The sequence below is a fragment of the Miniopterus natalensis genome, chromosome 5, assembly GCF_054644295.1.
Source record: "Miniopterus natalensis isolate mMinNat1 chromosome 5, mMinNat1.hap1, whole genome shotgun sequence".
In the NCBI taxonomy this organism is placed as follows: domain Eukaryota; kingdom Metazoa; phylum Chordata; class Mammalia; order Chiroptera; family Miniopteridae; genus Miniopterus; species Miniopterus natalensis.
Window position 1 is genome coordinate 21,276,246 of NC_142085.1, and position 72,089 is coordinate 21,348,334.

General features: G+C 41.6%; 1 protein-coding gene across 2 annotated transcripts; it reads left to right on the forward strand.

Annotated features, from left to right (window-relative positions):
* The first annotated feature begins 4,209 nt into the window (after positions 1 to 4,209).
* TFAP2D (transcription factor AP-2 delta) lies at positions 4,210 to 58,543 on the forward strand. Of its 2 annotated transcripts, XM_016212707.2 has the most exons (8): positions 4,210 to 4,248; positions 5,241 to 5,738; positions 9,367 to 9,427; positions 19,775 to 19,940; positions 20,119 to 20,237; positions 34,545 to 34,686; positions 40,265 to 40,378; positions 58,324 to 58,543. In XM_016212707.2, exons 1-8 carry the CDS (start codon positions 4,210 to 4,212, stop codon positions 58,541 to 58,543), a joined length of 1,359 nt encoding a protein of 452 aa, XP_016068193.1. The 2 variants fall into 2 exon arrangements, with proteins under 2 accessions (XP_016068193.1, XP_087673260.1); XM_087817134.1 differs by lacking the exon at positions 4,210 to 4,248 and having other exon boundaries at positions 5,190 to 5,738.
* The last annotated feature ends 13,546 nt before the right edge of the window (positions 58,544 to 72,089 follow it).

Consider the following 72,089-nt stretch of genomic DNA (forward strand, 5'->3'; position numbering starts at 1 on the left):
GCTCACTCTTAGACAATGTGCACATTCGCTCTCTTAAAGCATAAGCTTAAAGGAGCCAATCTCATTTCTATCTTCCTGTAAAGGGGAAGGAGGGAAGGAAGGAAGGAAGGAAGGAAGGAAGGAAGGAAGGAAGGAAGGAAGGAAGGAAGGGAGGGAGGGAGGGAGGGAGGGAGGGAGGGAGGGAGGGAGGGAGGGAGGGAGGGAGGGAGGGAGGGAGGGAGGAAGGAAGGAAGGAAGGAAGGAAGGAAGGAAGGAAGGAAGGAAGGAAGGAAGGAAGGAAGGAAGACACTCTGGTTGATTAGTGTATATGAATATGTCTTAAGGAAATATTTTTGGTTGAAAATGCCCAAATAAATACAATTCTTAACTACTCCACTTTACTTAGCATTATTTGACAATTTTGTGGAAAACAACTCTTCAGGATACATAAAAACAAATGAGGCCATTTGGAGAAGAAAACGAAGTTACAAGTCGAAATAAGGAGGAGGAGAGGAAATCTATGTTTAATAAAACTAGTGATCGGTACTTGTTTGCTGGTAATTGCCCACCAACCCGAAACCCTCAACGGGTAACAGAACCTTTCAATGGAGACGTTTAATTTAAGATTGGGTAAGAACTGGGGTTTGTATGGTATCAGCCTAGAAGCTCAAGAAGGGACCTGAGCTTCCCACAGCTGTGTTTGAACTGTAGGAAACAATTCAGAAACTGTCTTCTCTAGCTCTGGATTGTAATCAAAACAATAATGATAGCAACAAAGATCCCTCTGCAGATTCCTGAACCAACTGCAGTAGAGCAATCCCTCCTGGAGTGTGGAGCATAGAATCAGAAGGCAAAATAGAAGCTCTCAGCGCTAAGGGAGACCTTCTCCAGCTTTTAGGGCGCAGGGCTGGCTGGGTTGTTCCCTTACTTTTACGAGCTATCTCGAGTGGGCGGGAGCCGGCCTTGGCCTGGGGCTTAGGCTGGGATGCTCACTACAGGTTTCTCCAGGGAGGGAGCCCCAGGCGATTGTCACCAGTCTCCAACTCGCCAAGGCCAGTTAATTCAATTACTCCACCCGCTGGAGAATGTCTGGCCAATCGCTCTCCGAAAGGGGCAAAGCAGAGAAAGAGGAATTAGCCTTTGGGTCAAGCAGGATGGCACTTATTAATTGCTCTGGACTATTAATTGGACGGGAAGGGGAGACGGTGGGGGGGACTGTCTGTCAGAAATAAATCCCGTGTGCGCGCACAACACACACACACACAGACACCAAGCACGCCGCACACCTGCCTCGATGAGTTTCTTTAGAGAAGGGGCGCGCTGAGCAACCCTAGAGCAGATGGAAGGGAGCGCTGACCAGTATGTGCATATGGCACGGATGCTTTCCCCAACTTTCCTTTCAGGGACAAATAGCTTTTTTTTTTTTTTTTTTTGCTTGGGATGAGGTGACAGGGAGCAGTTGGCCAAACGGAGTTTCCTTACGGTTCAGCCTCTGGTGTGGGAAGCCAGGACACCAGAGTAGGGGGCAGAAGAGTTTTCCAAAAGGAGATGTGGTACCCTGGCAAAGTAGGTCCCTAAATTAAAAAACAAAAAAACCACAAAAAACAATGCACTTTACCCTCCCTGCTTCATCTCCTCTAAACAGGACTTTTCCTCATTCTGCATTTTGTTTCCTCTGATTCCCCAAGGGTTTAAGAAGTACAGGAAATGAACCCCCTTTTATCTTGGTACTTAGAAGTCTCTGCGGGAAATGGGGTGGGGCAAGGGAGTGGAATGGAGAGGTGCGATGGCCAGTTCTTTGGCCATGTCCTGAAGTATTCAGATGAGGCAACCAGAGGTCACTCTGTGGCTGTACTCAGCTCTGGGCCAGAACTCATCATGGAGAGTATCAGAAGCTCCGGGACGGCACGTGCATCTTCTCCTGGACACGGACAAACACATGGGCCAAACGCGCTGGGACAGCAGGCAGAGCAGGCGGCCACGACGTCCTGAGCCTCCTGGCTGTTCCCAGGGGAGAGGATTTTGCGTCTGCCTCCTGGCCCTAAGCCGAGGAAAGAAGGTCCCTTTGCCTTCAATGAAGATGTATCTGACAGTAAGGGAGTGGGGGGAGGGGGTTGCAGCTAGTCTGAGAAGGGGCCATCCTTTAACCTTTGAGTTGGACTAACTGGGAAACCAACATCATCCAAAAAAAAAAAAAAGCGCGCCTGACAATTCCCAAGATAACCTGTGGGCCCTACGCATCCTTCTGTGGGGAGGCTTGTTTCTTCTCAGGGGCAGGGGTTTCTGGGGTAAAGTCATGGGGGGGATCCCCAGATCCCATGGGGGATTATTTATTTTATCACTGGATAGAATATAGAGGCCTCACCCAGACCTGGCAAACAAAAGATTTCACTGCAAGCATTTTGGGATTCAGCCCCTCAGTGCCCACCGCACTCATCTTCCCCTCCCACTTAAAGATCAAGTTGGGCATTCTTCCTTTTCATCTTCCCTGGGCTCTCAGTCTCCTGACTATATTAGACCAAAACATGAAATTTCAAGAAGTTGGGGGCGGGGGCACCTGCGCACCTTGAAAAGGGGAGCAAGCGTTGGCTGACCCTTGCGCAGGGCTGAAGCATCACGGATCTCCATTCCAGACAGTGCATTTCAATTCTTGTCGTGTGCCTTTGTCCATTTATATAAAGCAAAGAGTGCTGAGTGACAGCTCCAGTTAGCCTGCATGAGCAGATCCTAATAAACCCTCCCAAACCCCGACCTAAAAAAAAAAAAAAAAAAAAAAAGCCACATGCCTGTTTGCCTGCGGCTTATTATTAAGACACCTTCTCAGCTTAAATACTTAAAAGCTAACCAAATGAAATGGCAATTAAGACTAAATTACCCCTTCTATCTTCGAGAGGACTCTGCAGGGCCAGCCAGTTCTTATGAGGCAGACAGGTTTGGAGAGAGGATCTTCCACGGCCTCAGTATTGCAGGCATGTAGCCACCGACACCCCCGCTCCAGGAGCTAGACCCCTTGGAGCTGGAAGCCAAATTCTGAACGCAGTAAAACTCAGATACTCCTTGAAAGTTGAGAAACCCACAGAAGAGCTAGAGGTAGTTGTGCGCTCCCTCCTTCCCGCCCTCTCTTTGTAAAATATAACTTTCAAACATTTAAGGGTTATCTGCGGGTAATGGAGTTCAAATACCTGGTGCCACTGCTAAAAGGTCCACCCCCACTCCCCACCCAGCCCTGTTTCCGAAAGGGAAGAGAAACACAAAAGAGGGGGAAAGCGGGTTGAACTGGGGATCGAAAGACATCGTTTCCCCTAACTGTGGAATTTCATCACACACGTCTTTATTCTCTTGTATTTTTCTTAAACGTAATGCCAGTTGCACCGTTTTCTTAGGAAGGAAACCTGGGACTGTCCGTCACGGTTATTTATCTTAAAAGCTGCCGAAAGTGTAAGCCGCCTCCGGGCGTTGCCTTCCGAAAGAGGGGAAAGAACCCAAATTCGATGTAAATGTGGAAAGAGCAGTATTGTTTCTACTTGGGTAAAGGCAGGCACCCCAATCAGGCTGAAATTGATTTGGGTGCTTGTTGCAAAAAGCAGCTTCCAGCATCCAGGGAGTGGGGCCAATAGGAATGACCACTTACTCGTGTAAAAGAAAGGTTTAATTAATATATATTTCTATCTCTAATGTCCCCGCGTGGGGGGCTAGATCTTTATCTTCACAATAAAACGTGTGCGAATCCTCTCGGCAGAGAGGAGTCCCCACCTCAGCCGGTATAGAAAAGCACCATAAAGGTTAGAAAAAATGGGTAAAAATGTTGAAAGAACCTCCAGTTCCTTATTAGGCGAAGATACAATATTTATTCCCTGTCTCCTGGGATAAATCTCTTCTGCCTATTGTCCTCCCAGTTCTCAGTGCTGATGCTTAATTTTCAAAACTTCTATATTACCAAGGGACCTACGACATCAGCCAAAGAAATACTCAGCAAGTACAAAATCTGTTCCAGGGAGCTGCTTTTGTGCAGAGGGAAAATTTTGTTCCTACAGGTTTTTAAGTGGGTAAGAGGCAAGGAGCTATCTGATCCGGGCAAAGCCATTACAATTTAGATCTCTATCTATAGAACATTTTTTTTTTCCTTAAAAAAAAAAAATTGGAAAATACAAGAAGTTTGGATTTTTTTTTTTTTCCCGATTCTTTTTTTGGAGGGGGAAATTGCATCGTAAGCTTTCGGAGAAACCCAACATGTCAACTACCTTTCCGGGACTAGTCCACGATGCCGAGGTATTATTACTTTTTTTTTTTTTTTTCCTGAGCGCGCGTGTGTGTGGCGGCGGCGGCGGTGGCGCGGTGGCAGCTTCCCCCGTCCCTAATCTATATTGGACCGCTACGTTTAATTATAATCTGGCTTTCGGGAGAAGTTAAGGAAGGAGAGGGGAGAAAGTTCGCGATGACATCTGTCGCCGGGAAGGGCAACTGTGCCACGTTAAGAAACATTTGCCGTCAGGAGGGGGAAAACATAATCCTAATAATAAAGAAAGGGAGGAGGTGCCGAGGAGAAAGAGAGAGGTACGGAGGGAAGGTGCTCGGAAGGCGCAGCAGAGAGGCGGCTGGGGGGAGCCGGTCGGTGGACGGGGCGGGGCGGGGTGGGGGCCGCGCTCCCCTTTCCGATGGGCTTACTCTCGGGAAGGAAGGCGGAAAGGGGGCTCGGGCTACGGCCCCAAACGGTGAAGGGAATGAGCGAGTCGAACGGTTGGCACGGACTGGATGTTTGTGAATAGATGGGCCATGATTTTGCACAGCTCTGGTGAAACGTTCCGGCCTGGACGGCGGCGGGGTCTCGGGGCCGCGGCCGGCGCTCGGTGCGCGCGGACCCGGGGCCGGCGGGCGAAGCTGGGGGCTCCGAGCGCCCGGCTCCCCGCGCCAGCCGGGCAGGGGCTGTGCGCGTGTGTGCGTGTGTGTGTGTGCGTGCGCGCGCGCGCGCGTGTGTGCGGGGTGTGGGGTGCGTGTGTGCTGTCACCGCACCTATATAGGGTGGGGGATTTTTTTCCCCCCCGCTCTCCACTGTGAGGACGGGGCCGGCGCCCCCAGCCCGCCCGCTCCACGGGCTCCCTGGCACAGGCGCCGAACCCGGGCTGCGGCGCGGCCGGAGCCCCGCGCGCTCGCTCTCCTTGGAGAGCCCGGGAGCGCTCCTGGCTCCGCCAGAGCCGCGCCTCGGTTGCAAAATGACAAACCTCAAGTTTTTCTGCTCTCCCTTTTCCCCCTCTTCCTTCCAGATACGTCACGACGGATCAAACAGCTACCGTTTGATGCAGCTGGGCTGTCTGGAGTCCGTAGCCAATTCCACCGTCGCCTATTCTTCCTCCTCTCCTTTAACTTACTCCACCACCGGCACCGAGTTCGCGTCCCCCTACTTCTCCACTAACCACCAGTACACCCCGCTCCACCACCAGTCCTTCCACTACGAGTTTCAGCACAGCCACCCGGCCGTCACCCCCGACGCCTACTCTCTGAACTCGCTGCACCACTCGCAGCAGTACTACCAGCAGATCCACCACGGGGAGCCCACCGACTTTATTAACCTGCACAATGCGCGGGCGCTCAAGTCGTCCTGCCTGGACGAGCAGAGGCGGGAGCTGGGCTGCCTCGATGCCTACCGCCGCCACGACCTGTCCCTCATGAGTCATGGCTCCCAGTACGGAGTGCACCCAGATCAAAGACTCCTGCCAGGGCCCAGCCTGGGGCTGGCCGCCGCGGGAGCCGACGACTTGCAGGTAAATAAGCGCGCGGAGAATTCCTCCGGCCCTCCCCTCCGCGCCCTCCCCCGCCCGCGCGGCGCGGCGCTGCGCTGCGCTGCCTGCGAGCCGGCGCTCCAGCTCTCTCCCTCTCTCCCTCTCCCTCTCCCTCTCTCTCCCTCTCTCTCTCTCTCTCTCTCTCTCTCTCTCTCTCTCTCACACACACACACACACGCACACGCACACACACCCCACTTATGGAAAGTTATCAAAACAATTAGAGGAGGCGCGTGCCATTCGGTCCCTCTCATTGGATCAAGGCATTTCCCCTGGACGCTCGGGAGTCGGGCTAGCTGGGGGCCCCCACTTTCCGTGGATCTGCACGGAAGCCTTTTGTGAATCCACGTTTCTGTCCCCCTAGGAGATGGGGAGGGGGAGCTCTAGGAGGCTGGAGTTGAGACCACTGGACTTAGAGTTAAGACTGGAGAAGTGGGTGACCAATCGCACCCTCAGACCCGGCGTTCTGCTGGGTCTACCCTCGTGTCTCAGGCGTTTGTCCCAGACTAAGCTGTGGGGGGGGGGGCTTACAATTGGGGGGAGCTGCCTCGTTCTGGGGACATTGTTGAGACCCTGAGCTCCAGCAGAAGTTTCATCAAAGATACTAGATGGATGTGGAGAGCAAAGAATCCCAAGTGAAAACCTCAGAAATGTACCCAATGAAAGAATCTGCAGAAGGCACAGGGTGGGAGGACCGCCCAGTCCCGCCACCCAGTTGACTCACAACTTTATTTTTCCTCTAATCCGTTAACTTTTATGTAAGATTCAACTCCTTAAGAAAAAGGAGATGCAGAAAGTAAGAGAGAGAGAGAGGGAAAACAAAAAGGAGAGAGAAAGAAAGGGGAGGGAAGGAAGGAAGGAAGGAAGGAAGGAAGGAAGGAAGGAAGGAAGGAAGGAAGGAAGGAAGGAAGGAAGGGAGGGAGGGAGGGAGGGAGGGAGGGAGGGAGGGAGGGAGGGAGGGAGGGAGGGAGGGAGGGAGGGAGGGAAGGAAGGGAGGGAGGGAGGGAGGGAGGGAGGGAGGGAGGGAGGGAGGGAGGGAGGAATTTAGATACTGTGGAGGCCACCACTCAATTAGACATCTCTCTCCTACTTTATTTCTTAATGCATTTTTGCATATTCTTTGCAACAATAGAATTTATAATTATGCAAGCATATTGTCACAGCCTCATTTCAAACAAATAAGCCCACAAATGTTCAAAAAAGAACCCAGAAGACATGAGTTTGCAGGGTATTTTGCCTGAAAGTGCAGCTAGTTCCACCTGGGAGCCCCTACTTTTCCAGTCAGCACGGAGCTGGCCACCTTCTCCACAGTCGCCACAATGAAAGGCGAGATACTTGAGGAGCACAAGTTGGAGACGCCAGAGAACCCTTGTTGCGCACAGAAAATCTTTCCCCCTCATTTACCTCCAAGCGAGGGATCATTTTAAAATTAAAGTGAAAGCCCTTACAGTCCCAACAAAGGGCCGTAGCAGCAAGATCGGCACACGAGAAAAAAGGTTTGGCCCCATAAACCTTGACTTTCTACATTTATATTCACGAAATAATTTTATACGCTCAGGGCATTTTTACATTTTTCACAAGGACCCCCTTATGTCTCAAGAGGGGAAAAATCTGCCATTCAATGCTTTGCTCAACTAAAACCTATTTACTCTTTTTAATAGCCACGTCTGCTGCTGATTTTTTTGTATCTGTACAAATTTTTTTCCTTTGCTAGGCACAAAGCCGGGCATTTTTCAAAAGAGGGGATTAGAACATTTGCAAGCACCAGACAAAGAGCGAATCCCGGTGCAAAAGAACACCGTAGTTTATCCAATTTTCGACTTAGTGCCATTCAACTGGTCATTTATGCAATGTCATCCGACCAAACAACGTTTTACTTATGAGGGGAAAAAGTTTGTTAAGTGAAGCGTCCAAGATTCGTTTCTTCTAAGAAAATAAACATCTTAACGGTGCGCCAGAGAACAGAGGGAAAGGGTTCACTCTCTCGGGGAGCTTCACGGCCTTTTATCTTCTTCATTTCAGATATTTTGAACCCGTGTTTTTTGCAGCCTATGTGGGTTGTTTTTCTTTTTTTAATTTTAACCTTATTTTCCCCATTAATTACTCATACTGAGGGAATATTCACACTGAGAAAAACACTCCAAGGTCCTAGAAGAAATTGAAGAGTATGGCATATGATCTATTTATGTGTCTGTGTCTATAGACATACATATATATCATTTTATTTCTGTGTACGTAAGGAACAAGTTGTAAATCTGACAAATTATTTTCTCCCACTCCTCCTGGGCTTAGCAGAATGAAAAAGAAAGAAAAAAGTCATGGCTACTTTTAAAATGAGAAATGGGGAGGGGATGTGTGGGAGAAACCCGTCTCTCTCTTTTTATTTCTTTCTTTTTAAAACATTCATCAGCATATGCCTCATTTTAAATGCAACAAATGTAAATATACTTTTCCCTGCACAGAATTTTAAGTGAAAGTCCAATGGTTTGGAGGGCAGTCTAAGTCTGCCTGACAGATGCAAACAGTCTTGTGGCTTCAGTTCCATCTTTGAGTCCCCTAAAAAGATTTGCTATGGCCAACAAAGGAAACTGTCACACCTTTTCCCATCACCGCTTTAATTTATGCTCAGTTTCCAAGTTGTTTTTTTTTCATATTGATTTGATAATCACTTTAAGGCAGAACGGTTCAAGTAAGAAAGAGCTCGTGAGCGGGTTGAAAAGGGGTCTCTTACAGGCCAGCCTCAATATGGTGAAAATGGGGAAGCGAGAGGGAGCCAGGGCTGTAAAGGTTGTTTTGTAAAATGGGTTTTTATTATGCACCGACTCTCTCCGCATTTACTTAACTCTTCACGGGCTGTTGGGTAGGTTAACACCCTTCAAGGCCTCTTTCATGTCCAATACCTCGTTTGTTTGTAAAGGAAAATGAGCCTTTAACACATTTGGACTCAGAGGGGGGGAAAAGACACAGAGAGAGAAATTTTTATTTTTCTTAATCAAAAATCAGCAAACCCTTACCTCCTTCCCAGTCCAAATGATCCTTCAATCCATTAGGCTCCTGAGGATCTACAGTGAGTGAACCTGAAGGTGTTTCCTCTATAAGGCCCATTGTGGGTAGCATTATAGCATGCTCCTCCAACTGGGCTAAAGCAGAATCTTCATGAGATAACTTGAATCTTCCACCTGAAATGGCTCTTCTGAGCTCCCAAGAAACCCACAGTGCCAAAGTTGGCACCTTTGGTGTAATTTGCCTTGTGCAGAATCTGCCATGGAGACTATATATGCTATGTTCCTTGATGGGGACTCAAAGAGTTTCTCATTCTCTTATGTCAAGATGAAAAGCACTTGGGCTCTTTGAAGTGTATATTTCATGGTACTGTAAAGTGCACCTTAAGATTTATATAACTTTTAGATTGTGGTTTTCTGGCAATGTTTTCCCCCTTAAAATCAAGCATGCTACCAAACTTGCTCTAGCTCAATGGTTGCGTTAAATGTCTACTATGGGGTTATGTGCATACGAGGTTCAGGGATGGGATAGATTGAAAGACTTAACCCATGTGGTCATGCCTATTCTTATCTATTTGAGTGATTTCCTTTATTTTCCTTTTATTAAGGGCTCCGTGGAAGCCCAGTGTGGGCTTGTGCTCAATGGCCAAGGTGGAGTGATAAGACGAGGTAAGCAATGACATGTTAAAACTAAACATTCTTTTTTCATCTATGACTTTGTTTTGAAGATCTGGTGGTGCTTTTAAACATCAGATCCCTTGTCTGATGATTGAGAAAACAATTACTCTTGTCCCACACAGGATTACCCACATTAAAAAGGCTCCTTTCCCCCACCAAGGCCTGAACTTAGCCTGTGCCCGAAAGACCTGTGATTGAAGAGATTGGCTGTTTCTCACAGAACAGTGACAGAATCAAAGTTCAAGACAAAAAAAAAAAAAAAAAATCCTCACACCTCCTTCCCCCATCACCACATCCTGGAGCAGAATTTCTGGTCTTTTTTCGTCTTAAATGTGCCAGCCACAGCCTGGGTATTTGAGCTGATGGTGTTAGCTTGAGGCTTTGAAGGATTCTGTGAAAGGCTAGATTCGTGGAGGCTGGAGGGAAGGCTAATGAAGCACCAATATTGTAGCTGCCCTTATTTTTCTAAGTGTCCCGAACATTTCTTTCTTTAAGGGAGGGTGGGAGGAGGAGGTGGTGTTAACTGCACAGGATAAAGCTTTCTTGTTCCCATCTGTTGAAGAAAACATCTGAATCCAGAGTTACCCATGGAATTGGAAGGTGGGGGGTGGGGGCAAGAGTAGAAAGCTGTTGATTTGGGCTCAGACACTGAATGGGGCTGCACCTCAGATGTTCCATTTTGACAAAAAGTTTTGAACTATGACATTTTAAGGGCCTCAAGGCAGTGCAGATTTTGCTGGCTTCCCACTTAACTGTATCCAGAGCCTCTGAAGCTTATTTTCCTAGCAAGCTGAGTAACCCGAGGAGCACACAAGGCAAGGGGGACCAGCTGTTATCCCAACTTCATATGAATTAATAAGATGTGGCCTATTCACCAGGACTAATTCCAGCTCCAGGGCTGCAGTTGTCTTTAGTAACTGAACCACTAAAGACTGAGTCACTTTTGATGGCACCAAATAAATGTCCTTCAGTCCCTCTCCATCTCTTTTAAAGCTCATTTAGAGATTCCAAAAAAAAAGAAACGCATAAATAGACAGCAGTGGGTTCTTTCATGTTTAAATGGCAGGTTTTGCAGCCCCATGTCCAGTGTAAAATTCCATTTAAATTGAGGGTGAAATAAAACAAAGAGTCTTTCCTTTTGGAACTTGACTATTGTCATAGTGGATACTTGAAACTTCCGTTAAATGCAAAATAGCTATTTAATTATATTGTTTCACCCCATGGGTATTTGAGAACTATTTTTTTTTTAAATTACTAGTGTTGCTCCACAAATATTTTTATTTTTTAATGAGCAATATTAAGCTTGTCAGCCAGGCCAATACTCAATCATATTGACATGACAGGAAATAGGCTAGGCCTAAGACTAGTGAAAATGGAAATAAAATATACATTCTGTTGGGGGGAGGGATTAAAAATACGGAGTGAAAGAGGGGCCCGATGAGAGGTGCTGGTTGGGGTCTGTAGGGGCGGTCACACTAAAGGTGAGGCCGAGCACTCGGGACGCACGGAGACGTCGGTGGTGCTGAAGGACAGCGCCACTAATTACGCCGGAGCCGGCTCCGCCCAGAGCACAGCTTGCGCTTCTGCGGGTTTTGAGTTCACCTCCGCGCTCGGTCACCCTCTCAGTTGCTTGGAAATTGCGTCAGATCGTACAATACCTGACAGAGGGTGAGAGTTATTCGAGGGCGAAGGTGGGAGCTGGATGAGAGGTGGCTGTGCAATCAGTTGAATTTTCGGAGAGAGCCTTAGGGGACCCCCCCCAGACCATCCACCCCAAAAAGGCGAGCGCTCTTGGGTAACTACAAGCTCAGACGGAGCCGCAGTCCTGTCCTATCAGAGCCGCAGAAATAGTCTTCCTTAGGTGATGTTTTATTGTTCTAGGATTCGGTGCCAACTCGCTTTATCTAAAATATCAGCACCGAATCTGCTATTTTAAACCAAATGTTGATGTTTTTAGAACAGCGTGGCTCCAAAGAGAAAGGGAAGGTAACTTGGGGTTTTTGTCTGTATGGCTTGAGTAAATCCCCGACTTCCCCCACCCTGCGAAGGAATTCAGAATTTAACTGCCGAGTTTATTCCTGTTCTTTGTGTCTTAGAGATAGGCCATTCACTTGGTAGAGCCCAGGAGGCCAGGGTGCGCTGTTTACCCTGAACCGATCAATGTTCAAGACAATTTACAAATGGGTAGCAAGGAAATCAAGGAAGTCTTGTATTGAAAGGTGGTGTACATCCTGCCAGAGCATGCCCAGCCCCTCATCTCAGGACTGCAGATTTTTGAAAAAAAGCTAAGGAAGCCTCTTATCTCTATTGTCATGATAGTGCGCAGGATTCCTAATATCAATAGCTCCAGTCATCTTTGTTCTTCAAAAATCGGGAGGACATGTACTCAGGCTCTCTGCCATATCGCCATATTGTGCCATAGCTTAAATGGGAATGTCTGTTTCTCTTCTGACTCATGCTTTACAGGTCACCCTCCACATGAAACATAATTTCTTGAAAAGCACAACTTTTCACTCTTTTCCTTCTCCTGCTAAGCCCTCGGATAAACTTACATTTCTAATAATTTCTAGAATTTATTGTGGGAGCCCCCCCAAAATGGATTTCACTTCCAAAGACCCCTAAAAAAAGAAAGATCCCTAAATGCCCAACATGAGTTCCCCAGGGAGAGGCTGTCCTGGTTTGCAGTGGTGTGTGTGTGTGTGTGTGTGTGCGTGTGTGTGCTCGCGCGCGCGCGGGGCATGGAGAGGGCGGGGGGAGTTCTAGTTTTTAAAATTTGGCCACTTCTCTATGTAAAGATCAAAATACCATTTCCCTGACTCACTTTGGTAAGCGGCAGTTACGTTGTCTTCGCCTATAATGAGGGCCCCATGGCCAAAGGAAGCGGCGAAGAGGGGGCAGCAGCGAGGTAATTACCACCCAGATAAAATATTTGCCACCGCCTCTGAGGTGCAGCTCCCCGCGCTCACTCCCGGTTAATGGTGTGCGCGATTTTGCCCGCAGCTCCGCCACTCGAACCATCAGAACCAATAATCTTTACTCTACCCAGTGCTCGGGTATCGATAGCTTCTCTCGCCTCCGGCGTCGGCTTTGATATGTTAATATTTCTGAGTAGCAAATTCTGCAGAGATCATATTAATGTTGTACGTACAGAGTGGAGCTTTGCCTTCGTTGAATATTCAGATACTGGATTTCAAAAGGCATCTCTTGAAGAGAGGAGGCTTCTATTTACAGGAGTCGTCTGTGTTTTTAATCATTAAAAAAAAAAAGAAGAAGGAAAACCCACTCTCCTTTTTCCCTAGGACTCTTCTGAGACTCCCGCGTGGCCCCCTCCCCTTTGTCAGGCGCTGGCCCCTTTCATTTCTCGCTCTGAGAATTTAATAGCAGGAGAACAGTGAGTGGCGGCGACGATGAGGATGATGGAGCTAGTAATGAGTAGGTCCAGGTTGGAGTCGCAGGGGTAGGGGCCCCGTTGGGCAGGGAGCTGCGGCCTCCAGAAGAGGATGGAGGTGAAATGAGAAAACCCAGTTTTTCCATATTTGGGTGGAAAGTGACATTTTGGCCCTGGTCTTTTTTTTTTTTTCTTTTTTTTTTTGGTGAAATCCGGGTGGCAAACTCAAAAAAGAAAAAAAAATAAAAGGAAGAAAGAAAGAAAAAAAATGAAAAAAGTGCAGAGGGGCAGCGCCCTTGTTTCGCTTTGTGATCACTCCGCCTTGCAGCCCCAGGCTAATTTCAGAAGCTTAAATACCGCGGTAGCCTCTGGGCCGCGCGGAGAGGGAGCGGGAGCGGAGCGCGCCCGGCCTGCGCGGGCTGGAGCGCTTTCCGGATTGCCCGTGGCTACACAAAATACAAACTACTTTGAATCAAAACATTTTTGGGGGAATTAATATGATCTGAACCCTGCACGTTTTAAGAGAGCTGGAGTTTGTCAGATCGCTTAGAGGTGACTGGCACGCCGGGCGGAGCCATCTACGCTGCGGTATGAGCATTGTCAGATCCGATTTAATTTAAAAAAAAAAAAAAAAAGCTTCGGCGAAACGGAGCTTAGCATCCACCGTCCAGTCTGCCAATACCGGGGTGGATGGATCTGACCGCGATTCCCCTCTGCAGCCCTCACCGCCGCCCACGGGCTTCTTGCGCAGGAGGAGGCGCTTTCCTCCGCGTCTTCGGGTTTCTCCAGGCCCCTGAGCTTTGGAGAGAGTTAGTTAGAGCCTTTGGGTCGTTCAGCAGTTCCTGGAGCGAGTAAGATTGGAAGACAGTAGGGAGACTTGTGCCTCTAGAATCTCTCTTTACTTGAATACCCCAAACTCATCTCTGTGGCTTATTTATTGTGAAAATAAAGCCAGAAATACACCTGGAGCCTCGCCTACCTTGTTAGGCCCCAAATACAGGTTCAGGATTTAATCACTTTTATCTGAAGTCTAATGTTCATATACCAACTGACCTAGAAGCATGGTTTGTTCGAAATCCATTTTGCGGGGTTGGTGGGGGGGGGGGGGGGCTGCCTTCTCTCCAATTTCCTTATTGCTTTGAAAATCACCCGAAGCCAAAAGCACTCTTTGCATTGGGAAACGGGTTAATCCCCCCCTTCCACACACACACACACACACACACACACACACACGCTATCACACATGCACCGCCACATGTAACTAGTAGGTGTCCACTCGCAGACCTCCCTTTCTTTTGTTCTGCCCGGAATGTGCACCTGGAGGAGTGCTTTCAGACCTGGAAATCCAGTTACACCTGCCATAACCGCCCCCAACAGCGCAAGTCGCTGCTAAATATCATCTGCGGCCTATTTGGTTACAATTGAGCCCCTACCCCTTTGTTACTTGGTGACAATTAGTATCTGCGGCCTTGGCGCAGGGGAGGAGATTACCGGGGGGAATTGGGCCTGGGAAGGGCAAGAGGCTACAGGGCAAGCGGTGCGGAAGGATCCTGCCCCACCCAGTTTAAACGCGTACCTCGAAGAAACGCACCCGCGGAACAAACCGGGGCAGGAAACTCTCGTAATCGCTTACACATTTTTAATGTGTCAGGGGGAAAAAAAAAAAGAGCGATCACTGGAGATGAAGAAGGGGAGGAAAAAAATCCCTGCCGTTTGTATTTCTTTCATTTGAATTGTAAACATCTGTTTGGCTGTAAGGCGAACAGAACATTTATTTTGCTCTCAAGATTTGGTCTAATTATGTCAACACCGAGGCGGCGGCGAGCGGGCGGCGCCGCGGCTTTGGAGAGGCTGCGCGCACCGCCCGCGCCCGGAAGCCCGCCGGGAGCATTGATCGCACCTGGAGAGCGCGCCGGGCCCTCCCGGGATCACCCGCCCCGATCTTCGACCGGGGAGGCACCCAGAGGGGACGCGAGGCTTGCAGGCAGCTTTGGGGGCGCCAGGGGAGCGGCGGTTCCTTGGAGACGGCCGTGGCTGTTTCCTCCGCCCTAATTGCCTGGGAAGAGAAGAGTAAAAGCGCGTCCAGGCGTCAGCGCTTGGCTTTCTACCCTGTAGCAGCGCAAAAAGTGGGTGGGGATCTTGTCATGCTCCACAGCTCGCACCGGTGACGTGGGAGTTGTTCAACACAGTGGTGGGGCTGGGTGGCTTTTCTCGGGGTGCTGAGCGCGCGTGCATCCATTTCCCGTGGCGCCTGCTCACAAGCTGGGAAGATAAGTAGAGCAGCGGTGAGCATCCCCATTTTTCAGATGGCCCGACTGAGTTCCAGAGCTACTCGCCTAAACTCCAACGGATGGACAGCTAGCTGGCCGGCCTTTTCCTTGCAGCCCAGGCCTCTTTCCCCTCCCCCACACCGGGCCTGCAGACACAGGGCCAGACGTTTCCAGCCGGGCCATGTAGGGCGCAGCCTCAGCCCCCTGCTTCTTCTGGAGGCCTGGGATCTAACAGGGTCTGGCACCTGGAGGATCTGCATCTATAGATTTTGTGCATGGTTTTGCCATACTCACACAGTAAGCCCTTGGCTGACATTTTCCTATAAGGATGGAGAAGTTAATCCCTTTTATAATAACCATGTCCTAGACAAGTGACCTTGAGCAGATAGTCCCTGATTTCTTAGGCTATTACTGTAGCTACACATCTAAGTTCACAGCAGCACTGGAAATAGGAAGCCCTATCTCCAGGTTTCAATTTTAAAAATAACGATCTTCATCACATAGTGCTTCTGGGCACTATGAATGGAAAAGAGATGTACTCTAGAGAAGTTCTGTGTGTGGACCCTGGCTGTGGCACCAGAGACACCCCTAACAGGCGTGCTGGATCTAGAATGAATATTACATAATTTTAGTAAGAGCTGACACGTAACCCAGGCACCGTGAGGAATTTCAACTAGCAACATTGGAGATGGATGCTGTAAATGGCTTGGCATGGCCCACTCTTTCATGACTTTCCTTCTTTGAAGTCTCACCATGGCCGTCAGGTGTCTGGGCCCCCTTAAAGAATTCCCACCTCCCTGGAACCTGCATTCCAAATGAAAAACTCTGGTTACGCTGACCTATTACTTTTTAATTCTTCTCTAAAAAAAAACAAAACTAAACCAAAGAAACAAAAAAACACTGGGAAGAAAAATATCCGGTTCCCCATGCCGCTGCAAACTTTACAAGTTGCCAAATCTTTAGCCAGGACAAGAGAGTTCCCCAAGGCTGCAGCAATGCCAAGTATCAAAGCAACAGAAATTCCCTTTAAAGATGCTATGACATAAAAAATAAAAGACTCTAGAGTTGATGGCTAATCTGAATACAAAATAAATCCCCCAGGCACTTTGTGTGCGCATCAAGCATACTTTTAATATGCAGCTGGTGTAACGTACCTAATAAATGCTTATTTGAGCATAAGCCAGAAGCCCAACCTGGATGCAGGAGAGAAAGACCCAGGGCCCAGAGAGTTAGCACTCAGCTAGGTAGCTGACCAGTGACTTCCCTGGGAACAGCTGGTTTTCAGAACACGGGGTTGTTCCTTTCCCAAAGGGCGCTGCTTCCAAAGGGAGAAAGCCTGATTTAACTCCTTTTACAAAAATTATAATATTTGCATCTCTCTAAATTAGGTTTTAACCCACTGTAGATTAGTAAAGATAGGAAAGGTCTCATCTTGTGTCATTTCTTTTAGCAATCAGGTAAACAATGCATGCACAGACCCTCTTCTTTCATGTATAATTGAACTGGAGACCCACTGGGTGAGCGTCCTTGTGTACTGGCTAGTGTGCAAGAGAAGGAGCTTTATGTAAGAATATACTTTTGCTTATGATTCATAGTGACCGTGGGTGGAGGCCCATTTTCAGTAGAGGGCTGTGTGAATTTTGATTACAGACAATATTATTTCTTTTGCTAATATTTTTGCTTCAGATGACCTCACAGTGACCTAAATTCTAAAGTTCTCAGGTTCGCGATTCTCACAATATGACATAAAACCCAGCTTCACTGATATCTAGCTTGCTTTCCTGTTCATCTCAACTTTTGAGAAGTCACTTTTGAGTTTATTTTTTTAAATGCATTTTGCATCTGCAGGGACCAAGTGAGAGCATAAACAAAAGTATAGTGTTTTTGAGCTCAGAAATCTGGGAAAACGTCATTTTCATCATCACCATCTTCTTCATGATTATTATAGTCCCTTCTTATCCTTGATTTTACTTTCCATGGTTTCAGTTACCAGAGGTCTACTGCAGTCTGAAAACATTAAATGAAAAATTTCATAAATAAACAGTTCATAAATTTTAATTGCACACCATTCTGAGTAGTGTGATGAAATCCTGGGCCGTCCCACTCAGTCCTGCCCTGGACATGAATCGCCCCTTCACCCAGTGTATCCGCACAACATAGGCTATCTGCCCATTAGTCACTTAGTAGCCGTCTAGGTTATCAGATCAACTGTCACAGTACCCAGTGCTTGTGTTCAAGTAAGCCTTCTTGTCCCGAATAATGGCTCCAAAGTGCAAGAGTGGTTAGTGATGCTGGCAATTTGGATATGTCAAAAAACAGCAGCAAATTGTGTGTATGCATAGGGAAAAACAGTAAATACTGAGTTCAGTGCTATCTGTGGTTTCAGACTTCCACTGAGGGTCTCAGAACATATCCACTGTGCATAAGGGGGTACTATTGTATTATTATTTATTTTTAAATTGTCTCTTAGAATGCCATGTGGGGAAGCACAGGTAATTTGTGTTTCCAGCTCTGGAGGAAGACAGTTGCATGGCTTTCCACGGTGTTGGCCACAAGTTTAATATAAAAAAAAAAGAAAAAAAGATTTCAGTTTGACAATTGAGATTATGCTCCCTCAGATTTTATCTGAGGGCAGGTTTCAAGGCACTTGCACTGGCAATTTAACCTAACGTACAGGATCCGTCTCCCAGCTTGGAGGGGCTGGTTTGACTGATGTTCTCAATATATTCTTTTGTGTCTCTGGGGGACATACAGAGTGATCACCAGCTGCAGAACGCCCAGGGAGAAAGACATTGGCACCTTTCGGGGGAAACTGTAAGCCGGCCAGGAGGAATTCCAGAAAGTACCGGGATAGAAACACTTTAAGAATAGGGCAAGGTTAGCCTGTTCTCTCCACCCAGACCCAGGACCCTTTGGCCTTTTTAAACATCCTTTCACGTACCTTTGCCACTGTGCCCAGAATCTGAATACCAGAGACTCTACCTATATAACATTCCATCTGAGCTGCTTAGCAAAGGAGGGCAGGAGCTATGTGGGAGGCCAGTGGTGAGTCCTAGGCCAGTGCTTCTCAAATTTAATGCACACGTGAACCACCTGAGGGTCCTTTAAAATGAAAATTCAGGCTCAGAAGGTCAGGGATTGGGCCTGAGATTCTGCATTTCTGACAAGCTCCTGAAGGCGCCAGTTGAGGACCACCTTTTGAGTAAAAAGATTTCAGACAGCACTCTCCTGACCATTTTTCTTCCTCCACCTACTCTTTTTTCCCTTGTAGAACTTTATCTAAGATAGCCCATAACTGAAGAAATCAAGTGTATGCTCAGAAAAGCAAACTTTGAATTTGACCTCACCACCTAGTCTCCAAAGCTTTCCTCAGTTTACTCAATGGATTGGGGAGGGGAGTGCTTGGGGCAGCTTTGGATCCCTGGGCCACATAGCCACCATGTAGCAGTGTGCTCATTGGCTCAGGAATTTTGCAGTAAGGTTGGGCTGAGCAGCAGGAGACTGTCCCCAACAATGATTATCTTGGTCCTCAGGTCTACTTCAGCTGCCTGAGGTTAGGGCATGTACTCTGTTGTTCTTGGAGGAGAGCAGAGCTCCAAGGGCTTTCTGGACCTTGGAGATGGAAGGTTTTTGCACTAGGAGCAAAATTGCTTTGGTGATTTTGCTATTAGCAGCTATCTTTTTCTTGTTCCCTAATAGTAATAATGATAACAACTGCAACAATAATATTATTGGCCACTGACATTTAATGTGTTACTATATTCTAAGTGATGTGCTGTGTTTACTGTGTGTGCTGATCCTGAGGGCGGACAGAAGGTAGAGGGATTGGACCTATCATCCACCCATATTGGTTGAAAGTTTCTGGAAGTGGGCAAATGATTTGTTTATTTTTTTAATCCTGGCCTGAGGATATTTTTTCCATTGCTTTTCAGAGAGAGTGGAAGGGAGAGAGAGACAGAGAGAAACATTGATGTGACAGAGACACATCGATTGGTTGCTTCCTGCACGCCCCCGGACTAGGGCCAGGGATCGAGCCTGCAACCGAGGTACTTGCTCATGGCTGGAATCTAACCCAGGACCCTTTAGTCCATGGGCTGATGGCCTAACCACTGAGCAAAATCGGCTAAGGCTGGGCAAATGATTTTTGGTGGTGACTGGGGACCGAGTGACTGTAGATGTACGCAGGAAATGAGTGGTGGCTCTCAAATGTTTTGGAGAAGAGTTTTCAAAATTTTTGCCTGTACATTAAGTCATGAAATTAAAAAATCCATCTATGTGTGTGAGTGCATGCACATGCACACACACACACACACAGCCATGGATAAATAATGCCTACCCTTTGCATGGTTAACTGGTGGAGTTTGGAGGTTTTAACTAATTGAAGAGTTTCTTGGTGTGGGTGATGTCAAAATTAACACTGATGGCTCAGCCAGCATGCCACAGGATGCGAATTTTCACTGAAGTTAAGATAGTCTATCATAAACATTTCCTGTAGATATCTGAGACAAAACCTTGAGTGTCATCTTCAGAGCAGCTTTCTGAGCTGATTCGGCTGCTGTGTGCATGAGGAAGGTGTCCCATGTACCCCCAAATTCTGAGGAGTGCCTCGGTGTGAACTGTCCTGCACGCAGTTACCTTCTCTCACTGCCACTAATACACAATATGCTTTTTCCTCCAAAGGTGGCACCTGTGTGGTCAATCCCACAGACTTGTTTTGCTCTGTCCCTGGCCGTTTGTCCCTTCTCAGCTCTACTTCCAAATACAAGGTGACCATTGCGGAGGTGAAGAGGCGTCTCTCGCCACCCGAATGCCTCAATGCTTCACTCCTGGGAGGCATTCTGAGAAGGTAAGCTGAAGCTGTTTTCCGACACGGTGCTCCTCCTAACTGTACCGACACCAGCCTTCTCAACCCTGAGCCCTTACATCTCCTGTCTGATGTTGAATTCCCCAAGTGGTCAAGGCTTCTCATCTTTTTCCTCAGAATGTGAACTGTCAAAACCTAGTTTTCATTTGTTGTTGGACAGAGCAAAATCCAAGAATGGGGGCCGCTGCCTGAGAGAGAAGCTGGACAGGCTTGGCCTGAACTTGCCCGCAGGAAGACGGAAAGCAGCCAATGTCACCCTCCTCACCTCCTTAGTTGAAGGTATGGCTTCTCAGCTCTGCAAGGTAACGATGAAAGCTTAGCAGCTCTGAAACTCAGGATTGTTAGAGGCTGCTGCTTCATTTTTGTCTATACCAGTGATTCTCAACCTCTTTCATCTCATGGCACACAGAAACTAATTATTAAAATTCTGTGGAACACCAAAAAAATATATTTTTGCCTATCTGACAAAAAAAATAGGTGTAATTTTTATTCATTCACATTGGACCGCAATTGTGTTGGCTGTTGGCATTCTTTTATTTGACAGCCTAAGGGAAAAGAGGTCAGTGCCCTTGACTAAATACTCAGGTATTGCATGTTTTAAAAATTCTTGAGGCACACTGGTTGAAAACTGCTGATCTATACTATTAAGTAGTTAACAGTTACAGGTGAAGTTTCCAATTAATCTTAACAATTACTAAAGTATACATAAAGATCAGATAATTCATGACATTATTTAACTTACTGATCTCAGCGATAACAGGGAAGAATGCAGCAATGGAAGGTTGAGGTACTTTAACAAGCATACCCTAAAAACCAGCATCGAACATCAGATGTACTATTGTCATTTTTATTATTGTTTATTTTAGAGTTCAGATCAATTTGACTTAAATCATTGTGATTCAGTGCAACATGATTTACAGGATAAATAATAATTCTTTATAAAGAGGTCGTGGGCGTCTCGGCATGATTCCGAGCCTGAGAACACATTGCTTTAATCCTGGCAGACATCTCCTAAAGCACCGCGCAGTCCCATGGCTTATGGGCAGAGAAGGTTAAGGTTAACCAGTGGGGTAGAGACAGAGGTGGCGCTATTTCTCAGAAGTTATTTTTCCCCCATTTACTTTCTCTCTTTTGTTTCTTCTATGAGGACTAAAGTTGGCACATTCTCATTCGATCTTCTTTTAAGAAGAGGCATTATTGCAGATTTATTTTTAACTTTGTTGGGGAGCTTATGAATGTCAAAGGAGAGTTCTTCCATAACGCAGAATGCTGTTGTTCTAAATATGAACGAAGAAGCTTATTGCCAAGACCCACTTAACCACTCCCATGACACCTTTCTTGCATTGGTTGCTCGCTTGTCTGTAAGGTGCTGTAGGAGGTGAAAAGGGACACACAGGAACAAACATCTGGCATTTTTCCAGATTATCAATACACACCACTCGCCACTTGGTGAAGTAGTGTGTTCTTGACATTTGTCTTGTCAAAATTGCTTTGGTGATTTCGCTGTTAACAATGATCTTTGCTTTGTTCTCTAATTGTAAATAATAACAACCACAACAATAATATTATTGGCCACTAACATTTCATAAGTATTACTGTTACTGTCTTCTGTGGCTGTGCTGTGTTTGCTTGTGTGTGCTGACACTGAAAGCTGACTTAGAGGGAGGTGACCAGTCATCCATCCACATGGGGAGGGTCTAGGGGGGGAAAGGCAAAGTAGAAAAAATGATTAATGGGTTGATTCTAAAAGGAGACAGATTGACGCTCAATTTAAGTAAGAACATCATTAAAATTATAGCTATTTAGCAATAGAACACAACAGTATAGAACACAACACTTGTTCAGGATATAACAAGAATTGTATGGGTGATTCAAGAATCACGTGGATGGTGGGACTTGATTGGTTCTTACACCCAAGTCCACAGTAGAAACAACTGAGAGGTTTATTTAAAATGCCTGACCCCATCCCGTAATCAACTGAAACCATTCTCTGAAGGTATGGCCCAGCCATTTGTATTTTTTTAAAACAACCCCAGTGATTCTGATATATAATGAGGTTTAATGATCACTGATCTAAATGTTCCCTGAGATCCCTTCTACTAAGTAGGATGGATGGATTATGAATTCTCATGAAATTTGTACCGATGTGCAAAGTAAAGGCCCTAAGAAGGACTTTTTTCCTCGGTGCCTGTGAATGCACTGGCCAGTACAAGCTGATGAGCCATAAAAGGGCATATTCACAATTCTTATGGATTGTTATGGTAGTTAAAAGCACTGGACTGTCCTGTGTGGGACTCATTGATTGATGCTAACAGAGAGGATGCAGTTTAAATAGGTGGAATCCTAGGACGACCTCGTGATCTTGCCATTTACCCTTTCAGCTGCCTCTCCTACCTCAAGAGTGCCTAACTTCTGTTCTATTCATTTGGCCTCTGCTTACACAGGAGTCACATCAGCCTTCACTTATGAAACTTAAGATTTTATTCTTCCCAGATGCGACTTAATTTAATTAGATGCTGTTGAAGTCCCCCAAATATTCATGATGTAGAGAAGATATATCTTTTATTGTTGAATTCCAGACACTTTGGTTGAACTGAAGAAAAGAGATTTAGGGGCAAAGGGACCTTTCCCATCCCTCGACTGCCCACATATTCCATTATGATCCTCAAACCCATGCTGTCTTAAACACACACACACGTTTTAAGTTTCATCACTATGTGCCATGTTTTCTTATCTTTTTATTCTATTCCATATTTTTGCATTTTTAAAAAATCCTGATTGTAAACCCCAGGATGCCAAGAAGAGCAGTTGCATTGTTTAGGACTCTTCTATTTATTTATATTCCCACATTGCAGTTGGGCTAGTAGTGACAACTGATGGTTCTTTTCCAGCCAGCAAGGTGCCATGTACTCTGTTAGGCTCTGAGTCCTTGGAATCCTGTAGGTGATGACAGGTGTACACAGAACAATGGTGACCCAACTCTGATTTACCAGCCTCCTGGGATACTGAAACAGTTGGTGCTTCTCTTCGGTATTTCTGTGACCCTGATCCTCTCTGTGCTAACATGGATCTGATTCCATTGTCTCAGGTTTGTTTTGCTTGTGCAGTTTTAGGTGGTGAATTAAAACTTCAGCATGTTGACCAGTTGGTGTGATTATAAGACTTTGAATTAACCATGCCTTTTCCTTTTCAATCAAACATTTTTGCAAAAGCTAGCAACATTTTAGATTAATTTTTGTCAGAAATTCTAAACTAGATTTCTAGTCTTCAAAAATGGTCCACCACCTTTCTTATAAATCTATGGTTTTGTGGGAAAGAACACTTATTTTTTCTACCATTTAAAAAATTGATATTTCTCCCTTTCCCCCCGGATTTTCCTACATTAACTCATCTGTGCATTTTAATCACCAATACTTATATTAGCTTCTCTTAAATGTCTCTTAAAACTGTTGATTGAAACTCATAAAAAGTAGACCGGTTCTTTCTCAAACATCGTGATGGCCCAGTACCTTGCTGGGATTCAAAAACACTTCCTTCCTCATTTTGGTACACTATTGAGCATAAGAATAGATAATATCTGATTTTCTTTTCCCTCATAGACCAGACTTAGAAATAAATCTCATGAAGGTCAACCTTCTATGACTTTATAGTACTTGTCTCTGCCCCTTTCTGGAGAAGATTTAAATACCTTTTTGTCATTTTTGCAATTTTTATAGGAATCCCATAGAAAGAGTAGTGCATGGGGATTATGCCTGCTCTCCATGCACAGAGAATTTAACCTTTGTAAAGATCCAGTCATTGAACAGTCAGATATCTTATGATGGTAATAAAGCTAGCAAATGAACATATATTTTTCAAAAACTACCCTTGTCACTAACATAACAATAGTTTCATCATAATATCCCTAGATTTCCATGCCTGCCTAGGGTTTTAATCATTTTTATTTTTATTACTTTATAATCTTTCCCCCTGTGTTTCTTTTAAATTGAGTCACTCGACTAATAGCTCCCCCCTAGCATTGTCCTCAAATCAACATATTAGAGTCATTATTTTAGGGATTTATAAGAGAGGGCAACTTAGTGTCAATTTATAATATATCTAAATAATTTCCAACATTTGTTACAAATACCATTGCACCTAGTAACCAATGGTATGAAGAACTCAAGATTGGCTGCTTTTTTTCAACCTGACAAATTAAGGCCCATATTTAGAGTGGGGAATATTTTTGTTCACATAACATAGGTATATTTGACCTAGAATTAGATATGAGTATTTGAACCTAGAGTCTCCTGAATGTAATATCAGATCATATCCCTTTTGTACACACATGTCTTCATTTAATGGGGTTTAAATATATGACTAATGATTAGTACTATTTTTTGTACCCCACCTTATCATAAGCTTGCAGTTCTTTTCATTTCCCTTTGTTGTTCACATGACTATGAGTTTTTCTTTGCCCATCCTTGTATTTATAACATCCGAGAGATGTCCCTCTCTGGAAATTCAGTGGATTAGAGTTGTTCAACCCAAAGCATTGATCTTCCTGAGATCTTGGGATAACCCCGGACTCCTCTAAAGTGGAAAAATATATCTCTTTGGAAAACGTTGAAAGAATTTGACCAATATTATTGTTCTAGTTCTAATACTCTTGCTATATATTTGTTATTTATGAATTGGCAATTTCTATAGCTTCCACCCTGTATTTGACTCCAGAAAAATCTTTGCAAAGTGGAAGGAATCAATTCTGTAGTCATTCCTGCCCACCTCACTTGAAAGGAGTGTTGCTGGAGGGAAGTTTTGTTTATTTGAGAGTGGGGTACTTTCCTGGACAGTTCTGGTGAATTAGCAAAAGTTCATAGAGCGTTCTCAGGCAACACCAGGAGTTTTGAAAGCACAGTTTAAGTCTTTAAACACATGGCTTGCAGTTTGTCATGACAAGTGGTCAAATTCTGTTCATATATTTTTTTAAAAAAACAGTGTGGGGCAGTGAGGGGTGAAATATATATCAGCAAAAAAAAAAAAAAAAAAGAGGAGGGGGAGACCAATTACAAATATCATGTATCATCTCCATTCACTCTCTTCAAGTTTAAATGCTTTGTCACTGTTCCTTCCTTCCTTAGTTTCAAAAAGTGTAAGCTCCCAGGTCCTGCCTTGCACTTCTTACCTCTTGTGAGCTAGTTGTACCACTTGCAAAATTTATTATCCCTTGTTTTAGTAACACTCCCCACCCCCAATAATATCACTTTTGAAATTTTGTCTGACTTTGAGCTAGTTACTTATCCCGAGCGAGTTTCAGTTTCTTAATTTCTAAATAAGGACTACAATATCTGTTATGGTTAGGATAATGCAAGCTGTTATAATAGTTGATTCTCATATTTTTAGTCACTTAACACAATAGACCCTTATTTCTCGCTCATCACAGTCTGACTGGATGTCCCTTGTCGGGGGCCTTCCTTCTCCTGGGTCTCTTTCAGGAACCCAGAGTCCTTCCAGCTCACGTGAGGAAAAGCATGGTGGTGAAAGTACACACCTTCTTCTCCACCTGGCCAGGAAGTGACCCATGTTACTCCTGTTCACATTCCTTAAGAACTAGTCACATGGCCCTGCCTAATTCCAGAGGTGGGTGTGGGGCATACTGGAAAATGTGGCCTCTAGCTGGGCAGTCTTCTCAGCAACAACTCTCTGAATAGTATGTAAGGAATGGACAGTTACCTTTGCCCTGGCTGGTGTGGCTCAGTTAGTTGGGAATCATCCCGTGCACGGAAAGGTTGCCGGTTTGATTCCTAGTCAGGGCACATGCCCAGGCTGTGGGCCCGATCCTGGGTAGGGGACGTGCAGGAGGCAGCCAATCGATGTTTCGCTCCCACTTTGATGTTTCTCTCTCTCCCTCTCCCTTCCTGTCTCTCTAAAAATCAATAACAAATCTTGAAAATTAAAAGGACAAATCTTGGACAGTCCAGCACCCATCTCTGCCTTTAACATCTGCATTATGTGTCTTTTGTAGGAATAAACACATTCATGTAGATTAAACACTCAGTACCATGAGGCACAGAAGCACTTAATAAAGATTAATACCTGTCTTCTACCTTCTTCCTTTCTGAACAACATTATTTAATAACCAGATTTACACAGAATCATAAAGCTTTAGTTCTGGAGGAAAATAGCAGATTGAGTAGCATAAAGTCACCAGGTCGTAGCCACTAAGAATGTGCTTCTTGAGTCAAATAATCTTGTTTCAACTCAATTCCACCATGGTTAGCTACATGCTATAGGGAAACATACATAACGTCTCTGAGATCAGTACCCGCTTCATAAGGTAGATGTGAGAGTTAAAAGAAGAACGTTTGTAAAGCACTTAACATGGTGCCCAGCACAAATTTGGTGCTTGGTAAATTTAATTATCATTATTTTCGGATGAGAAGACCAAGGTCCAGTGAGATTAACTGCTCTGCACAGGCTCACAAAATTGGGAGCACCAAGGATGAGAACCCAGATCTTCTGGTTTTGTAACCCCACCATGTGTGTTCCCCTTGAGTTTGCGTTTGTGGCGTGGATCAGGGACAGTCGCACTGCTGAACTACTCTGAATTTAACTAAAGTATAACTGAGGCTTAGAAAGAAGGTATACATTTGTGACCTTGTTTGTCACTGTGGATTGGCCCTCCAGGCTGCTAGGAGTCCTGGACAGGCTTCTTGAGCTTACTTGCATCCTCTAGTATATGTTTTTATTTACAGTCCTGATGAACCCTCTGCCACTACTTAACTGTTCAAAGTTAGAATGACATTCCATCTTGGCTCGTCCCTCTTTTCTGGAATAATTATCGACTGTGTCTCTTGTAATTTCGATAAGGTGTCCATTTAGTCATTCATTCAGTTATAAGATTATTCTATAAACTCTTTTCTTTCCAGTCCAGACAAACCAACCAAAGGTATGAGAACAAAATGCTATCACTTGGTGCTATTTCCCCTTTTTCAACACTGAGCCTATGCAATTGCATTTCCAGGGAACAGCGGGAAAGAGCAACAGGCTTGGTAATGAATTCTTTCCGACAGAAGACGTAATAGCAGGTGGAGGTATATCGAGTTTGCCTGGTGTGTGACTAGTCCATGGCTTGTTACTTTAGGAAGAGCTACTGTTCACTGCTCGAGGCTTGTTAGGATTCAAACGTCAGCGCCCTTTTGCGAAGTCTTCGTGACAATACACACACAGGACATGCTCATCCTTAGTTGCTCTTCCCATGGGATCGAGGGCAAAGCTAATAAATAGTCTCATTGCCTTTACATGGGCCCCGCAATGAGCATTTGTGGATTGTGGAGTTTAAGGCTAGCTTCCAGGGACTCACGGCGATTGTAGGTCTGGAAGGACTATCATCCCAAAATAATTCCTCCATTAGCCATTCCAGGCATCACATTCCCAAGTTATCCTTCCTTTGGAATAAAGGATTTCAGCTTTCTTCTAAAACTGTATGTGATATCAAAAAATAATAAATTGACTTTTTGTCGTAATAACTCTAATTGGTGCTTATTTAGTCTGGCAATCACCGGGAGCAGCCTGATCATTAGGGGACCCTGGTGTCCCCTTTTGCACACAAATGCTCTAGCACTGAGTTGTGCATATAAGAGCTGCCCAGTAAAGTAAATGCTAGTAGAGCCTTTGTTAGCCATTCATTTCAAGGTCTCGGGAAATGGCTTTTTTTTTTTTTTTTTTTTCCCCCAGACCAATAAGTATTGTCTCATCTGTAAATTTCTTATTCTAAATCATGGAACAGTTTCTATCTGAGAGACTCTGCTTTAATAATTGGTAATTAGACAACAATTGGATATTTTTATCTAATATGTAAGAACTAGTTAGTATTTATCAGAATTTTCAATAATTGGTCTCAGTGAAACAGAGATCGTATCATACAATATTATGGACAAATAAATACCTTAGAAAATGACATCTTAAATCATTTGCTTACTTTCAAATATTACCTGCATCTATGATTTCATTCATTTTTAGGGGGAAAGGCTGAGGCAGAGGAAATAGGCTCCTACACATATGACTTTGTGTTTGACTATGTTCTTGGAGTGTCTTTAAATCCCTGCTTCTACTCATGATGACTGTGGCAAAAAAAAGGTGAATGTGTTCAAGCCCATTTGGCTGAGCCCTGCCCTAGCCCCCTTTGGCCCAGCTCATTACACATTGTTGTAAAGCATAGTGTTCGCTTAAAGGCAGGTCTCTGCATTATTTTCCTTGGGATTTCATTTTCTTTTCTCTGTTACTCTCTTTCAGACTTTATGCCCCATTAATACGCTTTTCAAACACTCAGTTCTGCTTTTTCCCCAATATTTACATGTATCAACATTCAAGGATATTCTAATAAATTGTAGACTGTAATTGATCCACTGTCTGAATGGCAGTGAATGTTTTAGAATTGCTCATGTTTTAATGTATAGCAATTATTCAGATATTTGAGTTTAGAATTAAATCTAAGAACAGGGTCAGAGAGTAAGTCTGCGTTTGAGTTCATTTAATTTTAAATTTACAAATGGTAAAAAATTCAAAAGTTACAAAAGAATACATAGTGAAATACTTCTTTTTCTCTTTGTTCCTCAATTATTCGGTTCCCATCCTGGAAGAAAACAAATGTCATTAGTTTCTCTGTTCCCTTCCAATGATATATGTATGTATGCATGGGTGTTTTTACTGTCCACACCTTCAGCTCGTTGAATTTTTTCCTCATATTTTATTAGTGTGTTTTGTTTTTTTTCAGTGATTACAAGTTGTCCATTCTTTAAGACACTCATAGTATACCAATGTTTGAGTGCATTAAAATTTATTTAACCAGTCCCCTACTGAATATCATATAGGTGTTTTCAATCTTCAGCTATTACAAATAGTGCTGTACAATGGGTAACCTCACACCTTTTACTGATAATACACCTCTTCCCTACTAGTATGAAAAGCAAACTTCAACTTACATGAAATTTCCCTATACAAATATATTTTTTCAAGAGACGGGTAGCTTTGTTTCCCTAATATTGCTGCCTCCACTTCTAGCACCACATTTCCTATTTTGTTTCTAGAGTTTATACTGTGTCAGTCAAATAAGGCAGAGCTTCTCCTGCAAGAGCCCAGACACAGGCCCGGACAGTTCCACATGAACTCTATAATGACTGCCTTCCCTTGGTATAAGCCACAGATTCCTTGTGCGTGGGGAAGATATATAGCTCATCCCTACGTAATGCTTTGGCCCACCTTAGGGCAGTGGTTCTCAACACTGCCTTGCAGTGACTGCAGGAGCTTTCAAAAAAGCGCAGGTGCCCTGACTGCAGAGATGAACTGATACGAGGCTGAAACCAGACATTTGTTCTTTAAAAACAAACTCTCAGGTTATGAAAATAGCAAGAGCTGAAAAACACTGCCTTCAACTATAGCCTAGGAAGTGGCTCCAGTGATAACAGTGCATTGTATTGTTCTGGGTTTGCTATATATTTTGCTCTAGCTTTTCACCATAGGCTTTGGGAAGGCTGCCTCACACGGCTGTTATAATTAACCAAGAAAATATTGGGCAGCTTTTTCACTGGACAAATGTCCACTGAGTGCCTAGTGGGAATCAAGTGCTGTGCTAAGCTCAGAGAATGGCAGGCGGGACAAACTATCACTGTGACACGTAGCACTGCAGAGTACGTCTCCTTCAGAATACTCCGGGGGACCTATGACAGGTAGATTAACTTTGTCCGGCAGCTCCAGGGTTCACTGTAGCTGGATAGCATAAGATAATTTATTTAATGTAATGTGCAGTTTTGAACATATTTTCAAATTTGCTTTCTAATAGGTACTTTCTTGAATAATCCCCAAGATAAACTTAATTGTGCTCTTGCCCAATACACGTAAATAAAACTGAAATCATAGATATGTGACTGGAATTAACACATACGGATTGCTCCTTTTATTTAATAACATTGAGTAGTGCAGTACTAAGTTAAACCTGAATTATTTTTAAGGCAATATTTATAGTGACTGTTGGTAAGAATTATCTAGTTAATAACAATGCAGAAATGTCCTTTAGTACAAATCGGTTTTAGATATTGATACTTAGTTATCTAAAGTACATGTTCCCCTAAAACACAATGATTTTAAAAGAAGGAAAAAGCCTTAATGACCGCATAAAATGTTGGAAATCGGTGTATTTGTTTTCATTTAAAAATGCATCGAGATCTGCTTCTGGTAAAATAACGTGGGAACCCAGAATCGCAGCAAAATGAGCAGTCAGCGTCCTCAGGAAACAGCTTGCCATTAGCTTTCTATGTCTGGGGTGCATCTATCATTGCTGTTCAAATTTTTCCTAATATTTTCCTTTTGTTTTTCACTTTTTGCTTCTGAGTGTGAAATTTGAAGGCCCTGAAACCAGGGAGCAAGTTCCCTTAAGTTCTTCCATCATCTGTAATTCCACTTGTGCTGATTTTTGAGAGTTACTCTATTTCTGCCATCAAGTGCTGCAGCTACTGCTGAAACTTTGAATAGCCCTCAGTGGTTTCCACTTTTTTAGAAGTAGAGGGTAGCTCTTCTTGGACACAGAGCCTAAAGCCCTTCCCTTAGAATATTCCCATCAGACTGACCCAGCCCCCGAATATCCACTTGCCCTCCTTCTAAAATATCCTTGAAATGACATGAACTACAGGGGGTGCACTCGCCTTAGTGTGTGTTCAGTTGTGTAAAAAGAAGAGGGGCTGGGGGACTGGTTTGCCAAGTGGCACAATGCATGGAAATAAAGGAATACTTTAAATCTGTTCTGGGGGGAAAAATAGGAAGAAAAAACCAGGGCAACCCACCTGGTCTTTCACAGAAATGAGGTGCTGGCCGCATGGGGCAGGAGGGAAATGACTTGGGCCCTCCCCGGGCCGCACTGCTCACCCCGGGCTGCTGCACCCGCTTGCTGTCCCCGTGGGCACTTTGGCCCAGCACAGAGACCGAGGCGCTCCTAATCTCTCTTTCACAGATCAGTGAGACCCCCTGGCATTTTATTCCCAGGCCTTCCTGATCCGACTGTTCTACTTTTTTTAAACCTGTTGACTCTAAGATATCTGCTTACAGGATTCAGCTCTAGATTTGCCCTGGTTGCTGAATGCCGCATGCATTTTAATTCACGGATCCATTGCCCCATTCCTTCTTGGGCCCTCGCACAAAGCTTTGGTGGCACCATGCACACATTTTAACTGCCTAGCAGAGTGTCATTTCCTGTCGCCTCTTTTGATGTAGCATCTCTGTACATGCAGGAGCAATGTTTGTGGTGAGCGGGAGGAAGCAGTAAACAGGACTGAGGCGGGAGGCAGGCGCTAGCTGTCAGGGTAAATGCAAGAAGCAGCTGCTCCATCCAGGCTGCTTGTAAAACAACCGTGTGCGGGGAGAGCTTTGCCTTAAACGGGCCACAGCCGCAAGAATCAGGTTTTAGCACCAAATTCGAGAGGCATGCTGCTATCCTCCTGTTCTCACTGATCCACTTTCCCACTATGCACAGAAGTGGAGGAAAAACATATATAATAGTCTCTGTTACAGTGTTATTTAAATTTGCAGGTGTATCAATGTACAGAACTCGCCTCGCTGCGCTAAGACGACACTGTGAATGGTGTTATTGCGTTAGTCCCAAGGTACTTGTGAGTCCCAAGGTCACCAGAGTTTCTCCTCTGGTCAGGTGCTATGGCCACTATTTCATAGATACATTTTACCTCAAATTTGAAGTTTTTAAAATTATCTCCCTTTTGTCATTTTTCTAGCAAAAGTGACCATCCTATATGGCATTGCAATGTCCTTTTAAAAAAATATCGTTGTGCCTTTGTGTGTGTGTGTGCGTGTGTGTGTGTGTGTGTGTGTGTGTGTGTGCGTGTGCCAAATATGCACACATTTCCCCCCCTAATTGGGTAGGGTGATAAAGTGCTGGTATGAAGCACTTTAAAAATATCACTTGTATATTGCAACTTTATTCAAAACTGTGACCCTTCAATAACTAGCACTACCCAGGCTAATAAACATAGAGACCCTTTCCAAGTAGTTATGTCATCTTTCTACTTAAAATGGAGGAAACACAATGATGTTTTCTAGCGCATGAATCTAAAAGTCTTAATTAAAGACCTGCATGCAGCTGCATTGAAACAGAGCACAGGGAGCAGGGAGATCATCATGGAATAGTTCACCAAACATTGTCTGATCTGATATGTTTACCTCATTGTAATATTTATATATTAAACTAGACCCTTCCAAAGCCTAGAACAGGACTTCTCACATTGCAGGAATAATAATAATAATAATAATAATAATAAAGTTGTTAAAGACTCAGTGAATGGGTAAAAAGAAAAACGACATTAGTTTCTACTGGTAACACAAATAAAAATTAAACACACTTGCATAAATACAAGAGTAATTTTAATGCTTGTTTAATATTGGTGCACATTGACACTTCAAATCAGGATATTGATTAATATCTGCATATAAATGTATGTTTCTGTCAAATAAACAAGAGCAAGGACCCCATCAGTTCCTCTTTACTCAGTAGGTATGAACCATACAAATAAACCATCGTCAAAGAGATTTCAGTCTTGTTCCGTCTTAATATACATCAGGGAAATCTTTGGAGATAAAAGCCTTCAGCGGGAAAAACCTATAAACACATATTGAACCTATTTAATTACATAATGAAGTATTTGGGGAGACATATACTGAGGTTTATCATTTACTCTGAAATGTATAAAATGATATAGATTGATGAATGAGTGGAAGTAAAGAAAGATGAATGGATGTGTGATAAAGCAAATTTAGCGCAACATCAAGGGTGGACATATGGGAATTCACTATCAAAATCTTTCACCTTTGTTATATGTTTAAAGTCTTTTATAATTAAAATGTTTGAAAAGAAATCCTCACGAATTTATTTACCTTTTTTTTTTTTCTCCTTAGGATTTTTAGTTGTAAGAAAAACAAGGTATCCAAGAAAAATTTAAGATAAAATTACTCTTAGGATTATATTTTCTCAGCTCTATATTATCCTAAAATGTTTTCCTGTTTTCTATTATTGGTAATTTTCTTTGTCCTTCATTATAAACATGTTTCCCAACCTGAAAAATTAATATTTCTTGTTTCTAGAGAAAAAGAATATATTTACTGAGGAAAATATATGAAAGTTTCATTAATAGTAACTAGCCTATTTTGTACATTTATTCTGTATAACTATAAACTTTTCCTCCTCTGTAGTACTCTTAACAATTTTTACTTCTTCCTGGTATTAAATTATCCACTACTTTGCTATTGTATGAATATAAAGCAAGATCAAACCTGTTACATCTTAGACTGTTACTTTGGCTAATCACCAAACAAACATCATATGATTTAGCCATGAGGCCCGACTTTTTTCATGGCAAAATTTGATTGACCTTGTGGCTGTTGGATTGCCTCTCCTTGACTACCTTCTCCCCCTTTGAACTTACGTGAAACATTTTATCTCTAACACTCATTTGAAGCTTGTAATACCATAGCTTGGATTATGTATAATGACAACATATGTCAATTAACATGCACAGATTATAGATCATGCTTCTATAGGTACAATATAAATTATAAAGTGCTACTGCAGTATTTTTGTGTTTGTTGTTATTGCTGTTACTAGTACTGGTATGATTGTCACCTTCCTAGAAACAGGGATGATCTTTGGTGTCCTTTTATATCTCCCATTACTCCTACCGAGCGCTGCACCTTGAACAAAGCAGGTGCTCTATATAAATGTGGTGAAAGCTTGCTTTTTAAATTTGTTAAGGGTCCAGTAAGAGTGGGCTTGATTGAGCTTTAAAAATACCGTGCTTTTCCAGACCAAAGTCCATCACCAAATCTTTACCAATAAACCATTTTTAGCTCATTTCTTAAAAATTTCCTTGGATTTAAGAGTTTATGAAAAAACAAAGTTATTTATGATTTTGTTATACTTAAGAAGCAGCATATGTTTCATAATGTACTTAAGAAGCATTGTACATAGTGCTGTCGGTACTGAAGCTTACCATCGAGCCTGGCAATGCTGCTGCTATAATCATGCAATATCCTCTCTTTAGCAACATAATGATGCGGAATTGATAGAATTCACTGATCTCGCTTTCCGAAGGGTTCCAGCTTCTTTGAAAAATTATTTGGACCCTTTGCCAACATTTTGATAGGTCTCCTGGAAAAAGATAGCTGAATATTTTGGAATATGCTGAGAACAGGCTGTTGGTTGAGCAGCAACAAAATGCCACTCCCGTGGAGCTTGTCCCAAGGGCATTGGTGGGTAGGGTCTCAGGCGCCAGCCTGGAGGGGAGGCAGGGCCCCTAGAGGGTGGCTCTGGGTGTCCCCCCTTGATTTCCCACATACCCCAACCTGGTAAGTAGCTTCTACTTCTCAGTGTCTCCTCAGCCTCCCGCATCCCCCCAAGTCCTTTCCCGAGGACTGTTGAAATGACTAGCAAAGCTGATGCCACCGGCCACGGGCAGGAACGAGGCCCGGGGACATAGGCGGTGCTGCCCTCGGGCTGCGCTTGGTCCCTCGGTCGGGCCTGAGAAACTGACTTTTCCTGTCCGCCAACAGGGGAGGCTTTACACTTGGCTCGGGATTTTGGCTACACTTGTGAGACAGAGTTTCCAGCCAAAGCCGTAGGAGAACACCTTGCCAGACAGCACATGGAGCAGAAAGAACAGACGGCGCGGAAAAAGATGATCCTCGCCACCAAGTAAGCGCAGCGGGAGCCCCCACGTGCCTTACCTTTCGCCTGCCCGATTCCTTGGAGCGAGGGAAGCAGGGGGCACCGGGCTGCCCCGGCTGGGTGGGGAGGAGCCCTCTCATGCCCTGGGGCCAGGCGTGGCACACAAGGGCCCCCTGCACCCCTCTGGTGCCCGCAGCAGGACTTACAACCTGCCCTGGGTTTCGTGATGGGCCTGCTGGTGAAGGTTCTTAGAAAACCTCTCCAGCATATGCAGGCATTTGTAGGAGAAAAACGTTTCGGAGATGTCCATCCCAGGCCAGTGGGCCTTTGGTTGCTATGTAATTTGTTGTAAGCCACTCGTTTTGCCTCAGCAAGTGGGGATAAGGGTCTTAAAACACTGTGAGTGTCTGGGGAATGTGAAAAAGCTGAGGATCTAGGTGCGTGGGAGGTAACGGGGAGGCCTCCTGGACCAACGATGGCCATCGGTGCCCCCATCTTGTATATAAATTAAGCAAATGGTCTCTGTATCACCCCCCTCCTAGGGTGATATTGTAGGGGAAAAAGGTGTAATGTATGAGAAACCTTCTGAAACTTGGAAAAAAGTCCAATTAAAATGTGCATTTAAACAATGAGGGAGACAGTGTAGGAAAAAGGAAGCTTGCTTAAAATGACTTCAAATTCCCTTAAACTTGAAAGTTCTTTGATAATTAAGAAAAGAACTGCCACTTATGGGGTGAAAACCCGGCAGAACTGTACATACTCCTGCGAGTCATGTTCAAATTATTAGAGAAAAATCTTTCAGGTAGTAGATAATTCTAGCTCTCTTCTCTTTATTAAATTATTGCTACATATAGACCATTAATAATCTTATCTAATTTCCTAACTCTATACTTAGCTTTTAGAATGAGTAGTTCAAGGTGGTTAAATTATCATTTATAAGTTAGTTTCTTACTTGGAAAAAAAAAACTTTTAAAGAGAAAGCATAAGGTAGATAGTGTTAGAAACATTGCTTCTTATAAACTAGTGAAAAAAATTACAAGATGTTGGCTAGAATTTAAATTATCTAAAAATGCCTAAAACCACCAACTTCTAATGTAACATAGGTCTTTCTACAAATGTAAGGGTTTATATGGGACCCCTACACCTAACAGGCTTGCCCAAGACACTTGAATCCTTTACTTGGGGTCTGTGCTGCTTGTGGCTAGGTCTGCATGAGTTTAGTATATATTTATGCATTGCTCTTCTCAGAGCACCAGAAATGCTCTTATCTTGCCCCAAAGAGAAGGAAAGCAAAGGGTAATGGCCAAAGGAGGAGAGAACAGATAAAACAAGGCAGTAAAGAGGAAAGGAACAGCAGGAAGAAAGAAGACCAAGAGTCAGAGAAAGAAAATTATAAGACAGGTATAGCTTTTGGATTTAAAATTTAGGGATAAACTTTGTGTGTGGAAGCTCCTGAACACTTACCAGTGGAAAGGCCTAAACCTGGACTCTTTGCCTGGTTTATTTCCTGGCAGATTGTGTGTGAGGGGAGGGGTGTCTCCACTACTCTTTTCCTACTACTCGTTCCCTCTCCCAAACAGTTTCTTGACCCAGAGGGGTCTTTATCAGTCATATCTGAGTTTCTCCAGAAGGAACTGGAAGTACATGTAGTTAGTTAGTTTGGATCCTAATATAATCTCAGAAGAATATAAAGGCTTGTTATAGATCAAGAGGAATACACAGTGCTAGAAGTTAGGTAGCATCCCCCAGGTATGTTCCCAAAGCGTAATATCATTCTAGCTCGCAGGGTCCTATGGGCTTCCCAGCATGTGTACCCATGTGATACAGCCGAAGGACACTGTTATCCCAAAATACAAATTACCCAAGAGAAAACGCCTTCATGTTTTATACCTCGAAATTTCTTGGCTGTGGTTTCGTTGGACATGTTGTAACTCTGTCACCCTCTAAACCAGAGAGCTCCTTCTTCGGGCCCTCCTTCCCCCAGGAATGGTTTTATAACTGACCATTGCTGCCACCACAGCCGAGCTAGCACTGCAAGCACAAGCCCCTTTTCTTGGGAGCTTCCATCACTCTGTTTAAGTGTTGGGGAGTCAGTGTATTCAAACCGATGCTGAGGTTTTGTTTTCAAGGAAATCAATGTTAGAAGAACTTGAGGGAAGTAAGAGAAATACTTCCATATTTATCAAAGTTATGCTGATACGTCTATTGTAGAGCCGTGGATTCTACTAGGAAGCCGTATTTTCTTTTAACCTGGGATCTAAGTCATGCATATTATTTTAGGTGATATTTTGACCTTTGATGTCATAAAATATTGTGAAATCATGTAATTTTCTTCAATTCTTCTGCCCTTTGCTGAACATTTGCAGACCATTTAATATCAAGCAAAAATTGAGTTCACTGGTCTCGATGACCTTATTTTACATGAAGTATATAGGCCATAAAAATAAACATCTAGAAATTAGGAGAGAGCTTTTATAATTTTTTTGCCTGTTCATTTATTTATATCCATCCCATCTTCTTACTAGATGGCGTGAAATGAGAATTAAGAATCAGAGACTATGCAGTAACAGCAAACATGCACAGTACCAGTAGTCATCAATATAAGTGGATAAAGTAAGGGCTGTGTAGGAATAATGCCCATTTTCTGCATCTTACCAATGGATCCAACATGTGTTCTGCGTGGTTTCTAATTCTTCAATGGTAAAGCATTGGCTGTTTTCAATTAAAATACTCAGAGTTGAAATTAAGTAGCCTACATGGGTATTCATTACATTCTTATGGCTCACCTTGATTCACAAGACTGACAGTTGTGTCAAAAATATGTAAAAAATTCAAAATTCTTTGTATGAGAGATCCAATTGCTGATCTGCATCTGCAGACTGGCTTACATATTTCTTTTTTATCTCTATGAATAACAGATTCAGTTGTATTTAATTATTGTCAAGTATATAATTGTATGAAGGCCCATCGATTAAGTACTGTTAGCCCCCTGATTCCTCTTTATTTCTAGTGCTTTGTCGATCAACCAGAATACTTTGGTGTAATTAGTTATCTATGAGGAGAGATAGAAATTGAGTTAGGCAATTTTTGAAACCTAAAATGTACTGGACAAAACATTTAGTCGATTTATGGAAACACATTTAAATCTCCTTATTAAATTTAGAACTAAATATGATTAACATTGGATCTCCATGAAGGTAAAGCAGAATAGTTAGCAAGTTTTAATTGAGTGTTACCATACTGTTAATCATCAAAGGGGAAAACACAGAACTTTCAATTCAGACATCAGCTAAAAATGATGTCCTTAAGGACAATGACGTAAGTGACAAAGTTAGAATTTATGATTCATCGAAGATCATCTTGTGTTACATAATTCATAATGTGACACTTTGAAGAAATAAGAATATTCTTATTGTAGCTTCATAAATAAAATTTTAAATAAGAATAAAACTTATCATAAAAATAATAACTTTGTGTCACGATGAGATGATGATGATAGTTGCCTAAGGGATATCTACAAAATTGTCATCTGTTTTTAAGTCTAGAAGCTGTCCTAAGTCAGTGAGTTAAGCAGCAGAATCGAATATCAAAGACTGAGAATTCTGGAAACGTCTCCTGATACAACTTTATGTCTGGTGTCGTTGGATTGTTTAGCATAAGTTAAATTTGCCCATGCTTTGCTTTTTTCTCATTTCTTCATCAACTTTAAGTTAATTGTAACTTGATGTATTGTTAATACAGTAAGGGAGTTGATTTTCTAACTTATAAGTTAGTTTACTCAATTTTTCAAATAAGTCTCATCATAACACAATGTTTCAACCTTCATTTTAATTTTTTAATATATTTTAATCTGATAGAATATTTTAAAAACACATCTTTAAACAACTCCAGTATTTTATTGTAACAATGGGTCATATTGATGGCCCACCAGATAGTAATTTATTTTGCTAGCCTGAAAAATAATAGCATCAGTCTGCCTTTAAAATTTTAGTTAGAAATTTCCTAAGAACAAAGATAATATAGCCAACTATTAAATAACACAAAACACAACAGATAATGATGCCCACAAAGGTCATCATTTGATGCCATCAAACACTTAACTTGAATTGCTATCTATTCAAAATAGGTTATGTACCTGAAAGTCAGCCAACTGAGTCTAACTCAGAAGAGAAAAAGTGAGAAATTCAGATAGAATATTTTCAATGAAAGTGCATACATACTGTTGCAAAAACATGCATTTAGATGCTGTATCTCAGACTCAACAGACATTAGCAGGGGATATGGAGGATCCTGTTTTCTTCAGAGCAAATAAGGACTTATCTCCGTTCATTTGTTTTTCCTCTCCCCATGACCCTCTTTACTTTCCCCTGTGTTCAAAACCAACAAGGGAAATTCTGTGACATGAAGCAATATTTGAACAGTGGCAATAAACCTGAGGCTCACTGTTCATTTAAAAAAATCACAAATGCTCTTTGGAAGAATTTAATACGTTTTAGATACCTCATGATAAACAAGACTCCACTGATTTAAACTCCTTGATAAATTATGTGTGCTTCAAGACATTTTTTCCATATTCTAGTAGTTTTTGTTAATGACACAAATGCTTTGGAGAGGAATTAGTGGCTGGGTCCATGGAATGACATCGCTTGGAATAAATTGATCCTTCTATACTTGTCTTTGGCTGTGTTGATAATTATGGTCAGGGCTACAGGACTACATTTTGTGTCTGCCCATTGTAAATCCAGACACACCTAAGCACTGTCCTGTTATCCCTTGAATATGGAGTGGCCTCGCCTTAGAAGCTACATTCTTTTTAATTACTTCTGGGGAGTCCTTTACTTCACTCTTTAGCTACCGTATTAATCTAGTGTTTCGTTGTTGTTTTAACAACTGTTTCTTTATGTTTTGCTTCTTTAGAATATATCATTTGGACTACGTATCACAAAGCCTTTACTGTTATACATCATACATGGTAATGTGGCCATTAAACTGGAACCAATGATCAGAAATCATAATCAGTTAAAGTCAGAAAAGCAGCAAGAAAATGCCCTTACATGGAGCATGACAGTCACTTTTGTGAGGCTAGAGGGTGACATCGTGCATAAGTAATTGAGTCAGTTATTAAAATGCAAATTTAGTCCACAAGAGTCTGAATTATAATGAAATATTGGGAAAAAAGGGATTTCCCAAAGTTTACTTGAATTGTGGCTCAGAAACAAGCCTATAACTTGATTTAAACTTCTTGACAGATATATCACCCCAACATCACATTTTAATTTAAAAGATAATTATTAATCATGATCCTTTTGCATAGGTTTTTCATTATCCTGAGGTTAACTTATGAATGCTCACCTTAAAATTAACCTTGGTTTTAGCAGTGCCCCTGGACCGTTGCTCACTGGAAAGTTTATATCGTACTATGTTGAGAGCAGCTTTGCCCCTGTGAACCTCACCTTGTATGTCGGGGATTGAATTTTACAGGTTGCTTTATGAAATGTTGTCCAGCCCCTTTGTAAAAGAGAAAACAAACCATTAATAAAATACCGTGAGATGACTTTAAACCCCTGTTTCAAGAATTCAACTTCAACTTTGAATCTTATTTTAGACAAATTTGTAAAGAATTCCAAGACCTCTTGAGTCAAGATAGATCACCCCTGGGATCCTCCAGACCCACTCCAATTCTAGACCTGGACATCCAGAGACACTTAACACATTTCAGGTAAGACTGGGTTTCTCATTTGCTTGGACTCTCTTTTTAAATTGTCCAAACTGTCTTTACTAACCCGGACGTTTTTGTGTTTCTATCACAATTCCATTTAGAGATATGACATATATGTGTATGGCAACTGACTGGAGTTTTTGAAATTCCAAGCATCTAAGATAAAATTTTAAAAATAACTAATGCATGAAGCATTTTGGATAAGAAGTTTTAATATATTTGTGTGATTATTCAGAACTTGTGACTTTGAGAGTGGACATTATAATTTCAAGTAATCACACTTTTGGATCAGGAGTCTGAAATCCTTTAAATAGTGTTTTATCTTGACTAGGTAAATTGTTGAATGAACAAATGATGTGCCAGAAATGAATGAGATACTATAGACTGATTTTCCAGGACTGATTTTCTACACAACTAGAAACTGCAAATGGTTCTTAAATTAGTCCACAGAAACATATTTAAAGGGCTTGGAATGTATTATTAAAGGCACCTTTTGAATTACACTTTTGAGAGGCATTGGTAAAGAATAGAATATTTTCCCTGGTTAACTTATGCCCCGGATACAATGTGGAGAAGAACATGTAACTATTCAGGGGTCTTCCGATGTAAAACTTTAGAATTCTATGCCTACATGATATTTCTCAGCAATATAAAAATATTTATCCTCTTTTAATTAGTATCATTAGCTTAAAAACAATGCTAAGAAAGAGCAATACACATTAAATTTTAAAATGTTTTTAATACTTCTCAATGATTATAATGCTCTTGAGGAGAATATTCCACTATAATAAAAAAATGGGCTCTGAAATACGTTGGAATTTTATCTGCAGCATCAGAAACTTTTAAATAGAACATTTTCTTTCCCATATCACAAGGCTCCTCAAGATGTAATAGATACATCTCTGAAGACTAAATTTAGGATTTCTCTTCCAAAAATGCACAAAATGTAAGTGATAGTTCACAGGACTTTTCTCCTATGACTCAGCTGGGTTAGGGAAGTGAGTGCTCTAAGCCTGGAAGGAAATCTATTGCCAAGGCGTGCAGCGCAAAAGGCTTTGGAGTCAACAGGACCGTTTTCAAGTTTAGACCCTTACACGTTGGAGCTGGGTTGTTTGGGGCAATTTATACACTCTTGCCAAGGCTGTCCTTCCTTAGCTGTGAGTGGACTAAGCGCCCCCCCCCCCCCCCCCCCCCGGTATGTGGTAGCGAGCTGAAGTGAAGTAAGCTTTCCTATAAATAATGTATCGTTTACTCCACTGCTGGCCCAGGTTTAAAAGGCATAGATGGCTCCACTACTATTTGTGTACACACTAAGCGTATCTATAGTTTTTGTAGAAGTTTAAGTCAGGGCTAAATAATTTTAATACAAATTCAGTTCTCAATTTAAGGACGTTTAAGTTACAAATTTACTCTAAGGAGGAACCTGCTGTCAAATACAGAGACCTGGAGCTCTGTCATGTCTACCAGGTTATTTCCAACTATAGACGCTGCAGCCTTCATCAGGCAGTGAGCTCGAAATAAAACACAGCACCGATGTGTACATCTAGCGTCAGCTACTGTGTGAGATAAACAGCCAAATCCTTTGTTTGCTCAGTATGGGCACAATCTGCTACCTTGTTGATACTTTAGTCATTTGCCAACTTAATGCCACAGAACTCTTTAGAGAAAACTTTCACTTCTACCTTGAGCTAAGTGTTTCCCACATGGGCTTTAAATGCTCTTATTTACGTCCCCATGCAGAATATGGCACCAGAGAAGCTAATCTGGTGTCTCCCAGAGAAGAGCAAAATATATGGTAAATTGCTCCCCCAATTCTCAATTTATTAAAAAAAGAAAGAATAATTATATTTTGAGTGTAAAACTCTCAAGATTACCTGTGGCTGCAGATTCTCAGTCACAACCATTTGAAACTCATAACCACACCTTAAAACATTTAACACTAATGATGTATCTACTTCTAAAAGTACGATCTATAAAATTTTGGTGTTATCTATATGTTGAGTATTTTGTTAATCGAGAAGTTATTGATTCCATTTATTATGCTCTTTTTAATGTTTGCCAGATTTTAAATTTATTTTTCTTTAACTATACTCTAGATTATTTATGTAGGTGAAAACTGTTGATTTTATATTGGGAGGTGGTGTGATGATAGAAGTAATTTAACCAAATTCATTTTATAGCAAATTTCCTAAATTACATCTTTTCAAAGTTGTGGTAAAAAAAAAACCACAACACCCCACATAACATAAATTTCACCATCTTAGCCATTTCTAAGTGGGCAGTTAAGTAGTGTTAAGTATCCTCACATTGTTCTGCAACCAATCTTCAGAACTTTTTCATTTTGCAAATCAGAAACTATCACCATTAAATAACAACTCCTCATTGGCCACCTCCCTCAGCCCCCAGCCATGACTAGTTTACTTTCTGTCCTGTTGTCTTGGCTAATTTAGATGCCTCGTATAAGTAGAATCATATAGTATTTGTCTTTTTGCCACTGGCTTATTTCACTTAGCGTAATGTCCTCAAGGTTTATCTATGGTGTAGCATGTTTTACATTTTCTTCCAAGACCGAATGATATTCCACTGTGTGTATATGTGACGTTTTGCTTATCCATTCAGCCGTCGATGGCCCCTCGGGGTGCTCCTGCCTCTTGGTTGTAAATAGTGCTGCTGTGAACACGGGTGTGCAAATGTTTCTTCAAGATTCTGCTTTCAATTCTTTTGGATATGTACCCAGAATTAGAATTACTTTGTAACTCTCTTTGGGAAACTGCCGTACTGTTTTCCACTGTGGCTGCACCATTTTGTATTCCCACCATCGGTGCCCAGGATTTCATTTAAGGCCTCCACAACCTGACTATCTCTTGTTACTTACTATATTTTTTGTTTTTTGTTTTTTAGTAGTGGCTGTCTTGATGAGTGGGAGGTGATTTCCATTACAGTTTTGATTTGCATTTCCCCAATGATTTGTGATATTAAGCATCCTTTTGTACGCTCGTTGGCCATTCCGCGTCGTCATTGGAGAAATGTCCATTAGTGTCCTCTGCCCATTTTTTAATCTGCGCATCTGCTTTTCTGTTGTTGAGCTGTAGGAGTTCTTTATATATTCTGGACATTAGCCCCGTATTAGACGTATGGTTTATAAATATTTTCTCCCATCGTGTAGGTTGCCTTTTTATTCTGTTGATTGTGTCCTTTGATGCACAGATGTTTTTTAGGTAGTTCAATTTGCCTATTTTTACTACTGTTGACTGCTCTTTCTGTGTCATATCCAGGAAATCCTTGCCAAATCCAATGTCCTGAAGCTTTTGGCCTAGTATGTTTTCCTGTAAGAGTGTTATAGTTTTAAGTCTTCTGCTTAGGTCTTTGATCCATTTAGAGTTGATTTTTATATATGGCGTAAGTGACCGACTTCATTCTTTTCCATGTCTTAAATTACATTAAAGTCTCACTTAACTTCATCAATAGGTAGATAATGAATCCAATTTTACTATAGGCTAATTGATACAAACAAGAGTTAAGTTCCTACAGCATCTCATCAGTGTTATAAAGAAACAATGTTATTTGAGGACCCCCGTATATCCTTTTAAACACGGCTTAAACATTTCCAATTAAAACCCAGATTGGATTCTCCTAATGCAGACTGAATCTAAAGGTGTGTATTTTTGTTTCTACTGTGCATTTATTTAAAGTAGCCTCAGTAGATTATCTTAACAGGACTGTAAAAGTCAGCTCGTTGCCTGACCTTGAAGGAGACTCCACCAGTTCCCTTAAACCTGGCCTCACAGTGTACTCTTTCTTGGAGCTTTTGAAAAATTTTAAGAACTGGGGTATCCTTTAAAGATCTGATTCAACAGGTCTAGAATTGCACTCAGGCACCTGTTATTTGCAGGTCTGAAGTTGATTCTGATAGGCAGCTTTAAGAACCACAGTTCTAGGATATTCCTTGACTATGAGCACAATTCTAATTCATTTTTAAAGTGACACTGAGAATTACATAAAGTTCTGTCCTGTACACTAACATATTAAAGAGATTCGACATCTATTATTCTGCTAATAATCTAGGTAACAATGTTAGCATAGAGTATGTCTCTTTCATAATTTCCTACTGACAGCAGTAACTTTAATTTTGATGGAAGCTATAAGCTCAAGAGAAAAATGAGCTAGAAAAGAAGCAGAGTACATCTAACTTTGAAAACAAGCCATTGGCAGAATCTGATTTTCCACTTTTTGCTGAGTGCTGGCTGGGAAAGAAGGAGAGAACATGACTGGATGAACATAGAGAATACTCTAGTAACATCACCTCGTGCTACTATTTTCTTCAGTCAAAATCTCCTTCCCAATGCAGACCACTTGAATTGCACCTTACAGGGTGGCCGACTTGGGACCTTGAAACTGTGGCTTCCTTTCAGCAGATTGAGGTGTCCAGGTAAGGCCGGGGCGTGACCTGGCCTTGTAAAGCACCGATAACTACCTCCCGCTTTCCTTGGTAGTTGACATGTCAGGGGGCTCAGGAGCACGGGGTGGGCAGTGGCCCTCCTCGTAATTCACAGCCTGGAGAGCTGCTGTCTCCATCAAAATGACAGGAGGCAGGTTTATTCATTATTTATAATTTATTGAGTAACGTAAAAAATGTGTCTTGCTGCAGAGAACACAGCAGACACCAGAACTCCACCTGGAAGGGGGAAGAAAATTGACTGAAATCCGTGGAAGACCCTGCAGACACAATGCCTAGGAGTGGCAACTGCCGCCAGATCAAGGGGGCCTGGGGTTCCATGGATGGAACTGATTCCACTAAGCCAGAAACCCAGAGCCCCGATTTTCTGAAATGTTAGGAATTCTCCTCGTTGAGATCTCAGGAAATCTTAACAACTTTTCCCTTCTTTGCCTCTTACATTCTCATAATTGCGCTGGACCTGAAGTCAAGTGTCTGGCAAAGTGAACAAGGGGCTCCTGTTAGACTATCTGCAATGCTTGGTTTAGAAAGAGACATCTATCAGAAAAATTAGGAAATTTTCTTTCTCAGCACTCACTTGGCAGCCTGAAATGTTATTGTTTCTAGTATTTTACTGTGCTAATGGCAGGTGGTTCAAGATAACTAAAGGGCTGTCCCATTCCTTAGGAATTTCTAATGTGGAAGACAACTACATCCAAAGACTTACATGAGAGAGATTTTATAATAGAGAATTAAACAGAGTGCAGGTAATTACCTGGGGCAACCAGGAAAGGCTTTCTATCCACACTACTTAGCACATAGTATGTGCCCAATAAACACATGCTAATAAATGTAGATTATGATGTTATCTGTGTTAGGTCTTAGATGAATCTTCTGCTGATTCATTCTCCAGGGCCATGGGCTGGGCAAGTGAAATGATCAATGTGCTCAATTCTCCTGTTGAATCAAAAGGTGGGCTGACATCACACCTTAGAAACAGAAGCTCTTACTACTCCCATAATGCTTTGGAAATAAGAAATGCACAGGCATTCCCAGATACCTGTGTGCCTGCTGGTGATTAAATCTGTTCATTGAGTCTCACTGTTGAAACCGCTTACATGTCCCTCTCTTCTTCAATATTTGGATCTTCCATTCAGCATCCCTGTCAAGTTGTCACCTATTCCAGGCTCGAAAACTTGCAATGATAGACTGTTCTTTGCTCGCCTAGGCGTCCCTCCTATCTCTGACAGCTCTGTTAGAAATGCCTTTTTTTCCAATGAAGCAACATCTGTCTCCATAACAGCCCCCTCCTTGGGGTCCTTAAAGAGTCAGTTCCATCCTGTTTCCTTCCCAATCTCTAAAGACAGCTCTCATGTCTCTCTGGGTTTTCTCTTCTTGGGCTTTTCATCCCCATTTTCTTTAGTGTTCCACATATGTCTTGCGTCCCAGTCAACTCAACTAGCATCTTCTGAGTGCTGTGCTTGGCAACATGCTGAAGAGAGGATGTTTCTCTTCACTTAAACGTGAGCATGCTTGGTCTTCTCCAAGGAGCCTACTGTGTGTGTAGTTTACCCCTGCCCTGCCCCTTGCGGTGGGAAAGTGCCTGGGAAGGTAACCTGCAGCAGATGAATTTCTTAATCTTGCAAAAGTATTTTTAATGCCAGAATAGAAATGAAGAAATTTCAGTTAAATGTCTAATCCCAAAAGAAAACATCATGAAATAAATTACACTACTAAGCTTAACATTTAAGAAATAAAAATATTAAACCTCCTTCAGAAGGTTCTGCCCCATTCAAGGGGACATCTAAGCCCATTTTATTTAAGGATATTGGAAATAGTGAGCCTGAACTGTGAAGGAAAAAAACTCCTATGTTTCCCAAACTTAAGCTCCTTTACCTAAGGTTGAAATTAAACTTTAAAACTTAAGCTCCACAAGTGAGTGCCATTCCCAGGTGCGAAGGAAAACACACTCGTCAGGTCTTACTCACCAGTTAAGTGAGGATAGTCTGTATTTACAGAGAAGAAAAGAGTCTCCCTTGAAGTAAAACTTGCACTAGCAACAATATTGACTAAAAATAAAACAGGCAACAGTTTTCACTTCCTCAGCAGACAAATGGAACCATGATGCACTTCTCGTGTGAGCACTTACACTTATTTAACACTAAGTGGGTAATTAAAGAATTAAATCAGTTTCCAATATTTATTGTACTTCACAAGTTGTATGGCACCAAAACAAATGCTACAGGAGATACATATGTAAAAGCAGGTCATTTGATGACATTTTCATGGATTTTTAGGTTCAGCAGGTAGGAGATTAGTAATTCAAATAATAGAAACCAGAGGCAACTATTTCTAATAACAAGTGGCAAACATGGCCTGCAATAATTACATGTGAGTAATTGATTTGGGAAATGCATATTTTGGGGAAGAAATTCAGTAAACTTTTATTTAAATAATTTGTGTTTTTCAGCTATGGACTGGGGAACAGTCCTAGGGAGATAGCTTGGGATCATGGGAAACACTGGGGCCCTAGCTTAGTGTTGTCTTGATTACCAGCTGGAAGTGTGGATTGAGGGCTGGAAATTTACCTGTCCAGCCTCTCTCTTTCATCTGTAAATTGATGCAGTTAAGCTGGATGACCTCAAACCTCCTTCCCAAGTTTGGGGAACCTTTTTTTCTGCCAAGGGCCATTTGGATATTTATAACATCATTCTTGGGCCATACAAAATTATCAACTTATAAATTAGCTATGAAAAAAGCTTCTAGATTTATTGAATTTCCAGTCCCACCTGTGATTACCTGGGCAGGGCCAGACTAAATGATTTCTCAGGCCATGTAAAGCCAAGGGCCTGATATTCCCTGCCCCAGCTAGACCAATGCTGTTTTACCCCATTGTTGATTTACTGCTCTGTTTTAAATCATTATTTATACTGTATTTCCATATTACCTCATTTCTTCTCTTTATGTTTTAGCCACTCATTTATTTTAAAAAGTCAACAATAGAATACAATTTAGCTAAAAAAGCACAAGAGTCCTAAGATTAGTGTCTCCATTCCCCTGTATTATAGAAACTATGAATGGTCTAATAGAGAGAAATATAAAGAAATAATTCCTTTATCCCAAAAAGCTCTGTTCCCATATGTAAAAAAAAATAGGATACAAATGTTAAAATAAAAAAAAATGTATTTACCTTCAAAAAGTTGACTTGGATGTGATTGACTTTGGTTTCTTGTAAAATGTGTGCAATGACTGTATCCTTAGCGCCTTTTCTAATGAGCCGGATTGAAGTACAATGAAATCCCAAGGTCCCATTTCCCTTTGGGGCCTCAGGGTAAGCGGCTGAGAAGAGCAGGAGGGAAGTGACCTTCTGGGGGCAAAGAGGCAGCACATCTCCCAACCCGACAGAGATTCAGGGCCGTCATAAACACATTTCTCCAAAGCGAGTTTCATAGAGCACCAGTCCCATGGGATGCAGCTTGAAAGTGCCTCATGATCAAGTACTTTTGGATCAAGAAACCCTAACTATTAGACTCCTCTTGAAGTTTGCCAAAGCACATTAGCATGTCAAAGACTCCCAGAACCTTTTGAATGGAACCATTTTTAAATGGAAGGAATGCTTAGTCCCCTGTTTTCAAAACTTGATCACAGAAACATTTTCATTTTCCTCAAATGCTTATTGACATGACCTGGAACTCAGGTTCTGCAGAAGTTCTTGGGGGAAAAGCTGAAGAATTTCAACCCCTCCTTTCCCCAGAAAGGACAGCAGGCATGGTAATTCCGTGTCATTTCTTGGCCCACAGGGAACACATTGAACACCCTAGCTGCATTTAAACTATTTTTGAAATACTGATGTTTTGGACTTCCTCTCAAACTAGCAAAATCAGGACCTCTGGGGTGGGACCCACACTTTGGTATTGTTTCAAAATAAGCTCCCTGGGTGATTCTCATATATATTTAGGGCTGAGAACCACACCAGCTGAAGGAACCACAGAACATTTGTGAGTGCTGGGAGGGCCTCGCAAATGAGTAAATTTCAATGATTTCTAGCTAGCAAAGAACTATGTGCCTTAAATATACATCTTAATTAAACTCCATTTTAAATCACTTGGGGCCATGGGCTAATATAATCTATTTAGGAAATTGGTACAATCAGCCAGTTTCCCTTGTTCTCTACTTCCTCGACCAGTTAGGCTAAGATAGACTCCATCAAGTTCTAGAAGGATAGGACCCAGATGCTTTCCTCAGGGTGAGGTCTCTCTCCATGGCCTATATTTAAGAGTTGTGCTGCTTCAGAGAGATGAAGAGCCTTACTTACCCATAGCTCTGAACCGAAGGAAGTTTTTGCAGAGAGCACCCACAATCTTTTGCTGGTGTTCTTTAGGGTCTGTTTCCCAGCCTCCTGCCCTCACAGCTGTTCTGGTGAGTGCAAGAAGACACTTTTCTGGACACCACCAAAAACTAGAGTGGGGAGTACATACTGAGCCTAGGGCAATATTTGGACCTAAGCCTGCAGTAGCTGAATAACCCAGGAGGGAAGGAAAAGGAGATTTACCTTCCCTTTAAATCTTGCTGCCTGCATGCCTCCTGGAGGCCAAAAAGTAGAACTGAAGTTGATGACAATGGCATCTGTATGCAATTCGGAAAATCAAAGGGACACGATAGCAAACACCCATTGGAATAATGCACCATAACAAAATAATAGGAATAATAGCCCAAAGTCTTCCAACCTTTACACATACCAAAAGAAATGGAGGAAAAGAAGTTTGCTTGTCAGACACTGTCCAGGTAGAAAGTTGAATTTCAAAAAAATAAAATTTGCTTTTACCTTAATTACCTACAGGATGATGGCAGTAGGCTATTTTCTCTTGATTTTCAGTCTTCTAGTTTGTAGCATAATAGTATGTATTACTTCCAGCTTTTTGTGTATCAAAAGAAAGCTAGAATAATCCATCCGTGGTTGGCAGACACAACTGAACAACCCAGTCTTCAGTGGCAAATACTAATGAGGCTTTCATTTTCTTTTCAATACATATTAAATCAGTGTTTGCTTAGTAGGTGGAAAGAATGTGCTGGAATCAGGGCCTACCTCTTGCCAAGATAGGAAGAATCCAGGGGAAGATTCCACAGGAGTTTGCTTTAGGCTATGCTTTAGAAAATTGCTTTAGTGGTTTAATTTAAATTAATTTAGACAAATCAATTAGAATAATGATAAAGCATTTCTGAAGGACAATTAGAGCAATATGGAAACAGCTTTGTAACCTGTCTGTGGCATACAACAAAGCTAGTGAAATGTAAACCGTATTTACTCAGATTAAGGAAAGTAAAATAGCTCTTGTCCCTCTGGTAGATTGTCCATTCAGAATCCTGTATTAATTTCCATTTCAAATAAACACTGAAGGTTTGGTGATTTTAAAGATAAACACATAAGGCCTTGGCCCCAAGAAAAAAATACCCTTAACCAAGAAGTGTGAAAAGAAGTTTGTAAAATTTCTATTGTATGAAAGTTTCTTGATAGCTCTCATCATTAATGTCAAGTACAGTCATGTGCCCCTTAATGATGGGATACTTTCTGAGAAACGCATCCTTAGGCAATTTTTTCACTGTGCAAACATCATAGAATACACTTACACCAACCTAGATGGTGTAGCACAGTCATTCAAAGAAAGGTCGTTATGGGGCACATGGCTGTAGGTTATAAGGATAAACACTGATTTAAAAATGCTGTGTCACTAACATCTGATTAGCAAAACCACAGAGGGAAAAAGAAAAAAAGATTATAATTCATTATCGTTCAATTTGCAGTCTCTTCTCTTTCATCTTTTATTACCATTTTCATTTCTGAGTCTCAATTTCCTCATTTTAACCCCACTGATAGAAAATACAGCTTGAACTGTTGCAATATATTTTCCTTTAAAAAGTTAAAGTCTGTATCAGAACTTACTCATGTAAAGTCCATTGGCCAAGAAGAGCTTAGAAAGCCACCTTATAAAAAGGCAAAAACAATGTAAGTCCACAGGTATGTGCGCACGGACACACACACACACACACACACACACACAAGATCTCTCCAGAAAAGGTTGTTCTACCCAGTGGTGTCCCTTCAATTGCTGAAATGTGAACACGCCCTAACACTTAGGGGAGAAGCCAAAATGTAGAGCTTCACCTCTGGATCTGTTATCGATGGGGAGTCCTCCATGTCCCCACTTGTTACCAGTAGAAGTGGCCTTCTTGGGGTGCCACTGGGACAAGAATTTCTAGAGGCCCCCATGGGAGGATGGGGTATAGTGGAAAGTTGTATTTCTGTGGCATTAAACCCCTGAGTTTCCAAGGTCCCATCTACTTCTGTTACGCCAAGGAAAAAGTCCCATTTCGTCTTCAGCAGAGCTAGGATAAAAGCCACTGCCCTGAGCCTCTGTTCCGTATTTGCACAGTCCAGCAGTCCAGCATCTGGCTAGCCCAGCTTGTGTTCCCAGGTGTAGTCCATTGTAGGTGAGGTCCACATGGCCATGGGCCATGCAGCTTCTTGGGCCACATGGCTATGGGTGGAACAAGGGCAAGTGCGAGGAAGCAGGAGAAAAGCAAAAGGAACAAGAGAGGGAGAATTCCCTTGTCTGGGAATTATGTGTTCCCAAATTTTCACAGGCTCTCTGTGGCTCCACCCCTCGCCAATTATTTTTGTTCCCAGGCTAGACAAGCACCTTTCTTACGTCACCCTGACTTTACTGCCCATATGTCCATCTTCCCCTTTGTTGGACCCCTTCCCCCAGTGATCTATGGGGAATGGTGGTTCCCTGGGGAGTGTAAATCTGCAGCAGCTCTCTGGTGAAGCTGCCCAGGTGACCATGCTTATACTATCTGACCTCCCCTTTGCCTTCTTCTTATTATTAATATTCCTGTTATTAATATTAATAACTAGCTAATTACAATGGTAACAGATCCAACAAACAGTCACTATCTTCTTGAACTCAGCCAATTTGAAGCGATGGATTATGTTGCTGAAAGATGCTCTACAGAATGTTAATTGGGAGGTCTAGCAAAATAAGAGTTTTTGAAACCATGAATAAAATTAAGAAGATGACTCTTAAATATAAGTTACATTTTCTCTAACATCAGGCAGCATAAACTATCAGTCTAGATTTTCTCAGCAGGTGATTATATTGCTCACAGTCAGCTGTCAGAACCTTCCTGCTCCTCAGTGTGAAATTAGTAATAGGAAAGTGAAATCAATGAGCTGGAATCTAGTTAGAGACAGAAAGAATGATAGTTCGAGGTAAATATAGCTACTGAGCCTGACGAGCTATGATTCACACCTCAAATTTTGACCCTTGCTTTTTTTAGTTTAGGCTTACTGATTTGGTAAGACGTTTTCCTAAGAATTACTCTTGAGTCAGATCTCTCTCTCAGTGTATTGCAAGTGGATATGTTTTCCTTAATCTCCCCTAAATTTCACATTATTGATTTTGGCCCACCAACTAAGCTTTTTACCACATTAAGGTATTTCTGCACGTTGGTTCTGCTATCCAATGCAGGAATTTTCCTCTCTATTTTAATGCCAGCCATTAAGTTACAAATCCATGATGCCTTCAACCACATTGTCAATTAACATGTTGAGCAGAGTGGAATTAATGAGAGAGCCTTGCAGGGCTCCACTAGAGATGTCCTTCAAGGTTGACAACTGCCCTTAAGTCTACACTTTGGATTTTCCTATTCAACCAACTGTGACTGTGACTCTTACTCTGCTGTCATCTAGCTCAGTTGCTCTCACCTCTACCCCCAAACTTATCACATGTGCTTTGGAGAGAATTTGTCAGATGCATTGCTAAAATCCTACCGAAAATTACATTGTTACTGCTGTAATAAGACTTTTATGGAAGGAAATAGTACAGTTACTTTACTAGATTCCTTACTGAGCTCAGAAGGCACTTCAGTGATCACCTCTACGTTTCTAAATGTTAACACTTCAGATTTGTAATAACCCATTACAAGAACAAATTGTGATAAACCCCTTCACTGTAGCACTTACAGCAATAAAAAGAATTTATTGATAAACACAATGATGTGAGTGAATCCCAGAATTATTATGTGAAGTGAAAAGAGGCAGTCACAAAGTCTATAGAATATATGATTCAGTTTAGATGACATACAGAGGAAACAGCGAAAACTGTAGGGGTAGAAATTAGAGCACCATTCTCAGTAGCTGGGAGTGGGGAGAGTGAGTGCCCTGAAAAGAAGCACAGCAACACTTTTTGGATAATGGTGGTGATTACATGACCCTATGGGTTTGTTGAAATTTAGTGAACTATATACCCCAAAAGACTAAATATTAACATATGTAAACTCAAACCCAATAAACCTGATTTCAAAAATATCTCATTACAAGAAACTTATTAAAGGACTAATTAAATGTAATTAAAAAGTGCAGAGTTTCTCAAATCTGTCTCTTTTTCCCCTGCTTTGATTATAAAGGCATGTTTCTCTGCACCATCTCACTCCTTCCTCTCTCATATCCCATGATTTTTCAAAGATTAAAATTTTTTAGAAAGCAAAGCATCTTAATTACCATTTAATCTTTCATATGCAGACATAGCACTATCTCCCCCAACCTCGGGCCTATCCCTGCATTATTTCTCTTCCCAATTCTTGAAACATAGTGTTAAATCCTACGAGCCTGGGCTTCAGACTCCCAAATGGAACTGAAGAAACTTTAGCCTTTGTTAACTTGATGATTCCATGCACTGAAGCCCCCACCCCTTCTCCCCCAGGCTGCTGCCTCCTGGAGGTGACCGTTACCCAAATGCTGGCCACAGACAAAGTCAGGTAGAGTGTCCGTTGATGACAGTAGTGCCCCACCTCGGCCTCGTTAGTTTTATTGTTTTTGCTTTTGGTTTGTTTTTACTTTGTTTTAACACTCTTTGTGTATATATATATATATATTTAAATATATATCTTTATTGATTTCAGAGAGAGGAAGGGAGAGGGAGAGAGAGAGATAGAAACATCAATGATGAGAGAGTCATTGATTGGCTGCCTCCTGCAAGCCCCCGACTGGGGATCGAACCCACAACCCAAGCATGTGCCCTGACTGGGGATCCAACTGCGGTCTCCTGGATCCTAGGACGATGCTCAGCTGCTGAGCCACACCAGGCCAGGCAATATTTTTTTTAAGACCAGACTATAATCGTGATTACCAATTAATAGTAAGAGCCCAAACACATTTTTAGAGAGACATAGCATCTTATTTCCCACTTACATGAAAATCTGAGAAACTTTGGTGATCACTTATGCTGAACTATATACCCAAAAAGAACCCCCTCTTCTTCCCCACTTTGATGACTGACATCTTACCCTCATGGACCTACTTTCTTCCCATTGTCTTCTCTCTGCTCTATTTCACATTTTCGGAGGAGGAAATGTTACCCCTTTCTCCTCAGGATTCTATCAAAGTCCTCTCATCACTTTGTCCTCTCATCACTTTTTCAGTATTTTAATCAAGAGATCAGGAAACTAACTCCCTTTATTTCAGTAGTGTCAGAGGACCTTTAAAGGGTGAGTGGACTTTGGCTAAGAAGAAGCAAACAAAGGTACCTAACTTCGAATGGCCGTCGTAAGTTTGCGGATGGAGAGGACATATGCCTGAGATAAGCCTTTTTAAAACAAAGTCATAGAGCAGGTGATTACCCAGGATGAAGAAAGGAGACCTGGGAAATGCAAATGTGTTAAGAAATCAGATACAGCATTTGTATTCCCTGGCACTGTTCAGCAAAAAGTTTTTAAGTGTGGCATGAAGATGACACATTGCTAGTTGTCTCTTTCACTTGTCTCATGAGGATAAACTTTTAGATGAATTTTAACTTAGAGATTCTAGATTTTGACTACCTACCTCAAACCATCATGGCTACTATTTAACCCAGGTAATATTTGCTTAGGAATTGCTCCCTGATGTGAATCTTATGAAATTATATGCAAATGCCAAGTATAATTTAAATATTATGTCTGTGGTTAAAAAAAAACAATATTTTCTAAGGACAAAAGCCATCTCCATTATCAAAGATGTTGGAGATTTGACTATAGTGTATTAATTACCTTACAGATTACCTTAGTTTATTTTCTGCCAAGTATTGAAAGTCAGCGTTATCAGTTCTGTTTTTCTTCTTTTTTTATGTACATTCTGCATTACTTTTTTCCCCCTTTTTGTACGTCACTAAGAGTGAGATATACACCTGTTTTTCTGGAGTGGTTGGGGCCAACAGAATGTCATGATATTCCCAGAAGTTTTAATCTTTTTAATCATCTTGTGATTTTATGCTTTTATCTGTGCTATTCTAAAACAATATTAGATTACTGTAATTATTTGGATTCATAAACCTCACTGAAAACTGCTAGAACAGAGGCCATGCTTTTCACTTAGTTTCACCCATGCAGTGTGCCACTCACTCTTTCTTGTTTTGCAGGTAATGTTAAATTAAGGAAGCTAACAAAATTTGCATAATGTTTTTCATGGGGAAAGATAACCCTTTAAGCAGTTACTTTTCTTATGTTGAATATTCCACAATCAATTTTTGACTTCTCTGTTGAGCTCAGTGTTCTTTCAGCTTTCATAACCTTCTGCTCACGTCCTGAGTTTCAAGGAGAGCACCATAAGCATTAATAATGATGAAGCTTCGAGTTGGAAAGAACCATGCGGGTATTCTAGTTAGACCATTGTCATCTTACAAGGCTACATAACTTCCCCCAAGTCACAAATTGCCTAAGGTCAGAGCCAGCGTGAACACTTGGTACACCTGGTTCTCAGTGCAGGGCAAAGATGACAATGCAACCAGCTAATGAGCAGATACAGATTTCAGAAGCAAGAAAGGCCATCAGCCAAGAAGGGACCAGCTTCAGAATCTTTCTTTATGGTGACAACTCTTCTCGACATGGAGAATGAAAGCATTTATATACACCTATCCACTTTGTACTTGATTTTTTACAACCGTGGTCTCAGACAGGAAAGTGAGCACGAAGAATTAACATCTTCTGGGCCCACACGTCTGCCCACAGAACAAAGTTAGAGAAACTAAGTTAAAACTGCCAATATAATGTGATTTTGCAATGAAAAGGAATAAAACACACCCTCGGCCTGAGAAGAACTTAAGCACAATGGCAATATAGAATATCAGATATCTCGGCAAATTATTTCACTTCTCTGGCATTAGTTTCTTCGTCTGTAGAATGGAGATAATAATACCTACCTTAGTGTTGAGGTGATTCAGAATAGAGCACTCAGAACAGGGCCCGCCATATGGTCATAACTCAGATACTGGCTATTGACTTTAATATTTAACCTAGTGGAACTAAATTCTGCATATTCAGCTGTAAATGAAGAAGACAGTCCTAGCCAAGAGGACCTGGCAGGAGAGAGGAAAATAAAATTCATCTAATGATACAAGGATCCCTGAAACAGGAATAAAGCATGAAAAAGGTAGCTTGTTCCCAGGGCCAAGCATCTGGACACTGATGGATGGCCTCCCCCAGTGCTTTGTGTGGGTGCAGCCATGATGAATTCCCCCACCACTCTCATCATTCCATTTGTTGTCCAAACTCCCTGACAGACCCTACCGCACATGGATTCCTCTCTGGTTACCTCACTGTAGAAATGGAGGGGAAGTCAGTATTTCTGCTCAGCAGTACAAGCATTGCAGCAAAGATATGCATGTGCTTGAACAAATTTGGTGCACATAGTTACCCAAGTACTGACCATTCTCGTTTTCTTAATAATTGGAGACTGAAGTCTTTTTCCTTTTTAATGTATGTTAATTATGACTTAGACATAAGGCAAGTTTTGCAAAATGTCCAGATGAAGGATGCTAGCAACCTGTGTAGTATAATGAGAGACATGCAGAAAATCTTACCCTCACCATGAAAATCCCACAGCCAACAATATCTATCATTTATTGGACATTTACTATAGGTTGGCATTATTCTGAGCCTTTTAAATGGATTAATATAAATCACAGTTCCATGTGGTAGATCTTATTATTATCACCACTGAGGCGTATCAGTAGGCTGCATTAGGCCCTAAGTCCTTCCTTTTCATTGTTTTAAAAATCTCATTATTTTTGTTCCTAAAGATTACATAGCCTTTGGGGGTAACTAGCCAGTTAACATATTGTGAAGGGTGGTTCTACCTGAGTTAAAAACTTCTAGCCTGGCAGGGCATGGCTCAGCGGTTGAGCATCGACCTAGGATCCAGGCGATCAGGGTTCGATTCCCAGTCAGGGCACATGCCCGGGTTGCGGGCTGCAGCCAATCAATGACTCTCATCACTGATGTTTCTAAATCTGTCTCTCTCCATCTCCTTTCCTCTCTCTGAAATCAATAAAGATATATTTTTTAAAAAATTTTAAAAAACCACAACTTCTAAAGTCGTAACAACTATAAAACCTAAGGCTTGTAAGCAGTTAATAGCTTGTTTTTTGGATATACAATATATACCGTGTTGTATATATAGTAAAACATATGCATAATGTATGTCAAGCATATTTTTATATATTTTTATATATTATTACAAGTTTGAATAATGGGAAGCTACCTGGCAGTGTTACTTCAGAAACAATTTAACAACCTGGGTGGCTTCTGTTCACAAGAGGAGTGAATCTGCACTTATTTGTTCAATTAGAAAGGATATTTGTCATGGTTGGTAGGGCTACGTATACTGAGGTTGCAATGACCCCCTATATTTGCTCACTAGTTATGATTGTTAATTAGCTGCTAAAACCCAAACACAGAGTGATTTACATAAGATAGAATTTTATTTTTCGCTCACTAAAGAGACTGGGAGTGAGGGGGTTCCTTCTATGTTGTTCCATCCACATCACCAAGGTGATTATTCTCATCTGTACAGTCACATAACTATTTTGAGAGGACATAAAGGGCACTCAGTTTCCTTTTGAGCAGGTGGTAGTCTCATATATCCCTTCATATTTTATTGTGGGAGGGTTAGTTCCATGTTCAAATCTAGCTGCAAGGGAAGTTTGGAAATATAGTATCTAGTTGGATGGTCATGTGCCCAGATAAAACTCTGGTACAATGAAGAAGAAAAGAATGAAGTCAGAGAAATAGCCGTCAGGCATACTCAGCCAATTTTGATTTCTTCTTATATGATCTATGCCCAATCAAGCATGGATATCATTCTTTAAAGCAAAATGGTTCCCACCCATAGAAAGTTGCATTTTCTCACTTTTTTAATGAGATAGAGAATCAGAGTTAAGCCATGTGTTAAATACTCAGACTTACTAATAATTGATAACTGTCAAATCTATGAATGATAAACCTTCCAAATACATCCCACATTTCTTATAGTCAAAAACAATACACTGACTTCCACAGTGTTCTGTCTTCCACAGTGCTTGGCACCACTTAGGAACATAATAAATGCCTGTTGAATTGAATGTTCCGGGTTAAATGGGGGAGTTGTCCTCTATCGCACTGTAACTTGTTCTCTCTTTTTCCTACCACTTCTCCTTTCCAGCTTGATCACTCACGGCTTTGGGACTCCAGCAATATGCGCAGCCCTAAGCACTTTCCAAACGGTCCTCAGTGAAATGCTGAACTACTTGGAAAAACACACTACCCACAAAAACGGCGGAGCGGCAGATTCTGGCCAAGGACATGCCAACTCGGAGAAAGCCCCCCTGCGGAAAACGTCAGAGGCCGCCGTGAAAGAAGGCAAAACAGAAAAGACAGACTAGCTACGTCAAACCACCTTCTTCCAGAGAGTCTTGCTGCTGATATTTTTTCTAATATATATATCACTGAGGGTGATTAATCTTCAGTGGATCAAATCTTGACCCTTCCTCGAACCTCCATAAAAAACAAAAATGGAAATGAAAAATGAAACAAAAAAGAACAAAACGACAAAAAAAAAAAGAAAGAGAGAGAGAGAGAGAGAAAAGGAATACAGCAGTGTAACCGTGTAATGAAATTGTCACTTTTTAAATTTTATGTTATGATAAACTCCTTTTGTGCACGTAATTTATTGTTCTGAATGATATACACACAGTGTTAAGCGCTCCTGGACTTTGGAGAGGCAGCTCATGCTTTTTCACATCTGACTGATGCACTTTCTTACCCAGCTCTGTAGGGAGGGATCAGAAAGCATGACCCAAGTGGACTCCACCGCCAGTGCTCACAGCTCCAATCTTTCTTGACTTAACTCCCTGTAACAAGAGTGCCTCTTTCCATTAAGTAGACCAATCTGGCAATTAATCCATCAATAAATACTTTGGGAACTGAAAAGGGCAGTCACGAATCTTTGTCCTGTGAACTGACAGAAATTCTAAAACTTCGGTCACCCCCAGCCCACTGAACTACCAGTGCCTTGGTGGTATTCAAAAATTCCAGAAAACTCTGTCCCCTCTACGTATGACTATTCCCACCTCACCCTAGGTCCTTCTTTATTTTTGCCCAGTAGTTAAGAAGAGAGTCAGCATGATATTGAAGAAATAAGAAAGAAATGAACTCTTCTACCCATTCTCCTCACAGGCCCAACCTAACAGTTCAAGGAAACAGACTGCATTTAATGGGTCAGGGCAGGATGGACACGGGAAAAGGTAGCTTTGCCACTCTTGGGCTCCCGGTGGAAAGCAGTGGGATTGTGTTGCCTGGAAAAGCATGGGAATGGGACCAGTGATCTCTCCAGGAAGCCCTGCCCCTCAGAGACAGGAGAGGAGCCCAGGGGACCCCTGGAGGTCCACTGACTTGCTGGTGACCAGTGGTTGTATGAGTAGAGTGAGAGCCCTCCTTTTTTCTATCTTTATGCTTCTTCTACCTGCTTGATAGCTGTGTTCTAACCCTTCAGGAGCACAGAAGCATTCAGGTCTGTGTTCAATAAAAACAAAAAAAAAAACAACCCAGAATGATCAGAGAAGACTTTGCTTTTAAGATGCTTCCTTTTTTTATAGCTTGTCCTTATAGCTTCAGTGTCCTTTAGTTAAGACACTGAAAACAAGAGGTTCCAGGCTGCAAAGGCCAGAAGCTAAATGAATGAAAGTCAGGACCATTTAAACCTGAAAGTGTCAAGAAACCTGATTGGTACTACATTATTCTAATCTTTCTACTGTGAACATTCCTAACCTGACACTAAGCGGAGCATGAAAATATTGTCCTCTTGTTAACATATTTCAGTTACTTTCACTAAGTATCTGCCATAATATAGCCCCATGGGGAATATTAGTATTATTTTTAATTGGGAAGAAATTGCTCAAGATTTTTTTATGTAGAGATCACAAAAAATATTTTACCTAACAATAATTTTTTAAATTATTTGATCTTTATCTTCAGTCTTGTACAGAAAAGGGGAACCATAACCAATAAAAATCTAAATTTTCTAGACTAAATTCAATTAACACAAGACACCACTAAGGAATTCTATAATAGAGGGGTTCTACAGTTACTCAGTAGAGAAACTTAAAATAAAGAAATGAATTGTGATTTCATGTTTCTCTAGATCCATTCTTTAAATTTTACCATTATTTAAGGCTTTAAACAATTTTAAATAAAATAGAATAAAGTTGAGATTCTGCTGCAGTTCCAAATTTCATCACAAAATAAATTATTCCATTTTAAATGAAATTTTCCATATTGTAATATATACACCTGAAAAGTGATGAGTATTTCAGTTTCATTAGTAGTAGGAAAGCTATATACAGGTCATGTGGACTGCTAATATTTCCTTAATAAAATTTCCACATTAAGTTTCTTTTATTCCTTTTACTATTAAAAATACATATTTAATATGGCATTTTGAAATGCATATCTGCTAGGTACTTAATGTAGTTATATACCATGTCAAATGTTCACCAATAATCAGATGGAAACTTAGATCTGGTTTATAGTGCCAGCTTATTTCTCCACCTGTAGTTGTTACTAGTTGGGGTTCTTAACACCTCAATGGGGTGTTATTATTTATTAGCCTTGGAAACAAATGTACAACTATAAATAATTACAGTGCATATTATTTACCAGGATTTGGGGTGTCTTAAGAGCCTTAAATGGACAGCACCCATCATTTAACTTTACCAGCCATTGGGACATAAATGAATTGATGGGCTGGTCATGTTTAGAGTCATTATTTATTATCATAGCCTAATAGACATTGTTAACATATCAACTTTTGCCTTGTATATAATAGGTACTCAACACTTTTTAAATAAATGGATAAACGAATGTGTGTGTGTTCTTTGTCCAAAATGGGCCAAAGGACATTTTACTTATGATTCTTTTTAATACTCAGTGCTTCAATCTGGCCTGCTTCTTCCATGGTAATTTATGGATAATTCTTTTATATGCATAAGGAAATAGTTCCACTATATCACATTAGTGGCAAGTAGATATAGTTAATATAGAACAATAAAGAGAATTAGATATGTATCAGAATTTCAACAAAAATAAAGATACCATCATTATTAGTATCATAGTTTATGGTAACAGAAGATAGCTCACAAATATCTACCTGATTTTCAGTGTTATAATAAGTAATAAAACAATGAAAAAACTGTTCAGATTAACTATTACTTGCCCAGAAAATCCTGCAAACCTCTCATAATTACACAAAATCAATAATGACAATTAATGTAAATTTTTTATATTTAAACTTGTAAAAAATTAGGTCAAAAGTCTATAAAAAAAAAATGTTTGTTTTAAGGCTGTTTCAAGAATCAATTTCGGGGCCACCTCTATGGCTATTTTATTAGCATTACCATTTGACTTAAGTTTTTGGTAGTTCTAGAGAAATAAATGAAAACTGAATTACTCTACTTTTTCTTTTCTGGAAAGATCAGAGCCTTGGAAAGATCCCTCATTTAGTCTCCTGCTCCCCTGTTGTGAGAAACTACAACAATAAGGATAACTCTTTCTGGCTTTAACTTCCTTTTTTTCCTTTCCCTTTTTTGAGGGTGTGTTCTCTACAATATCCAGGACATAACATGACCCTTTAGCACCTAAGAGCATCTTCACCCTAGTGTGACAGTGATAGAATTTGACCTTTTGTTACTTGGTGCTTTTAAGGTAAATGTGTCAATAAATTATTCTTATTAATAATGAGTAAAACAATATACTTTCATTTCCCTGTATTTTTTTTTTTTTTCTGTTTTTTTGGAGGCATTTTAGACCAGTGCACTTTTAAAAATTTATCAGAATGCTTTACAAATGACTATGCCATCTCCTTACAAAAGCCAAGTCAACATAAGACAGGTGCCATGGCCTAGTCACTAAGAACATAGACTCTGAAGCCAAATTACCTGGGTTCAAATCATGGCTCCTTCACTTCGTACTCTATGGCCTTGGGCAAATTGTTGAGCCTCTCTGTGCTTCCATTTCCTTTTCTATAAAATGAGAGTAATAATAAATACCTACTCACAAAATTACTGTCAGAATCAAAGAGTAAATGTCTCTAAACTGCTAAGAGCAGAACAGGGACATGGTTAGTGCTATATGTTAATTACTGTCTTTAATACTTGGACAAACTATTCCTTTTATCTAGATATCAGCTTCTCCTCAGTTTATTGAACCCTTTCTATATGGCAGGCTCTTTCTTAGAAACTGAAGATACAGAGTGGAAAAGAACATTTTTCTTGCCAGTTTCCCACAGTCTCCCATGAAGACCCCAGGCATTAGCACCTGGTAAGTGCCGTGGTGGAAACCTGCACAAGCTGCCCCAACGCAAACCAGACCAGGGGCCAGGGAACTGGGGAGAGGCTGTGAAAGGTAGAGGGGAAGATAGAAAACCAAGGAAGGGGGTTGTGATCAGGGGATGGGAAGGTGAAAAATCAGGATAAAGGGACTTTCTGGTTCTGAGTGAATTAAAAACATTTGGGGCAGGATTCTATTTTGAAAACTAACAGATGCACCTTGTGTTTGTGGTGATTCCTCCCTCCCTCCCCCACTTGGGGCAGTTGACATTTCATCTGGCCTGCCTCAGGGCAGAAATGCGACCCAGTAGAATGCAGGCAACAAGAGTTGAACTTTTGTACAAGTTTTCAGTTTCAAAATCTTAGGCCCTAAGGAGGACTTGAGATTTAAAAGTATATCTGCCAGGACCTTTTCTTTCACACGCACACACACACACACACGCACGCACGCACGCACGCGCGCGCACACACACACACACACACACACACAGAAGACCATAGTTCCCAGACTGAGAAAATAAGAAGAAACTAAAAGATTAATTAAAAAGGCTTAGCTATCGTTGCATCTCTCTGAGGAGGGGCCATAGGGTTGGAGAGAGAGGGAACTATGTTCCCATCTCAGAGAGAAGCCCAGGGAGGAAGGGCAGCCAGCAAGCATAGTGAAGAAGCAGAAGGGGTGCCTCTGTGGTGTGTGTCTAGCAGATGGTTCTCACACAGCCTCATGGGGTTTATCTCCACATGGCACAGAGAGGCCAGGTTGATGTGAGTTCTCTCAGAAAACAAAGAAACAGCACTTCTTGCAACCCGGAGGAATGCAGCAGCAAAAGCCTATTTCGGGCGCACCCAGGAGCAGCCCAGGTAGCTGACAAGCATGCACAGTGCCCCCAGGTTGGACACAAGTACTCATGCGAGAAACCTGCAGCATGTCCCAGTCAAAGACCAGATGGGAATTCATGTGCATCAGTTAGAGTCCAGTCAAGAGAACAGAATCCTCTCTAGGGATTTCAAAGAGATGGGACTTAATAAAGAGAATACCTTATCAGGTGTTAGAGACAAAAATGAGACACTGAATCACCCAAATATCTGTAATTTGAAAAAAATTGTGACTTCCCCTATAGATGGGAAAACAAAAGGAAGGAGGTGAGGTGACTGCATCTGGGAGCTGGGAGGAGAGTGCCGTCCTCCCCATGGTTGTTGCTCAAACCTCTGAGACTGGTGCTGGGGGTACCTCTGAGGGGCTAGAGCATGGCTAACACTGGAGATGCAAAAGAAGCTAGAAGCTGGGGCCATGACCTCCTCTGCTGCTTGATGGCTGCTTACAGGAACTGGAAATATGTGGAGCATCCTTTCCTGTCCTTCCTTTGAATTCCCACCAGGGTCTTCCATTGTCAGAACCTGATTAGAAGCCGGGAGACAAAGGGTTATGAGAAAGGTAGTTTGCAGACTTCCAGCCCCAGCATCTCAGATTTGGGCCACATGTTCCCCCTAAAAACCTGGTGCTAAATAAACCCTTCTCCACCAACTCTGAGACATAGATGCAACCCAAGAATACCCTAACTGGACTGAGATCAAATTTCTGCCGCATTTAAAATAAAGCTCAAATATAGAAATAATGTCAGGTTATAAAAAATACAATGACATTTCTCATGCACTCAAATTGGAAGATAGACATTCACATTTAAAACTATATTTTAACTACTTCCCATCTGCATCAAGGAAGATTCAAAAAGACCAAGACACTTAAGAGAATTTGAAATAACTCAACAATTACCCATGAAAGCAGAAAAGAATACAAATAAGTAAACAAGGACATATGAGTTTTTGCCAAAGTCTAATGTAAGTTTTCAAAGCTATTCTTCCTTTAATATTGTTTCCTTAATCATTTCTTTCAAGTGAAAAGATATTTGAAGAATGCACACTAAGATGATATTTATGTTTAGTCTTCCTTCCAAGTCCAATCATAATGTTCTTACTGTCAATAAGGCTCTGGGCATAAATATTAGGATTTTTTCCCCTCTCCACACACATTCTCCCTGGGCAATATCGTCTTCTATCATAATTTCAACTATCATGTCTTTTCTTGTGGCAAAGACCAATAGCCATCTAACAAAGTCCATTTAGGATCTTCATCCTAGGTATATATCTATTCTAGGTTTTGGCAAACTTTTTCTTCAAAGGGCCAGGTAGGAAGTATTATAGGCTATACAGGGCATATAGTCTCTGTTGCAGCTACTCAGCTCTGCCATTGTAGCATGAAAGTAGCCATAGACAGTAGATAAGCAAATGTACATGACTGTTCCAGCAAATCTTTAGGCATCGGGCTAGATTGGTTTTAAGGGCTGTAATTTGCTACTCCATACCTAGATTAAATTTCCCAGTATGTCTAGCTGTTTGTAGCTATGTGATTAAGTTCTTTCCAGTGGGGAAGTGGAAGTGATATTTGCCACTTTCAGGTTTTTCCAATGAAAGCCAGTTATGCATTTGCCTCCATTTCATGTTCTCTCCTGTCAGATGCATGAGATGATGATGAGGCCTTAGGGCAAAGATTCTCAGTGTTGGTACAACTGACATTCTGGGCCAGACAATTCCTGATTGTGTGTGTTTGTCAGATGTGTAGCAGATCCTTGGCTTCTATGTACTAGAAGCCAGTAACATCTCTCCTAATTGTGACAAACCAATCTTGTCTCCAGACATTGCTAAATGTCTCCTGGGGGACAAAATCACTGCCAGTTAAGATCCACTGTTAGAGATGTCAGAAACACAAGATTAAAAAGTTCCCGAATCCCTGAATGACCACATAGAAGTGCACATCCATCTGACCTAAACTTCTATTATAATAAACCACTGGAATTGTGGGAGTAGAGGGAGTTGTATTTGTTACTATTGTTAGCCTAGCCCAACCCAATGCTGATGAATTATAAATCCATATCTTCATTCCAGAATATTCTTCTGCACTCCAGATCCGTGTAATCAACTTATCAACTTCATAGGGGTATCTCCTTATGAAAAACAACATCTTCAAACTGAACCAATTCTTTCTTTTCTTATGTTAATGTTACCCTCAAGCTGTTGCCCAAGACAGAAACCTATGAGTCATCTTCAGTGTTTCCTTCTCTCTACCCCTTCCTACAGTTAATCACTAGGTTCTGACAAATCAATATCATAATGTTATAATAAATTGCTTTTTAGGGCCCAGTGATTGCTGGTATGAGATAGTCATTCCCCTAGTTCAGGCCTCCATCAAGTCATGATTGCAGTAACCTCCTAGTTGGTTTGCCTGCTTCCAGGCCTGCTCTTCTTTATTCCATTCTCCAGGCTGCAGAGAATCATTCCAAAAAGTAAATCTGATTTGCACATCTCAAAACTCTTTGTGTCTGGTCGTTGCCCTTAAAATAAAGTCAAACTCTTCTAGAGGATTTATAATATCCTTCTAACGGGGCCTTCACTCTCTCCCCCAGCTTCCAGCTTTATCTTGTATCCCTGTTTCCCCATCACATTCCCTCCCCTGCACCACTTACACAGTCCATAGTCCAGTCACACTAAGCTTCTTTGAATTCCTGAAACTCTCCATGATCCAAGACTTTGCCTATATAGTCTTTTTAGCTAGGAACATCATGTTCTCCCTAACCTCCTTCACCAAGCCAGCTCCTACTCATCTTTTCTGTTTTTGTTTACCCTCACCGGAGGATATTTTTTCCATTGATATTTGGAAAGAATGGAAGGGAGGGAAAGAGGGAGAGAGAGAAGGAGTGGCATGTCCCCCGCATGCGCCCTGACTGGGACTGGGAATTGAACCTGCAACCCAGGTACATGCCCTTGACCAGGAATCGAACCTGTGACCCTTCATCTAACCACTGAGCCACACTGGCCAAGGCTCCTACTCATCTTAAAAGTCACTAATTCAGTGCAACTCTGTGAGTTTTCTACTGCTGCATCACATATTACCACAAACTTAGTGGCTTAAATCAGCATCCATTTATTAATGCACAGTTCTAAAGGCCACGAGTCCAGTGAGGCTCAACTGTGTCTCTGCCTAGACTCTCATAAGGCTGAACTCAAGATAAGAACCAGGCTGAGCTCTTATTGGAAGGCCCTGGGGAAGAATCCTTTCCAAGCTCCTTCAGGTGGTTGACAAGGTTAATTTCCTTGTGGTTGTAGAACTGAAGTCCCCATTCCCTTGCTGGCTGTCAACCAGGGGTCACTCAGAGCACTCAGTCTTCATTACATGACCACCTCCAAATTCAAATCCAGCGACAGTGCACTGAAGCGAGCAGGTATCTCTCTGACTTCCTCTGCTACCAGGAGAGAAAACCTTCTGCTTTTAAAGGGTTTGCATGATTAGAATGTGTCCACCCAGATGGTCTCCTTTTTGATTAACTAACTCAAAGTCAACAGATTAGTAGCAGTATTTACATCTGCAAAATTTCTTTGTTACCTATGGTAACATAATTATAAATGTGACTTCACGTTATACTCATAGTCCCAGGGATTAGGTTGGGAAATCTTGGGAGTTCATCTTCAGAATTCTACCTACCACAGAGCCCTTCTCTGATATTCTGAACCAGGGTGCTTTTCTCTCCTTTTGCTCTCTTACCATCATTTATCCCAGTTGTGTCACTTATTAAAGATTTTTTTTACAATCATTTGCTTAATACAGATGATACCCAGTCTCTACAACAGTAAAATAAGGATAATTATGGCATTTAAATCTATAGGATGGTGTAAGGGTTAAATGAACTTCTCCATGTAAAACAATAATAGTATTGCCTGAGACATAGCTAGGGCCCAAATGATGTTAGCTATTAATATTATTGCAAATATTGGAATTGCTAGTATTAAATATCATTAGGTTTTGAAGAGGGAATCTATGTATCTTGCCTATAGTTGCATTCGCAGGAGCTGGCCCAGTGCCGACCTGGCATATTCCTGCCTGGCAGGAATGAGTGATGGGCAAATGCGGAATTCAAGGGCTAACCTAAGGTCTATAGAGTAATATTCTCTGAAAGAAATGGAGACAATCATAAATTACTGGAAGCCCTAGAAGTGTTTTTAGATTCACAGCACCAAGTAAAAATTGATAGGCACAAAAATATCTCCTGCATTAACACAGAAAGTCATTATCACACTGTCTTCAAGGCATAAATCCTCTAAGTGTATTGTTAAAACTAAGATTTTAAATAAAAGAGAAATGGAAAATAAAACTGACAACTTATTGTCTCATCTACAGCACCATGTTCTTTGTACAAATTATTAGATCCTCAAACAGCACCGAAATGGGTATAAATGTTATTGTTCTTAATTATCCTAATTATCTATTCGAAGCCTGTTTACTGGCACAGTAAAGATGGTTTTTTTCTGAGGGTGGTCAGTGGGGTTAGAAAAGCTACATTTCCTTTCTGGCTTCACAAATGTTTTCCTTAATTAGTTAACTCTCATTTTATAGTAGATACATTTTGGTTTTCTTAATGAATGACAGAATCCCACTGGAAATTATAGTCTTTTTTATTTTTTTATTTTATTATTGTTTAAAATATTACAGATGTCCCTTTTTCTCTCCAATGACCTGTTCCACCCCGTCCAATCCCCCTCCCCAGCCCCTCTCCACACCATTGTCCGCGTCCTTGGGTTGTGCGTATATGCACATAAATTCTTTGGTTACTCTCTCCCCCTCCACCCATCCGCCCCCTCCATCCCTCTGACATTCATTAGTCTCATCTATGCTTCCATGTCATTGGAAATTATAGTCTTTTATCCTAGAGGTTATAACGCTGTTGTAATGGTGTTATAATAGTGTGTTGAGAGAGAAGGCTGTTGTAATGGTTCCATTGAAAGGGTTTTGGAGAAGATTGCTATGACTTCCTTAGAACATGGAACAAAAAGCAGCACTATATGCGGAGGATACTACGTGTACATTTTCCCCTGTTGTCTGGCTACACTTACCCTGTATGAAAGCACGTGCTTCGCCCTGGCCGGTGTGGCTCAGTGGTTAGAGCATTGGTCCTCACACTGAAGGGTCTTGGGTTTGATTCTCAGTCAAGGGCATGTACCTGGGTTGCAGGTTCATTCCCTGGTTGGGGCGCATGCGGGAAGCAACCAATTGATGTGTCTCACATCGATGTTTCTCTCTCTTTCTCCTCCCCTCCCCCCTTCTACTCTATCTAAAAGCAGTGGAAAAATATCTTCAGATGAGCATTAACAAACAAAACAGAAAGCATGTGTTTAATTGTTGTATGAACATATAACTCCTAGAACATGTAACAGTAACTTTGAAAATTTCAGATTTTTTTTTTTGCGCTAAAATTCTAACCATTAGGAGCAAATCATATTTAGTCAAAAGAGACTTTCTTGAACCCAGGAATTTTAAAAATAAAATCCTCTCACAGACCTTATTTGAATGAAGACCAATTAAGTCCATTCATTAATTCCTCTTTCGAAAAATACTTATTCAGAATTGAGTATAAGCCAGTCACAAGGCCAAGCATTTAACAGAAGATGCTGAATAAGTTTAGCAATAGAACTTTAAATTTTATTCAATCCTTCGTTTTCACTGGGCTTGTTTCTTTAAAATTCATATTAATTTTAAGTCTTAGATCTGGGAACTCATGCTCATTTCCAGTGGCTATAAATAGCAATTCTCATTATGTACTTATATTTTAAGTCCTTCATTCCAGACTAGGAATACTTTATTTTATGCATTTATTTATTTATGCTCCTAGAGTCTTCAAGAATAAAATTTAATGCAGCTTTCTTGTACAAACAGTAAAATATTATAAATTAGAAATAACTGAGAAATAAAAAGGCAAATTAATGGTAAAGTTATAAAATAGAGCCAGAAATGAGGCTAATAAAAATTAGGGTTGTGAGTATTAGCTACATACAGGTGGGTAACAAATTTAACTGAGCTTTCTAATAGCCATTGCAAAATGATCATTTATTCAATTTTGTGTTTGTGCCTAAGACAAAGACAAAATAATCCTTCAGCAGAAATACAACTCTTTCTAACTTTTGATAGATAGTGGATTGTGGCAATTTCAAGATTGTCCTTCTAGGTAAATTCTGTTTCGAGTTGTGTTTTTTGATTGCACCGATGGCTCCAGTTCTCCTACCCTCCTGCACCCACACCCCTGGTGGTGCCCTCCCACCCCAACTCTGGGCTTAGCCATGCAGCTTTCTTTAGCCACAGGAAAGTAACAAACTTGATACAAGCAGAGGCTTGAAAAAGTACTTGCTTGTGTGCCCCCCCAATTTCTCTTTTCCTGCCTCTGCCGAGAGGACAAATTCAGGCTCGCCTGCTGGAAGAGAAGGGGCTTCGTGGAAAAAGATGAGTTACCAGCTAACAAGCCAGGTGATCGCCTTCTCATGCCAACCTGCTCATGCCAGATGCAGGAGCAAGACCAATCAAGCACAGCAGAACTGAACCCAGATCAGAGGAACAGCCCAGGCAACCCTCGCCTTACAAGAAATAACAAATGGTTGCTGTTTACATCCACTAAGTTTTGGGGTGGTCTGTTACCTAGCAACAGATGCCAATTAAACACTGCCATCCTGGAAACAGGTTGACGTGCTTTTTGAAAACCTGTGGGGCCAAATGTAGGCCTTCTTACCTGTGCTCTGAGCTGACTGTCTGCTGAAAATGCTCCCAATACTAGCCAAAAGCACTGGGCCAGTGATCGAAGACGGGGAAACTATCTCACAGCTTCGCATGACAAATGCATTAGGAAGTTTTGGGAGAATAATTTCTGATGAGAAAATATTTTTATTTGAGCAAACAAACATTTCAGCCATGATTGAAAAGACCAACACTGTCTTTTCCTTCACAGGACAAACATACAGCCATTCGTTCCTTTGACCTTAGCATTGTGCTGGGTGTGGAATACTAAACAAAATAGACACCCAAGGAGCCTGAGGGGAGAGCAGCACTGGGGGCCACGTACAAGGCTGGTTCAAAGCAGGGACTGAGATCAAGTTGCCTGGGTGGTCGTCTTGGCTTGGTCACTTTCCAATGAAGTCCCTTAGTTGTGCAAATATATACTTTCAAATTGGGTACAACCTTAGGCAAGTTGCTCTCCATGCCTTGTTTTTCTTATTTGTAAAACGGGGGATGATTATATTAATGGTACTACCCTCCGGGATTGTTGTGAGGCTTACCTGAATGAGTGCGTGCAAATTGCTCCCAGGTCGCCTAGCACAGAGCAAGTCATTTTGGAGGCAGTTTTGGAAAGAGTCAGGAGCAAAGAGGGTGCTGGAGCCACGCTGCTTCAGTTGGAATTTGGGCTCAGCCACTTTCCTACCTGTGTGCCCTGGGAAAGTTCTATCACCTCTCTAAAACTTGTGGAAAGTAGAATAAATAATATAAGGAGAATTAAAGAAGAGAAACCATGTAAAGTACTTAGCGTATGCCTGACACACAGTAAATACCTATCCACTTATCTATATTTTTACTTAAATTAATTAACAAATACACAAATTATAAGTGCCATTAAGAAGGCAAAATGACAGAGACTTAATTTAGGCAAGGAGACATAGGGCAAATCTCTCTAATAAAGGGAGACTGACTGAAAGATGAGTAGTATTTACCAGTCCAAAGGGAAGACCATTCCTGGTGAAGGCACAGCATGCGCTGAGCCCCTGAGGAAGGAGAGAGCTTGGAATTTGTAGAAATTGTCAGAGATCAGTGAGGTTGCCACACAATGAACCAGGAGAAGGTGAGCCAAGGATGAGGGTAGAGGGGAGGCTGCAGATACATTCTGGATCTTGTAGCCCCATTTAATTGTAAATGCAATAGGGAGCCACTGAGGGTTTTTAATTCAGAGGGTAATGAAACAAGTGGGAGTTCTCAGTCCTTAACACCTCTTAACATCTGACTTCTAGACCTCTGATCCTACACCTTTTTTTCTTCTTCAGGCTCCCTTCTAGTTGAGAAACAGGTGGGTGACTTAGAGAACTTGGAAATAAATGTTTTAAAATCTTATTATGAAGATGCTCAAATTCACTAGCTATAAGGGAAATGCAAATTTTAAAATATCTTATTAGGAACCAGGTGTGTGCCAGGGTGACCATGTAGACAAGAAAAGTTGGCAAGATCCCGAGGGGAGGCTCTAGCATTTGCTCTGCCCCCAGCACCCACCCTACCCTCAGCCAGAGGCGAGCAAGAGAATCCTCATCTTCAAAAACAAGGTTGCAGAAGGCCTCAGGGAGGTCACCCACACAAAGATAATCACAGAGCCACTCCTTTCAGCGCCCCAGGCTTCTAATTCCCTGGAAAGAGTATTGTTGATAGTGGATCTCACAACCACTTGATTCCCTTAGGTGTGCCCTGTTTTATCTTCAGTGTGGATTCTTTTGAAAGTGTACTTGACATTTTAGATGTATTCCAAGTATTTGTGAAGACAATAGTCATATTTTCTTTTAATCAAGATATGATTGACATATAACATTCTATTAGTTTCAGGTATACAACATAATAATTAGATATTTGTATATGTTGAGAAATGATCAGCACAATAAGTCCAATTAACAGCCATCACCACATAGTCAAGTGTTTTGAACATGCCTGTGAGCTGAACTTAATTTTCCATACAGACAAGATCCACAGTTTTCTTGCAGA

Bases quoted from the DNA above. Each gene is read 5' to 3' on its own strand.
- TFAP2D (XM_087817134.1), top strand. From the start codon at position 5,190: ATGACAAACCTCAAGTTTTTCTGCTCTCCCTTTTCCCCCTCTTCCTTC. The intron at 5,739-9,366 runs GTAAATAAGCGC...CCTTTTATTAAG, and splicing joins CGGGAGCCGACGACTTGCAG to GGCTCCGTGGAAGCCCAGTG. The intron at 19,941-20,118 runs GTAAGCTGAAGC...GTTGTTGGACAG, and splicing joins CTGGGAGGCATTCTGAGAAG to AGCAAAATCCAAGAATGGGG.